This window comes from Vipera ursinii, assembly GCF_947247035.1.
Source record: "Vipera ursinii genome assembly, chromosome: 1".
In the NCBI taxonomy this organism is placed as follows: domain Eukaryota; kingdom Metazoa; phylum Chordata; class Lepidosauria; order Squamata; family Viperidae; genus Vipera; species Vipera ursinii.
The window spans coordinates 103706062-103778150 of record NC_139512.1 but is presented as its reverse complement, the minus strand read 5'-3'; the positions used below and the strand labels follow the sequence as shown (position 1 = coordinate 103778150).

The window sequence follows — 72089 nt, the reverse complement described above, 5'->3', positions numbered from 1 at the left end:
CTCTCTCCCTCTCCCTCCCTCTCTCCCTCCCTCTCCCTCTCTCTCTCTCTCTCCCCCCTCTCCCTCTCTCCCTCTCTCTCTCCCCCTCTCCCTCTCTCTCTCTCCCTCTCCCTCCCTCTCTCTCCCTCTCTCCCCCCCCCTCTCTCTCTCTTCCCTCCCTCCCTCTCTCTCTCTCTCTCTCTCTCTCCCCCTCTCCCTCTCTCTCTCCCTCTCTCTCTCTCCCTCTCCCTCCCTCCCTCTCTCTCCCTCCCTCCCTCTCTCTCCCTCCCTCCCTCTCTCTCTCCCCCACCTCTCTCTCTCTTCCCTCCCTCCCTCCCTCCGTCTCTCTCTCTCTCTCTCTCTCTCTCTCTCTCTCTCTCTCTCTCTCCGTGTCTTTTCCCCCCCACTTTCAGGGAGTAGCGCCGAGGCCGGCACTTGAGAAGGTCCCACGACCGGCTGCCGGCCAAGGGGGCGGAGGCGGCGAAGAAATTTTAAGAACGGGGGCGGGCTGAAGCCAAAACGCCTGTCTTCTCCCTCCGCGCGTCCTGGAAGGCGGGCGAGCGGGGGGGGGGAGGGTCGCCGCCGCCGCGCGGACGGGGGTGGGTAGGTGGGAACGGCATGCACGCACGCGCGTCTGCCTGCCCGGCTCGAGCTGGAGGCAGCGGAGAGGTTAAATGGAAATCAAGAAGAGGCCGCCGGGAGCCATCCCTCCGGAGCCGGGGCCCCCGTTTGTCTTCCCCTCTACCTGCTCTGGCAGCGCCCGCAGAGGAAAACTCGTGGATTCTGTTTAGGGTCCCGCCCTTTTTTCTCCCCCTTCTTTTTTTCTTTTGCCTTCCTGAGGACCGGGAGGCGCGGTACCCGATGTGACTCTTCGGCGAAGGGTTGAAAACCCGTTGCCCCGCGTGCCTTTTTGGAGTAGAAAACTCAGGGAGAGGCGTTAAATAGGGCGAAAGCTGCCGTGGTCGTGCTTATTTGAGTGGGGAAGAGCAGAGGGATTTCGGAAAGGCCGAGGTTGGGGCGTCAGGGCGCTGCCTCTGCATTGAGTAAGCGAACTTGGTCTCGCCGTAGAATATTAACCGTGGCCAGCAGCGAGTTTTTTTTTTTTTTTAATTTCACGGTGCTCTTCTGGGATAACGCGGAGTAAATCCGAGTTGAGGATGAATGAGGCAGTCACAAGTGGCCGCAGCAGCCCATCACAAATATAAATGGCTGTGCTGAGTGCCCTATGATCCTTGTTCTAAAAGAACTTGTTTTCCACCAGCCAGCAGGATTGACTGTAGCAACGTGAGGCCAAACTCCCTTTTCCTTGCTTGCATTTTACCCTGATTTATCCACAAGGACATTCCCTGTCTTTCCCCTCCCTCCCTCCCTCCCTCCCCCCCTCTCTCTCTCCCCCTCTCTCTCTTTCCCTCTCTCTCTCTCTCCATATAATTTTATGTCTAATAAAATGTCCTGTGTTTCATTTGGGAAAGAATAGCATCACGTATTTGCTTCCTTTTTTAATCCACGAATAATATTTTTTTAATTAAAATATTTCACGTTTGGCAAAGTGAGAAGATTTTAAGCTTATCTGGCTTTTAGAGTTAGCTGTAGCTGTCAAAAGACCTGTGTTTCCCCCCTCCCCTCCTAAAACATTTATTTTTGCCATCGTTTATGGATTTTATCAGGCTTTTATTGGATGAGTAAATCTTGATACAGAGCTCCTCTTGATCTCTTGCTAGATGCATAATGAACTTCAGAAGAATTTTACCTTGTTACTAAACATAAGCATTTTGGAATATAGAAGTGCTTGTTTTACAGTTCTTATCATAGGAGGCAGATTAGGATTTAAAATAGTATAACTCAAATGGATGCAGTCACCAGTAGTTGGGCTTGATTTGAGGGCGATCTGTTTCTTGAGAGACAAGAAAAACCCTTTTATATAGTTTTTATAGAAAGTGTTTTTAAGTGCTGTTTTCCAGAAGACAGCATTTATTCTGAAAAATGAAGGTATTTAAAACTGGGACTAAGTCAGAGATTTAATACTGAATTTGCAGATAGAAATATCATTTTAAGTCCTTGTTCCAATTCTTTGTATTGCACAATCTTACAAATAGTATGTTCCAGCACCTTACATGTATCGACTGTACATGGGCATAGATAGGCATCTCATTGAATAGTGCCTTCTATCTGTAACATTTTGGATCTATCACAGACCAGTTGGGGGGGAAAAATCTAATTTTGGTGAATAATGCCTTAGATTTTACTGAGACTTTATTGATTTGACTTCACTGAATGTACCCCTGTACTCCAGACATTCTTTAATTTTGAAGAACACAATCCAAACGGGTGGAAGGAAAGGGCATAGCTGACTAAATTAGACTTACTGCTGATTACTGATGTTAAAAATAAATGTGGAATTGTTTCTGGTAATTAAGATGTTTAAACCCCATTCATTATGTTTTTCCAATAAGAACTGCAATCTGGACATAGTACTTGATGGAGCATGAAAGTCTGGTAGCCTTTTGTTTTGTACAGAAACCACATATGTTCTTGTGATAGACTAAAATTAGGTCATTCTTTTTAAATCCAATTTAAACAACAATTTCCTTGGCTGTGTTATGGTAACACAGCTACATTCATCCATTAATGTTTTTCAGAGCTGCATAGATTTTTGGGAGACAGAAGTCCTTTCTTATAAACAGATCTTTTAAAAACTAATTTTAGAGAAATTACTTCTTTGCAATATTCCTTTATATTTATTCTGTTTATCACAATTATATCCTGCCGCAATCAAATCAAACTCGGGCACAACACAATTTACTTCTTGGTTTTCAAGGTAAGTCTAAGCATTATTATCCAGTGGAAGTTGTTGGAAACATCCTATATTTTATAACATTCTTGGCTTTATCATAGTAATAATAATCTCACCAGATGTAGAGTTGATCTCTGGCAGTGTGATTGTTTTTGTAGTGCTTGGGAAATCAAGCAGACTCTTCGTAACTCTATAAGGGATAGACTTTTGGTATATGAAGATCTATAATGTTTATTGTTGGCACTGGCTTACACACCAAAATCTTTTTGGCTTTGCTGTCTAAAATATGTTTGGAGATAATATGTTGCCTCATATGTCTCATATGAGAGTCAGTTTCATGCAGTGGAAAAACGTATTTTGACATAAAGTACAAAAAAATTGATTTGTATTCTAATCACTAGCCCTTTGTGGGTACTTTCAATAATTACGTATGTATGTATGTATAATGTGAACACTAGGCAAGATTTTTGTATGTTGCGGGTATGATTTCAAGGGTTTTGAAAGATACGTTATATGTGTCTAAATTGGAAGATGCCTTAAGTGGATTTTTAACTTAAAAGATTAACTACAGATATTAAAACAAAATCTCATATGATAGTGATTGGATTAAATTGGATTGAATTGGAATCTTGAATTGGAATCTTCATTTAAACGAAGAATTCTATGACTACTTCCAGTATTATAGCAACTTTTCAGTGCTGTTGCTGAACATTTGAGGCGTAGTACTAAATTAAGGAGACTTTCTTCCTTCAAGATCAGCAGGCAAAGAAGATTTCATACATAACCAGAATGGAACAGCTTCTTTTTTTTTATTTAAAAAGTTTTACAATACATTTTGACTTTAATCCCCCCCTCCCCCACCCCTATCCAACCCTCCCTATCCCTCTCCCCCATTCCCTCCTCCCCCCCCCACTTCCCAGAACTAAATACAGGGTATAAAATCGAAAAACAAACATAAACACCCCTATGTTATCAACAATAAACTATAAATTCTATCTCTCTCTAGCTCATATAAAATGAATACAAACAATATTAATATTACAAATAAAGTAAAAAAGAAAAAGAGGAAAACAGAAAAAGAGCTTTACTCAAAATAAATTTTCTTAATCCCATTCCTTATTCATATTAATTTCAAAAAAAAAAACTTTCGCCTGCTATTTGCATTCTCCCACCTTTCTCTAATTTCCAAACAAATTCTCAGTTACGCGCCAAAAGCGCCTATCTCTGTTAATCTTAATAATCTCCAACCAAACTAAGCTATGATCAAAAATAGTTCTTGCATGTATCACGCCAAATGTCTCGCAGTTCTAAATCATCCTTGAGTTCAAATAAAAAGAGTACGGTATATAAAAAAAAGATTTAGGCAATCTCTAAGACAACTTGTTGTTAATTAGGAGCTTACATACCCATTCTTAGTTCAACACATACTTTAAGTCCATAACCCTAATAACATCAATCTTAAATTGTGTAAAATATTAAAAAAAAACTTTCTTTCTCCTCTATAATAATTTTACTCCATTGACATTCTAATCTAAAAATTTAATCAGCAATCTTAACGCCCCAAAACTTTTGGAGCACCTCTGTCATGACCCCCAAAACTTCTTTAGACCGCTCTCCTCCCACATCTTCACTGCAAGCACACTTTGAAGATTCCATAACTTTCTGCTGGTCTTGCTCTTGCAGAATGGAACAGCTTCTTGGGAGACCCCATTAGGATGTTTAGAAATACGGTAGAAACCTTGCTTTATCAAAGACATTCTTGGATGTTTGGGATTGTGGAATTGTCCTTTGTTGGAGAATGTGTAACAAAAGGCTGGGAGGAGGAAAGGGTATATGATAATAACTCAATGTTAAAAACAACAATAGCAAGATTCACATGCAGAAAAACTTGGGATCTAAGTCTAGACTCTAGGTACAACTGGACAATATGAAACCCTGAATAGCTGTTATGAAGGTGTATGTTATGTAATAGAGATAGTCCTTGACTTACAACCATTTATTTAATGACTGTTCAAAGTTAAAGCAGCAATGAAAAACTGGTCCTCGCACTTAACAACCATTGTCACATCCCCATGGTCACACGATCAAAATGTGGGCACTTGGCAACTGACATCAACTTTAACAGTTGCAGCATCCAGGGGTCATTTTAACCATTTGCAGCCTTCCCAGGGAGCCTTTGACAAGCATCATTGATGGCGGATTCACAAAAAAGCTCATAAAATCTGGTAGTCTCAATTATGTTCCTAAATCAAGGACTGCCTGTATTGGACCAGACAACCAATAAGGCAGTTTCCTGCGATTCTTACTTTACTGCTGATATTGCATGAATCATTGCAAATGTCCATCATGAAGTTTTGGGATAATTTTTGGGTAAAGATTATGGCAGCACTTGGATAACTCAGTGTAAAAGCTTACACTTTCGGTACGGCTACTGCAGAATTAAGACAGTAGTTAGAATGGATCCTTCTTTATGTGAGATCAAAAATTACATCATATATACCATAAAGATTTGGAATTGCCATTATAAAGTGATCCAAGCTTCTTTTCTCACAATCAGGATTCAAGCATAATTAAATAAAGCTATTGATTTAATTTTATTTTAATTTTTGTATTGTATTGTTTTAATTTTGCCCTATAAACCACCCTGAGTCCTTCGGGAAAAGGGCGGTATATAAATTGAATTAAATAAATAAATAAATAATGTGATAACATTTTCCCCCCACTTTGCTTTATTTATTTTCTCCCATTTTGGTCCATTGCCATTTTTTTCCTCTGTTCATTTGTGTCCAGTTCTCGGAGACCGCCTGGACAAGTCCCTGCAGTTTTGTTGGCAGTGTTTTTCAGAAGTGGTTTGCCATTGCCTCCTTCCTAGAGCTGAGGGAAAAAATGATTAGCCCAAGGTCGCCCAGTTGACCTCATGCCTATGGCTGAACTAGAACTCATGGTCTCATGGTTTCTAGCCTAATACGTCAACCACTACACCAAACTGGCTTTCCATTGAAATTAACCCATGGATAGCTGTGTTGACTAAGACATGATTTGATGAATTTTTAGATAGCATTACCCATAAAGTATCACTTTACGGCAGCTAGATTCAGACAAGAAGATAAAGCCAAGTGAACCATATAGCTTTATGCTATCTCTGAATATAGTGATACATTGGTTGTGTTTGGATGAAATAATTACCAGTTTTTCTTCTCTCCTGTTTAATACTGTAGGCTGCTGTTCATTAAGTCCTGATGATCCACTTGGGGAGGGGACAGTTGTTTTCTCTGTCTAACCAACTGTTGCAAAGGATGGTTTGGATGTTACCACTTCTAGTGCCCTCCTCCCAGTTTTTTTTAATGGTTTATTGCACAGTCAACCAGATATTCAGACTGCATTTGGCATTTTTATCCACCTATCAATTCCTTCAGAAGAGCCTGGGATAGGCAGATGTTAATGTTTGATGGTGTTAGCTGTATCATCACAGGATGTAAGCTGTTTTGAGTAAAGCAGTTGACTGACAATGAATTTGTCAATGCTGATGATCTTCAAGAAGTGCTCCAGTTGTTCAAGGCGCTTATTACAATTGGTATTACCTTTGCTTTCTTTTGCCAGAGTCATTCTATTTCTACTTACAGGTCTTTGTACTTTGTTATCTTTTTCTTCTGTTCTGCTGTTTCCAGGTACTGCCATGCCCACCATCCAGACTTCTTTGTCTGTTGTTAAATTTACTATTGTAGTGGCCTGGAGTTTATACCACTTGAAATAACGTGAGGCCCAATATGCCTCCCAATTCTTTCTGCTCCTTTTCTACTCATTTTATTTTAGCCTTATTTTAGCACTCTTATTTTAGCATTGCTTTCTGGGAAAGGGATAGTTCCATCCCAATAGTGGATTGATTTCTCTCCAAACAGCTCTGGTGTGGTTTTAGGTCAAACTAACCCGCTCTGAGTTAGGTTTCTGGGTCACCCTATCATGATATGATGGCTTTACTCATGACCCAGTAAAGCATGTTATATTAAATAACCTTCCTTTGCTTTTCTAGTTCACTTAGCAAAATGAATCAGGCCTTTATTATCTTGATTGAGTGCTCTTGAGTCCTCTGGATTGTATCTTGCCTCGCTACTTCCATTTACCCGGATTTAGTTTTGAAATGATACTTAACTTGAATATCCAAATGCTATTCCACACATCAGTAGATCCAAATTTACCCTTTTTAAAAAAAGTGAAATCAATTCCAGGTCTCGGGTGAAATTATCTAGAGGATAGATACATTCATCACATTCACTTTTCAGATATGTGAATTAAACATTCATAGGTGTGCTTCTGAAATATGCAGTGGCATAGGGATATTTTATTTATTTTATAGTGTTTTCCACATGGAACTTGCAGCCTTCTAGTTTTTTTAAAAAAAAATCCTAGCATTTTCTGATGGGCTCCAACCTAAACACTGTAGTGTTGGTTCTGATTTACTTTCTAGAGATTAGCTAGTGAGGTGCTGCCACCTGCTGTGATAGTACTGATAATATGTTGTATGACATTTAGTAATGGTAAATTCATAATTTGGGAGTTGTAAACCCTACAACGATGCTTAGAGAATTCCCACAGAGGATCAATCAACCCTACAAAGGTGCTTATCTAAGGTGCTTAGAAAAGTTGAATTTTTTTCATCCTGCTACATTAGTATTTTAATAAGCAAGAATAAAGTTAAACAGGCATCCCTTAGCAAAAGTTCATGAAAATGACCTTAACATAAGAATGAATATTGCACAGGTTATGTTTCAAATGATTGGTGGGGCACTTACCAGATATTGACAAAAGGAAGCATCATAAACAGTTTCATGTATTCCCAAAGTACTGGTGAAGCTTGACTTGGATGTTCAGCATTGGAAGTTATAAATATTTTCCAAACTTGAATCACAGGTTACTAATTCAATGAGAGAATTTCACTTTTTGCATGCTGATTCTTTGGTAGCCATAAATAGAGTACATTTGTCATGTCTTCTAGTAAATATGTTCACAATGTCACTCAGGAAAAGTTGGGATTCTATTAGATGTTGGCAGCCTAGAACATTTGCACACTGATACTTTAGCACTAATCTGTAGGAAGAAGAAAAGCAGGACCAAGGGAGGAAAGTTGATGAAAGATGAATTGATACCAATATAACACAGTAAACATCTGCATTTGTGTGACAGTAGAATCAGAATTCTGCTTGATAGACTTGAAGCCGAATTGTTAAAATCATATACTTACTTACTTAGCCTTTTAGAATTCCAGTTGACTTGTAACCTTTACAGATTTTGCATAAATGGTGCAAGCATGAGCAATCATTCTTCTTAACACAAGGGAGATCCTAGGCAATAGGAAATCTTGATTCATAGATGTAAATACCTGTACTTTATATTCCCTGGGGTTCTAAACTGTGGAGAACATGCCTGAATTAGTAAGACTGATTCTTTTTTTAAAAAAAATAAGTGCTTATATTATATTTACGTAAGCTCAGAAAGCTTACCATATTTTCAAATACATTTGTTACCTTGTTCAGCTCTAGCCTCCAAATGATATATGATATGGTACTTGTTATAAACTACCCCCCTTTTTAAAAGTCAGTGGTAGAGAGGCTATAGATCTTTTGTTTATTTTCATGGGAACCATAAATAGCACTGAGTGGCCAAACAGAATATAGTTGGGGAGGAGGAGTATATTCTTAGAATTCAGTGACTGAATTACTGTACTGCATTGATTAAGTCAATTATTTTTTATACAGCCTGGTCTTGAATCAAGCCAGTAACAGCCTGGTGTTGTTAGGTGTATATTCCTCAGATATTAAGCAGCTAATATTTCAGATTGGGCATGTAGACTCTATTGTTTCTTTATATTTATTGGACATTAGCCAGATTTAATATCTCTAAAATGTATCCTGGAGAAATGTTGATGGCAGAGAAAGTACCTCAAATTGCTTTGAGTCCCAATCTTATGTTTATGTGACATTATTTTCTATATAGTCTTAGCTACCTGAACTGAGCTAATGATGAACTTATTTTATTAACTGTTTCATCATTATCTAATTAATCATTAGGCCCTTTCTCTGTTCATTGATTCATCTCCCTGTCCATGAATTCTCTTCCAAGTATTTTTTTTTCTTTTGCAACTCTGTAATATTTTTGAAACCAATTTAATTAATTTAGGGATTACCAGACTTGGGTGAAAAAATTGGAAAACCACTAGATGGCAGCAATTTTTCTGAAAGGCTGAGCGCCAAAGAATTGAAGCCTTTGAACTATGGTACTGGAGAAGACTCCTGCGAGTCCCTTGGACTGCAAGGCGATCAAACCGGACAGTCCTAGAGGAGATCAACCCTGACTTTTCTTTAGAAGGCCAGATCCTAAAGCTGAAACTCAAATACTTTGGCCACCTTATGAGAAGGAAGGACTCACTGGAGAAGAGCCTAATGCTGGGAAAGATTGAGGGCAATAGAAGAACGGGACGACAAAGAATGAGGTGGCTGGATGGAGTCACTGAAGCAGTAGGCGTGAGCCTAAATGGACTCCAGAAGATGGTAGAGGACAGGAAGGCCTGGAGGAACGTTGTCCATGGGGTCGCGATGGGTCAGACACGACTTCGCAACTAACAACAACAACAACAGTCACCCTGATTTTCACAACCCTATTCTAATAATCCTAAATTTAATTAATTCTAATAGACGTGAAAAAGACCAGTAAGTTAATATATTAAGGAGAGTTAGCATTTGGAATTGGAAGTTGTCATTACTTAAAAAATGCCTCTTTCAGTTGTATCTTCAGCTTATCTGCTGAATTTGACACCAGTGTTTTCCTTTTGACAAGGATTAGTATATTAGAAAATATTTTATTCACACACTACCAATTTTTCAGATATCTTTAAAATATTTTTTTAAAAATGAATTGTTACAATAAGAACAGTTTGACAGTGTAACTAATTAACCAGAGGGTTGGGTTCCCTTTCCTTGGGTAAGTTCAGAAAAGAGACTTAATGATCATATTTGAAGATACATTAATTGGGGTTCCCACACTAAGCAATGCATTGAACTAGAACTTAAATAGCCTCTAACAGTTTTGATTCTGTGGGTATGTGATAATAAACTGGATAAGGGCAAACAAAAGAATTCGGAGTTAGACAAGTCAGAGGCATGTTATTTCTCAGTCTGCACAAAGGGGATTCAGGCTAGACTGGTTGTTCAGAGGTACTCCATGATTCATCACTTACTGAAGTTACTCTTGTTAACACCAACCCTTTCTGAAAATGATGATTGATGGTGGTTATCCAATGTGGCAAGAATGGTTTCAACTTCTCCAAATTACAGTTAACATTTACAGACACAACAGGCAAAAACTAATTTATTCGTAGAAATTCTAGATGCTCCCTACTAGACAAACCGAAATGTCTAGTTGATATGTAAAATGTTATATGATTTATCGTCTGAAAAACATCAAGATTTCTCTCTAGGAAATCAGAATTATCTGAATCTACTCAACAGATGTCTAAGAAGTTCAGAATTACTGGCTGTATGGCAGTTTGCATCCAGGAATATATAATGGCTTGCCTGACTGGCAAAAATTCAACAGGTTGAGATTTTTCTTTTTCACTTCATCTCTATAAAGGGAAAAAGTAGCTTATGTTGAGTTTGTAATTGCCATTCATCTTTTGAAAACAGACTATATCAGACAAATAACAGAGGATTTTTCCTGATCTTATGAACTTACTGAACATGAAACGTGAAACACAAACCTGCCACTATTTACCACATCTTGCTCATTATAAATTCCTTAAGCAGAGTCCAAGAATGTACAGGTAGTCCTCAACTTGCAACAGTTTATTTAATGACCTATCGATGTTGCAATAGCACTGAAAACAGTTATGATTGCTTTTCACACCTACGACCATTGCAGCGTCCCCAAGGTCACATGATCAAAATTCAAAAGCTTAGCAACTGACTCATATTTATGACGGTTGCAGTGTCCCGGGGTCATGTGATCACATTTTGTAACCTGACAAGCAAAGTCAATGGAGAAGCCAGATTTCACTTAACAAACATGTTACTAACTTTACAACAGCAGTGATTCACTTAACATCTGTGGCAAAAAAAGTTGTAAAATGGGGCAAAACTCTTGCTTAGCAATAGAAATTGTGGGCTCAATTGTGGCAATAAGATGAGGAAAACCTATATCCTGTGGTCTCTTGTTCAAACGGCTTATGCTGCTTATGTAAGCAAATGTAACTGCTGTCAGGTATGATCAATCCAGTGGTGTCCCAGTCTGTCTAAGATTTGAAAATGTGAATTCTTCTTTCCTGTAATGTAGCATGAGAACACAAATGGTTTATTTGCTGATTTACAGTTGAATAGTATGGCATTTATAGGCAAACAACCAAATAATTAGATGAGCAGATTTAAAAATAAGGTAATCCTCATTCACTGACTGTCTCATTTAGCAATTTTTTATAGTTACAAGGATGTTGAAAAAGTAACTCTGCAAACAATCCATGCATTGGTGACTTTTGCAGATCAGTAAAAGCAAAGGAAAAAAAGATTGTAAGATCTTGCGACTTCACTCAGTGACTGCTTTGCTTATCAGCCAAGTTACACTCCAATTTGTGGTCATCAGGGTTATCTGTAAAAGCAGTGTAAGGGTTTTCAAGCTACGTATTATCTTCCACATAAGGAGAGAAACAAGAACAAAAGTGAACAGTCTGGAATCAAATTGCAAAAGATTTGCTCACAAGTCAAAGGGAGACACAGCAGCATAGTCAATAAATTAATTCAGAAGTCAAAAGCAAGAAAACAGTTGGAACCAGGCAATAAAGAGCTGGTATACGATAGTAAGGAGGCCTGTAGGACACTATGGCCCATATATTTCTTTCCAGCCATTAATTGCTCCCGGAGAACATTATACTAAAGCTGTAGCTCTTATCTATTATTCTCTAGTCTAATGTAACTTGTCCTCTTTAAGCCTAATGTGACTGCAAACCTTCTGAGTGCATCGAGCTATTCTCAGGTGCAACACCTTTTATTCACGAGGTGCTCTTCCATATTCTGTATTTCCCCACCTTTTGATACTCCATTTGACTTCACTACTGTTGTGGCAGACTGGGTAGTTGTACTATTGTGTTTCAGAGACCAGTGAGGACTCATTGTAGCTCAGGGGTAGGCAACCTTGGCTCTTTTATGACTCATGGACTTCAACTCCCACAATTCCTGAGCCAGCACAGCTGGCCAAAGTTGCCTACCCCTGTTCTAGCCCAAGCTAACAGAGAGGACTTGATGAGATATCTATCTTCCTTCTTTTAGAAGCTCCCTCAGTTGTGGTTGTACAGTATTGTGTTCTTTTTTTAAAAAAAAACCAAAACGTAACATCTGAGCAGAATCTGCCTTTCTGAAACTGAAATCTATTGATCCATCCCCTACACCAGGGATCTTTAAACTTGGCCCTTTTATAACTTATGGACTTCAACTCCCAGAATTCCTCAGCCAGCGTGCCTGGATGAGGAATTCTGGGAGTTGAAGTCCACAAGTCATAAAAGGGCCAAGTTTGAAGACCCCTGCCCTACACTTTGGAATGAGAGAGAATAGGTATATGGCAATTTACTACCATTTCCCTTTTGGTCTTCTAATGCCCAGGTATTCTCTTTCTTCCTTTCTTTATCTCTCCATAGTTTTTTTCCTGATACTCTTTGTACAGTTTCATACTACCTTTATGTACTCTTCCTGGTAGCCTCTCCCTCTTTCTAACTCCTATAAGGGTTCTTTTTTTGTTTTTTGTTTGCTTTCAGAGCTTCTCTAAGCCTTTTTTTCCCACTGTAATCACATTAGCTTTTGATGCTCTCTATTTTTCCTCATTGGAATTATTTGTAATCTGACTAACTTTTCATTATACGTTCTCTTGCCACAAAATTTTACTTCTCGCTACTTTCAGCTTATTAATGTCCAGTCTAAAAAATAAATCTAATGTGTTCTACCATTTTCAGCTTTATTTTCTACTAAAATCAAGAAGTTCAGTATTACATATCCATTTTACATTTTCAAATCTTCCAATATTCTCATTTTTAGAAATTTATTCTGAAATCAAGTGTAATCATGTTGGAAATTTTGAACACATCCTTACATGTATGTTGAAGGTTATTACCAGGGCTTTTTTTCTCATAGAACGCTCAGAACGGAGTTCCGGCACCTTTTTTGGATGGAACCTTGTAGGGTAAGCAAGGCGGGTTGTATGACGTCTGTGAGTTCTGGCACCTTTTTGTTTTACAAAAAAAGCACTGGTTATTACATTTTAATCAGTGTTCTTAACTAGTGTAGTTAGTTTTAGATTTTGGGCAAGATTCTAGGTGCTACTAAAAATTTAAATCTAGTATGGTGTCTCTGCTTGATGCTTTGGCAGGCTGTTCCAGGCAGAATATTTCATTTGTTCTGTGGATTTCTAATGCTTGCTGTGTCTAACAAGAAGCATTCTAACTCTTTCATTTGGCCTGGAAGCTTCTAATATTTTGATATATATAGTCTCCTTGGATTTCCTGGGAAATGTATCTCTCCTTGTGGCTTTCTCAATGCTCAGTTCCTAGAATTATGTATTTTTCTTTGAACAGTTACAAAAAAAGTATCCTTCTTCTCGATGCATTCTGTCATCTTTCTCCCCCAAATCAATTTAAAATCTGCTCTGCCACTCTTCAGTGCCGGTAGTTTGGTACACCCTGTTTCAGCCACTACCCATTCTTTTGTAAAGACCTGGCTTATCCCAGAAGCTATCCAATGCCTCGTGAATCTAAACCTTTCCTCCTGGCTTCATTATGTCAACCATGCACTGAGACTACTCAGCCTTGCTTGTCTAATTGGCCCTCTGTGTGGAACAGTCACGACTTATGTGGTAAAAACATTCCTATTAAATAGCAAACCATTTTGAGGTATGAATCATATCTTTTGAATTAAGTCTGTTTTCTTGGTGGTTGAAGTCATACAGGTTGATTAGAACTCAGTTAAATATATTACCTAGTCTACTTCAAATAGTTTTCCCCACCTCCTGCATGAACATATGTATTTCAGTGGTTTGTTTAACCACAAAGTTCCCCATTTATAAGGTTAACACAAAGCATCCATCTTCACAAATTGATAATCAGAGTCATGCTAAGTAGGGACCAAAGGAAATGTGAATTAATCTATCATATTATCCTTAGCCATGATAATTTATATTGATGAGAAAAGGTGGCTTCATGGAAACAAGATTTTTTATTTATTTATTTATTGCAAAACGAGAGATTTAATTTTGGTCAGGATGAGAGGAAATTTTCCTATGATGATTCCAATCTTATTTAGGTAAAACAATCTGTAGTGGGCTCCCTTTGTAGGAAACAATATTAAGATCAAAGATCCACCAAGTTCTCATCACAAAGCTTCTTTTAAGCCAAGCTCAGCTCCTGGCGACTTCACGGATATAAGTTTTCTTGGCAACAACATAACACTGACTACTTTGGAAATGTAAGAAAGATATTTGAAGGTATGATGTAAAATGATGTAGTATTTGACTATAATTTCAGGTCAGTGTGTAAACTGATACTTGCAATTGAGTCAACTTCAGTTAAAATTTCAGTTCAGATGATTTCTCTGAAAACAATAAAGTTGGTTGGATGTGATATCAATATTATTTTACTCTGATAAATCAGTTGTTTAAAAATGATATTGTTATTTATATTAAAAGCAGGGTAACTGGGAGGACATAGTAAAGTAAACATCTTCCTGTTTTCATTTGATTCTTACATACTGTATCTTAACTCTTATTTAATTATTATAGATCTTTATAAATGGATTTGGCACACTCTGCCTCCTTAATTCTTCCATCCCATCCCAATTGTTGCTATATTGATGAAGAATTATGAAGAAAAGCATACTAGTAGATTTACTGCAAAACGGTTTTTCTATAAAATGCTAAATGTAGTATTAACAAAATCCTATAATGCAAAATCCGTCATAGTTGATCACTTCAAGGAAGTATATTCTATTAATTGTATGACTCATGTTTTTAAAAAATCTAATTTTGTGACTTCTTGTCACAGGTATGCCTTGGAAATGCTAGCTCTTTATAGAATTAAAGACTGTGTTTTTTTTAAAATGATACTTATCTGTAACTGCATGAAAAACAGGGAACCGCATTAAGATGTTGCTTAAATAGGGATGTTGGTTCAGCAAAGGAAATCACTTGTGAAAGAGAGAGGCAAGTGCACACTGGTTTTCAGGTTGCGGCTACTGCATCAGGACAAGGAAAGGCCAGTCTAATTTAATATTGCCTTTGCCCTACCTTCAGAAACTTGTACAGTACATAGAGCGCAGTCAGTAGTTTCTGTCTGAGTGTGCATCAGCAACAGGCTATGTTGGGAAAAGGGGACCAACTAGTGCTAGAGAGAAAATCAGTGGCTGAGTTTTGACTTTTCTTCCCCACAATTTGCTTTAATTCTCTTCATTCACCCTTAATACATGCCGCTCTGCAGATTCTTCTCAAGGAAATTCAGCTTTCAGCTAGAAAATATTGCCAACCTCTGCTATCCATTGAGATCAGTTTTCAAGAAGCTTAGCTTTGTAATCAAAGTACATTAGAGCTTCATGATGGAAACATTGGTTCAAATATACCTGATTACTTACTTACTTACTTACATACATACATACATACATGTTTTAAATGTTTGTTAAGCATTCAGAATACACTTGCTTAGTCCCAGACACGGGACAAATCTTATTTCCTGTTTCAGCCTAGCCCAAGGCCATCTACAGGCAGTAGCCACAGCAGTGGCAGCTCCTATTTGTGTAAATTTTTTGGCTTGCTAACAAAGAATAAAGGGAGACTGATATGATCATTTCAAACTTATTTGTTCTCATCAGTCAGCCAGCCATACCCTTCTGAGATTCGAACCTGGGCCGACTGCGTCTTAAGCAGTTGTTTTAACTCCTAGGTTAAAGATTTGTCCTGTGTCCGGGACTAAGCAAGTGTATTCTGGATGCTTAACAAACATTTAACACACATCTTCCTTGCTTCTCAGCTAACAGAGAGAGAGAGAGAGCCTGTGGCCTATATATATATTGCTATCAATTAGGAGATTGCTGGGTTGCAGTCTTCTGATTCTTCTAGAAATGATCTCCCAATTTTGCACATGCTCTGTTCTTTTGCTTTAGTTCCTTTTGTTGTTTTCACATTCTTCCCTCATTATTGCACAGAAGCATTAATATAGTGAAGTATAAGGCTGTGTTTAATTTTGTAATATATTTCTCATTCATATCCAATGAAAAATACTTTCTCTCCCCCCCCCTTTTTTTTCTTTCTTTCATGCTTTAGGTTTAGGAGAAGTTGATAATTACTGATTCAGCTCTGGAAGTCCTAGAACTGTGGTTCTTAGAATGGCATGGAATTACTGACTGCTAAGTAAGTTGATAGTATTTGCTATATGTTTGTGTAAAAGAAGCAAATTATTTAAATATATGCAATAGAAGGCTGATCTGATGTAACATGGAACCAAGTCAAAGATACTTACTTTGGTTTTATTGTTAATTGTTGTGTCAAATAATCCTCTCCAACATTTTCAAATAATTATTGCAAACATATTTTTAATAATAGAATATTCTTGCTTGCTATGTTGTAGAGGCAATCAGTCACTTGTGCTAAATAGATAAATAGATGTTCAAAAATCTTTGCACGTTGGATTGCATTATTTAAAGACTGTGGAAATCTGAAATTGAATGGTTGAGTTTCCCACACAGGCAAAAACCAAGGTGCCAAGGTGTTGGACTAATGACTCAGGTGCTTTTATTGCCCATTACTGTAACAGAATTAGATACATTTCTCAATATTAACTCTATTTTAGAACATGAAATTCTAGCCTTCATTCTCCGTAAATGTCTAAAAACAAACATTTTCCTAAATCAGATATTACAGTGTTAAGTATTTGCCTTTTAGGTTATATATTGAAATAATTGAAATCTGGTATAGCAAGGCATACGATAACATTCTGTAACTTTTTTAAAAAGGAAAGAATTATTATATTTGGAAGGTCGCTGCTGGAAATGGAACTTATAGATTTATTCCCTGTAGGTCATATGATACGAATTCCAGCAATTTTTCAATAGATCTTGTTTATCCACAGGGTTGGCACATAAATAAATATAGAAAGTTGCTCTAATCATTAGCTATTGTAGCTCAGTGTTATCAGAACTGATCAGTGGCTTTTCAGGAATTTAGGGTAGCATTTATGCAACAATTCAGCTTTTCAAAGAATGTGTTCAAACACTTGTATTTTGATAGAGCTTAGAGAAATTTGAATAAGCGGTAACCATATGTAATTTAAGTTCTTGTGTGGTTAGAAGTGGCCAGCTGCACTGTGTGGAAAATGTTGGTTAAGCCTAGAAGATCAGGCTCCTAACTTCTGAAATTATATATACGTATCACTTCAATGGATAAACAAAAAAGTTGTTTTGTCTCAGGATGTCTGTGAGACTTTTGCTTTCAGAGAGGAGAAAAAAAACAAAAAGCTAGATAATAACGTTTGAACAAGGAACCAAGATGCTTTTTTCATATGTTATGAAAATCTAGCATATATGTTAGGCTGACATTAACTGTTTTATTTAAAATCCTAGGTTCATAACTGCTACCTTCCTTATTCTTTTTTATTTTCCCTTTCCCAAGTAAATTGCGTTTTTTTTGTAACTGGATACTTGGCTGTATTGTTTTAAGAGAATTTCTCACTATAGTTGAGGGCTTCCACAAGAAGGGACAAAACTCTCCTTCTCCTGTTGTTTTGACTATTATTAAGCAAATAACTATTTCTATTAAATAAGTGTTGCAATGAATAATAAATAAATCTCTTCATTTTTTTTCTTTGCAAAGATGTGTTTTTAAAAAGAAATACACCATTTTAAAATACAAGGTATTGTTTTAGAAAATACCATTTCTATCAGGAGAAGATCGAAGGAAATACTGGGAGAATTAATCATGTGACTGAAAATTTGAGCTGCTTGTCAGATGGTGAGTATGTTGTCACTGTTCTGAAAAATAACACAATTTCTGTTTTACTTAAAAGAAAGACCCTGCACAACTCATAAATATCCTTAATGTAATAGGAATGGATATTTCAGAAGACTCATTTTTTGTCAACCTTTTATGAGTACTTACTCATGTCAATCTACAGCTAGAAACTTCAACTAAATTTAAAGCTCCTATGCACTATTGAGGTTTTGAAAGATAACTTACTTAGAAGGATCTAACTAAACAACATGTTTAGAAGAAACTAAAAACATTTATGTTCTCTCTGCTTTAATGTTCTGACAAGACATTTATTAAAAGTGGACCCAAAATATGCCAGCATATATAGAACTTATATAGCTCATGAACTTGTGAGTTCTTTATCCTTTTCCACACCTTTGAGCTTGATCTAGTGCAGGGGTAGGCAACCTTGGTTCTTTTATGACTCGTGGACTTCAACTCCCAGAATTCCTGAGCCAGCTCAGGAATTCTGGGAGTTGAAGTCCATGAGTCAAAAAAGAGCCACGGTTGCCTACCCCTGATCTAGTGAAATAAAATATCAGTACCACGGACAGCAACTTATCAGTATTAAAGGCTTTATCTCTTTAACTTATACAAGCACACATGCACATGCGTGCACACACCTACATCCTCATGAAAGGAGAAAGGTTTAAAACAATTCTAAAGAATTAGGATTATTTGTACATTTTGAGAACCATATATAGCTAAGTAAGGACCCTAGTTGTGTTATTGCAGCATTGATTAATTGATCTACTCGAAGATCTTAAATAAGGGGTTGTCTTTGTTATTTATTTTGATCCAGACTGTATCAGGCTTGCTAATAACAGATGGAAATCATTCTTATTTTCTGTGTTTTTTCACTAAGGTATTGTACATACAACCACAGAATATTCTTAGTTTAGCATGAGGGTTAGTCATATTCAACTTTTGTAAAGTAATCACATTAGTGGAAATTGTGAAAGACTACTATTTGTCCTCAGATTACAATGGCAATTATGATAGGATTCTTGGTCACTAAGCAGTGAAGTTGTAAAGTGCAACATCACATGACCACCCTTAATGATGGCAATCCTGGTAGTCCTAATTGCCATTATTAAGTGGGACGAAGACCTGTAGCCTAGCCAGCAGTCTGATAAGAGGCAGCTCAGTTTGCAGGTGGGGGTGAGGGAAGCATGGGAAGCATTTCAGAAGAGACCCTCCCTCCTTTTCCAGAAGCTAAATAGAGAGGAGGGGAAAATGCTTTCTGTCTTCCAAGATTCTGTTTATATAACCGTACAGTAAAGAAGGATTAGTTCTTCCAGATGTGTTTCTTGCCTGGACTTCCTTGAAAGGCTGACAGTCACAATTTGTTCACCTCTATTCAGACCCTCATTGCCTCTGTACACTGGGTAAACAACTAAAGCAGGGGTGTCAAACTCAATTTCATTGAGGGCCACATCAGCATGGCGGTTGCCCTCAGGGGGCCGGGTGGGTATGGCCAGGGTGGGCGTGGCCTACTGGGTGGGCGTGGCTAGAGTGCGTATGGCCTACTGGGTGGGCGTGACCAGCTCTACATCGTTCTCATCAAGGGTGCCTATGGGGGCCTGGGCAGGAGTGGGACAGATCTGAGGGTCTCTGGCAGAAGGAGGGTCTCTGGGCCGGGACCAAGGCAGTGGGGGCCATTCCCTCACTGTTTCCAGGATGGCTTCGCGGGCCGCATGAAACCACTTTGCAGGCCGGATCCGACCCCTGGGCCTTGTGTTTGACATGTCTGAACTAAAGGAACACTTGCACAGCCCAGGGCAGAGATTCGTAACATAGCATGTTGAGAATTCAGTTCACCCCATGCCAACCGAAGGCTTCACCTGGTTGTTTCATGTAGATGTTAAATAGCAGTGGGGGGGGAAGTTTTCTGAGTCATCCCACATTCTCAATTAGTGTCTAGGATTATCTCTCCTTCCACAATGCAAATTAGAACTGTCCTACTTGGAGGAAGGACTAGCACTGCAAAACTGGGCCTCTCAACCTCCTGAGCTGGACTAGAAGCTGCTGAGAAATCCAGGTAAGCTCGGATGGATGTACCACCCTCCAGAACTCATCCACAAATGCAACTAATGCTATTTTGGTACTGATTGGAAAGAGTCCAGATAAGAACAAGCAGACACTACTTTCTTTGTTAAACTATTTTTGTATAGTGTCTGAACAAGGAAGATACGGTTTAAGTATTGCCCTGGAAATCAGCATCAAAACAACCTTTGCAAGAGCTGCCTGAAACTATTTTGCTTGTGCAAATATTATGGGAAACAGTGGTTTAAGAATGTGAAAGAAATGAAATATTCAAGCTTGTTGTTTATTGTTATTCCAGTGAGCAAGACCTAGGAAAGGGGTTTGGAATCAAGAACACTATGTGTGAATTAAACTTATATGTCTTATGGATGCTCATTAAAGCAACTGTGGTAGAAAATGAAATTGATGTGGCCCTGATGGGCCTTGTACTAATTTAAGTTATTTACCGTATTCTTGTGTGGGTGGCCTAGACTTACATGCACATAAGAACTTACTAGAATATTTATCAATTTCACAAGGAATAGTTTTGTAAGTTAAATAGTTCTCCAGGGTCAAAGAACTGCAGAAAACTATACCATTCAGAATTCTTCTTTCTGGTAAATGGAGCTCTGAAATTTGTGACTCACAAACTATAAAATAAATATATTTTCTTTCACTCATTCTTTCAATATTTGTAGTCCTCCAGTCAGACTCAAAATAGGAATCGTTGTGATTTAAAAAAAAAACAGTGCTTGCTCTCAGGCTTGTAGTCCAAAATGGCATACCACAGAATGAAGGGGAAAGGAAAACGTGGTAAGTTCATGCATCCATTCTGAATATTGTATCCTGATGATAATAGATTGTATAGATGTGTAAATCATTCCGTGCAGAAAATATATACAGGTATAGGGGTTTCTGGTGCCTGAACTGAAACATACACGTTTTCGATAGTTTGGTCTATGCACAGAATGAAATGCTATTCTCTAGTTATGTGCATGGATTTTATTGGGGATAGGGAGGGTGACGGGGTAAGAGCCAAATGCATCTGTGTTTGCAAATGAATGGAGGCAGGAGAAGAAGGGACAATGCTGGGACAATTTGGAAAAGGTGGCCCGGTGAGATATATACTGTATTGCAATGTTTCTCAACCTTGGCCACTTTAAGAGAGGTGGACTTCAACTTCCAGAATTCCTCAGCCAGCCACCACTCTTAAAGTGGTTGAGAAACACTGCTCTGGTGGTACCACAGTAGGAACAGCTAAGGAGAGAGAAGGAAGGAAAAACACTGATAAGATTGAAACTGGACGTGCTGGGGGATATGCCATGCTGAAAACTGGTGGGTGGAAGCTAGAAGAGAGAAGGCAATGTATATCACCCTTGCTGTACTCGCCTTGTATGGATTTATTTCATCTGGAACCTGGAACAATCAAACCATAACTGACCTGAAATAGCTTAGTAGAACTTCTGGAATACGAGTGTTTGTTGTGGATTTGAAACAAAGCCTATTTTCTATTTCATTCACACCACGAAAGGGAAGTCCAGATAACAATTTCACCTTCAGAAAAGACAGTGCCCCAGCTCCAGTTGTCATAGTAACAGCAAGTGAAGGTGACAGTTCTTCATTGTGCTTCTGTTTCACAGGGCAGCTGGTCATTTTAAAATCCTGCATATGTCCCCTATAGAGCCATGTCCAGAATTTTAATACTGTAGAAGAGAAGTATAACCATTGATTTCTGCATGGAAAAAATCTAGGCCTTGACACCTTTGGTTTTATCATGAGTTGCATTTGGGCATTTAAGTAAATATAACGCTTCTAACAGTGATGAACGTTCTTCTTCATGCTACAACTTCTATACTTTTTGAAATCATAGAATAAGGATTCAGTTTTCCAAACATCCTCCCTCTGATTACTTTTAATATGGGGAAATGAAGGTTTTAGCATCCAGTTTTGGCTTTGAATGCATTTGTTCTTAAGGGTTGGCCTTCTGCAGCTAGAATTAGCTCCCCTTTCTTCAACTTTCTTGCTATTAGCCATTGGCAGGTCTTGTTGTTATCTGCTTTGCCAGCTAATTTTTTATGTACAGGCCATGGAATACTTTGGCATGTCTGTTTCCTATTCTTCATTGAACTTTTCTTGTAGGCCAGCTTGGTCTCTTCAGTACTCAAAAAGCCTACATGGTGTACTAGTTTCAGGGCATCTTTTTCTCTTCAGATATTCTTCCAATGCCCTTTTTTCTTCTTCAGCTGCCTGGTGTACTTGCAACATTCAACACCCAGCTATTTTTCTTGGTAAGTGGAGTCTGTCGACATCCTTGAGTGGATGAAGGGCCTGATTCATTGCCATTATTTTTCTATCCATGGCTTTTAGTTCTGCTTGAGTCCAGTCCACTATTCCAGCTGTGTATCTAATGTCTTGAATTGCCCAGGTGTTAATTGTCTTGGTAGTGTTTCTTCCACTAAGTTTGGACTTTAATATTTTCACTCTCATGATGTATTCATTTCTAACCTTCTTCTTGACTCAAATATGTGTAATGTTGTCAGCTGAACAAGGCCTAGGTATTTGTAGCCATTGACTTCATCCAGACTCTTGATGTTTTTTCCATGGGGCATTTTGATTCCTTCAGTTTTCCCTATTTTTCCCCTGTTGATAATGAGGGTGACACATTTGTCCAGTCCAAATTCCATTTGCAATATCTTGGCTGTATATATGGACAGTGTTGAGTAGCAATTCTATTTCAGAAGGTGTTTTTCCATATAGCATCAGATTGTCCGTGTAAAGAAGGTGTGATACTGTCAGTTGTTTTTGAAGTTTGATAGTCATGGCTTGACTTGTTCAGTATTGTTGACAGAGGACTCAGTGCAATGACAAATGTTAGTGCTGAGTGTGAAAGATTCTTGAAAGATACTTTAAAGATTCCTCTCTTTCAAGGAATATTAACTTCTCTCAGTTTATCACAGTTGACAAGCAACTGTGTCTTGAATTCTGCCATTGATCTTTGCGCAAAGCTTCTGATGTTTCTACTGAGTCCTATCCTTATTCAATCATGTGGCAGGGAGTGCCTTTTTGTAATCAGTCCAAACTATGTTCAAGTTAGTCTTCCTTCTCTTGAAGTTTTGCAAAATCATCTTGTTTATTAAGAGCTGGTCTTTGTTCCTATGTTATCTGGGCTGTTTCCTTTCTGTTCAGGTGGAAAGAGTTTGCTTTGAAGTAGATGCTGTTGGACTGCTTCAGCTACCACGTCAGTTAACAGTGGTTGGTAAGCAGATAATTGGCTTTGCCTGGTTTTTTTTTAATGTACCAGCCATGTAAAGGTTTGCCTTGCTTTGTAAGTTTTGCCAGAGGTTAATCAATCATCAATCTTCAATTTCACCACCCTACAATATGTTGTTAAACAGCTTGTCAGCGAGTAGGTATACACCAATCAGATGTTTCAGCCAAAAACCATGCAGTTAATCTTCACCTGGTGCTGATTAATTCATCTTTGCCCTTTTCTCCATCATTGCTGCTGTTATTACAAGTTCTTTTATTTTACCCTTTTCTTTATTCTTACTCACCTCCTTTATCCAAGCTGCAGTTCTATTATATTTCTTTGTGTTGCCCTGAACTGCACTGTTTCTTCTTTTTCAGGTGTTGACTAGTTCAGTGCAGTTTCTCCACTGATGGATTGTAAAAATGTTTCTGATTTGACTGAAATTGGAGATTCTGCCTATAGTGTGGAGTTCGAGTGTCATATCTGATCTTCTTGGTATAACTGAAATTTATTGTTTTGTTATTTCCAATGCTTCCTTAATCTTACTTGTTTGTAGGTGATAATTCTTGATCAGGTATTCTTTGATCTTCTTGCTCTTCAGTTTCTTTTCTTTCATCTGTTCTAGCTTGCTTGCATATCATCTTAGCATGCTGGTCTTATTTTCCAGCCTGATCTTCCATTTTGGTGGTGACTGTTTATATCAGGCATCTTCAAACTTGGCCCTTTTATGACTTGTGGACTTCAACTCCCAGAATTCCTCAGCCAGCTTGCCTGGCTGAGGAATTCTGGGAGTTGAAGTCCACAAGTCATAAAAGGGCCAAGTTTGAAGACCCCTGGTTTATATTATTCTTATTTTACAAATTCAGTTCTGAACATAAGAGATGCCAGGGTACATGGAAAAAACAGTTGTTGTTCTCTGTATTAATTAACTTTCTGTGATACCATATATTGATTTGTAAAGTAATTCGATACATAGATCAAATAGAATATTTTTCTCTGTTCTAATATAGATTTAAATGTTCTTTATCATAATTTTGGTGAGTTATCTCCTTTTTCATGGATCTGTAGCTCTTGGATCTTGTGTGTCTGATGAACTGTGGTCATTTAACCTCTAGCAAGTGTTTGAACATAGAATATAGTGACTAATATGCAGCTAGACAATGTTCATGTTGAGATTAAATAAAACAAATTAGAGATGCATCTTAAGCAGCCGATTATCATCACACATACAGAAATAAAGAATAAATCAGAAACTTGTCTTCTGTAATGCTCCTTACCTATCCTTCTTTGGGATTGTATTCATTATTAATGAGGAACTCCTACACATAATCATTTGTTTGAAGAGAGAAGTATATATTCTAGTGTCACTGTTGAACAGAAGGCTGCATTGACTGATTCATTGTCCCTTGAGCTAATAGAACAAGAAATGTTCTTGAGATACAAGAACATTTGAATAACTGAATAAAACTTCTTGTCATAGACCTTTATACATGGTATGATGTAGATTGTGTATAAATAACAGGAGGACATGTGTGGAAGAAATAATGAAATAATGAAAGTGTGGGCTGTAGAAAGCAGCAATGTTTTTCTGTTTTCTCAAGTAGAAAACTTCCAAATTACCTTAGGTTAACTCAAATTACTAGCGCCATTGATTTTCTCTGCCCACTTTTCAGCTGATTGTGTGTGATCACTGAGTGAAGGTTTAGCGTTAGACTGCTCTGTGACTCTATATAGTGACTTTGCATTAGTGTAATGTATGATAAAATATTATTGCCTGAATATATATTTTGGGTTTTTTCGTATCTGATATGGGTACCTTTATTTTATTTTATTTTATTTTTTAAAAAAGCTTTTTATTAAATGATTAAGAAAAGAACCGAAAGAAAAGAAATTCAAGGTGCAAAAAAAGAAGATAAAAGAAAAAATAGAAACAAAGAATAGTTAATGAAGCAGCTCCTGATCTTTCTTGCAAGAAATAAAGGCAAATTAATTTTTCCATGCCCACTATGAAATTACATATATGGTTTACCTCTTCCCATAAATATACCCCACCTTATCCATTCACAAATCCAAAAATTGTAATCAAGTTGTAATTGTTCAAGTGTCAGCAAAAATTCCATAAAGGATGGGTACTTTTACTTTTTGATGCACATGGTGCATGGAGGGGAGAGAAATGAAATTCTAAGACGTTATATTAATATTTATGGAGTAAATAATCAAACTTTAGTTAAATGAAAGTTGGTGATGAGGTCCAGCTTTTGGGATACCAATGGGAATACTGACCCTGTGTTAGGCCTTTATTTTGGACTTCTATAAGGTCAATATTCCACCATCAAACCACAAAAAAAGAAATGGAAAAAAATATAGCTGCAGAAGAAACATTCTGTCTTTCTAGTGGCCACAGAAGGATGGACCCTGTGGCAATGTGGGAGAGGAAGGTCCTGCAGTGGCCAATTGGAACCCAGCTGGTTGCCAGTCCTCTGAAGACTATATGTCTCTTCAACATACAATGGCTACATTTTATTTCCCCATGGAAAATCATTTTCCTTCTGGTTTCAGTCTGCTTTATTTGTAGGTTGCAAATAAAATGGAGGATCCGTTGTGAGGATTGTCCTCAACAAATGGTAAGTGAGCATCTATATGACCCAGGGTTGTCATGTAGATATTAAATAGAAGTAGAGAGAGGGGGGGGGAAGGCCATGAGGGACCTCCCCAGAATAGAGACCTCTGATTTGATCTCTTTCCCCCATCAACATTGTTTGAAAACATCCTGGAGAAAGGAGGAGAACCATCATAATGCAGTAGCTCTATTCCTAATTCTCTGAGCCAGCCCTGACTGAAAGCTGCTGAGGGATTAAGGAGCACATAGGTGGATGTAGTATCCCCAATCCTGGGCTTGCCAAAGGATATCAACAAGTATAATCATTAGGGGTCCAGATAAATAGGCTTATTCTAGGTTCTTTTGGAGCTGTTTCTTAATACTGTAATGATTATATTGTTTTTATTAATTATTATGGTCCTACTATGGACGATCCAACTTTTTTGCATAAGCATATGATATATCTTTTTCATTTAGCTGCAATGAAATAATTGTGGATGGAACAGTTAATCAAGTTGTAGATTTATTAAATTGTGATATAGTTGCACCAAAAATTAATTCTCTTATATAGAATTTGTCACAAACTTCTATGCTGGAATTTAACATGGCGAATATGTGACAATTTTTAATACTCATTTTTGCCCCCCAACTATGCTTGTTTGCATTTTTTAAAAAAATCTTGATCCTGAATAAACTGCATAGATCAGGGGTCATCAAACCTGGCCCTTTTATGACTTGTGGACTTCAACTCCCAGAATTCCTCAGCCAGCATGCCTGGCTGATGAATTCTGGGAGTTGAAATCCACAAGTCATAAAAGGGCCAAGTTTGAAGACCTCTGGCATAGATAAACATATTGTATGCATCAATAGCACTAAACAGTTTGTTAAAAAACACTTGGCAAATTGAATATTTACTGATTGAAGGGGGAAATATTTGTTAAATTATTAGCCTTTCTTTCAGAAAGCTTACATAATAGTATCATACTGTGCTGAATGAAATGATGCAGCTGAAAGTGTGGGTACAGCAAGATCTTGTAGACAGCACTGAGCTCAGTTTCTGCCATTCTTTTTCTTGGAGTTGTCTTAAATACCATGATGAAACTTCACTGGAGTTTAGAAAACAACACATAGAATTCTATTTCCTAATCTGAATTTTCTTTAAATAACCCCCCCATATCCAGCCATTTAAAGCATCCTGAATACCTTGTAAACCACCCTGAGTCCTTCGGGAAAGGGCGGTATATAAATTCAATAAAATAAAATAAAAATAAATAAAATAAACTGATACTACTTCATTTGAAAACAGGATTTCATATTTTATCCTCTCTGACATAAGCAATACTGTATAAATTTACAACCCAAATCAGAGTTCTAATATATCATTGGGCTCATAGAAAAATTACATGTCCTGTTTCCTCTTTAGCTGTTTAAGAGTTCTATTTCTAAAAGGATTTTTTCCAGGCTCCCTTAAAATTGATCTATATTTGTTTTTCTTGGTCTGGGTACTCTTATCCAAACTGAAGAAACTGTTTTTGTGACTTTTAAAAAAACAAGAATAAGCAATAACAAAGTATATTTATTATCTTACATATCAGAATCATATAGGCTGGTTGCATGACTCTCTCTCCTGTTCTAATTAATTAAAATTAGCTAACTAAGTTTTAAAACCATTTGAGCTATTGCGAGAGGAATTTGGATGATCTCAAAAGGCAGAATAGCGGTGTGTTCAGTTCAAGCATCTTCTGATTTCATGGTTTTATCCAGATGTCGTAAGAGCATGTACAGTTATATACTGTCAGCATTTAAATGTGCTTTTGATATTCTCAATTGTCAGATTTTTTTTTAAATAGTCAATTAGAGAGTATGGTTGAAGATTGAAGTTGCACTAAACAAACAAACAAATAAATAAATAAAGTGTTGGCATAGCCCAGGGGTCAGCAACCTGAAACAGTGAAAGAGCTACTCGGAACCGGTTCCCTCACAAAAGGAAAAACTGGGAGCGACTGAAGAGTGGAGCCATGGCGAGATATGCACCTACCCTGCATATTTGAATTGATTGGTTGAACTTTTTTAGTCCCACTTTTTTTTTTTTCTGGACTGCACATGTCAGAGGACTGGGAGCCGCAGGAGACGCGGGTTGCAGACCTGTGGCATAGCCAGTATTAATCAATCAACAGTTAAAGGCATTAAGTATATTTTTATTGTCTTAAAATGAGGTTACTTGATTGTTTTTCCTCATTTATTAGACACCTAAGAGAATATTTTAAAAGGCTTGACTCTGAATTTCGTCAATATGGAAGAGTAAAATGATAAAGGAAACATATCCCACTATTTGGTTTAAGATTCTTAAGTTTGTTAATATGATTTTAGGAATAGGAATATTACATTAAGATCTAAATATGATTTTCAATTCTATATCAACACTTTGGAATTCACCATTGTATGAAGAACTATAGATTTATTGAATATGAGGTATAGAAAATAAACGCTTGCTCCAGGTTTTATGTTTTGATTCTCTGCTTTTGAAATGACTTTTTATAGATGTAATAGAAAAACTGATCAGTATAATTCCTTATGATCAAGATTTAATGCTGTTTTTAAAAATCTTTATTTCCTGTTTTCAGCCTATCTTGAAGGCCATCGAACAGGCTGTAGTCACACCGGACAGTTCATATAGATAGACAGTTCAAGATAGGCTGAAAACAGGAAATAAAGATTTGCCCCATGTTTGGGGCCTAGCAAGGTAATCTAAATAGTTAACATTTGACACATATCTCCCCTTGCAGAAAGCTAACAGAGCGAGAGAGATCCTTTGGCTCAAGAGGTAAATACACTGCCTAAGATGCAATCAGCCCAGGTTCGAATCTCAGAAGGGTATGGCTGACTGATGAAAACTAATGAGTTAGAAATGCATTTCAGTCTCCCTTAATTCTTTGTTAGTAATTTACACAAATATATGAACTGTTCGGTGTGACTACAGCCTGTTCAATGGCCTTCAAGATAGGCTGAAAACAGGAAATAAAGATTATATATATATATATATATATATATATATATATATATATATATATATATATATATATATATGCAGATTATGTACTTTGCAGCAGTTGCATAATGTCATAATATACCTGTTATGCCCCCTTTTCCCCATGCCAATGTACTCTACCTTGTTAGAGTAGTGAAAATTTAGGCCATGGCCTCAGTAGCTTAACCTAGCATAGCTTCACTTAATTTTAAGAGACTTCAATGCTGTAGAAATTAAAAGTAGAGTCATCTTCAGCCCATATTCAGCATCCTGAACACATTTCAAGGAAGGTGGCTAAGGAAAGTTCTGGAGAATAGAGAAGAGAAATAGAAAAGCACAAGAGAGTTTGAGTTAGAAGGTGGGTTACTACTATTCTTCTCTGAAATCAAATCATCCTCATTCTCAGAAATTATTGACTTGATTATTATGACATGCAAGTAAATACAGAATCTCCAAGTTCCGTATTAGCAAAAGTCATCCATGAGTGCCAGGATGTCAGTGGCAGTTGGTTGTTTCTAGCCAAAAGAATATAATAACCCTTTTCACACATGATAAAAATCTAGATAGTTTGTTTTTGTATTAGTATAATGTAAAACTCAACTCATTATGGTTTACATGAATCATCTACCCAGTAATTCTTAATGTAGAATTAATATGCAACAGATGTTTTTAAAGAAAACAGAATAGGAATGGTTGTTGGCTAAGGTCACAGAAAAACTTTGGAAATGTCAGGCACAAAAGATTAAGTCCACACGTGGAGGTGTAATAAAGCTGACTTATTGCTACTCATGCCTTTGCACAGGAATCTTCTCAACTAATGGTTAGCAACTGCTAGGAGTTAAGGGTCAATGGAATTCAAGCGAAGTTGGACTTCCTCTGCTTGTGGCTATGTAGGGATGCTACGGCTGGCTGATCCCTCTTAACTTTGCTTCCAGATTCTGCCATTCCTTCCTTTACAGGAACCAGCAGAATGAGCTTGAAGAGTATAATAAATATATCTAAAGGGGAAATATGGTATTAGAAAACCTAATTTATAAGCTGTTATGAGTTTGTTGGTTTCAATTGACATAAATTATCGCATTCTATGTCACTGCATTTATTGTATTTGAGAAGTGTTCGACTGCAGCTACTATTTTCCTAGTTAATAACTTACCCAACTGTTGAGAATATGATGTTGCGCTCCCTTACAGCTGAATAGCACCACACAGGGAAGTGTTGTCTAATGTGCAGAATGTTTTGAAGACACCAGTATGATTTCATGAGAAAACTAAGCCCTGCAGTGCTACCATTGCTAACCATTCAGTACTCAAGGAAGTGGGGCATACTTAATTTGGCATGTGATACAAAGTGCCAAAACACTCACAAATCTATAGTTATAAAGGTTACAAAATTGCTTGATGTGGGTCTACCTTTTTTCTAAAGAAGTTGGTTACATTTTCAATTCTGCAAATTATTTCACAACTTCAGTTATAATTTGCGCTGTTCTAATTTGCAAATACAATTAAGCATGTGCAATTCAAGTGTGTGATTTATTTTGCTCAGGCAATGGAAGGGGGTTTTTTTGTTAAATTCTTACTATTAAATTCTTATTATTACAGTTTAACCCCAATTTATTTTCTTCTATTTGAATTCTTACTAAGGAGTCCTCCAGTGAGATTTCAAAAGAAAAATAAATGTAACATTCTAATAATACATATATACTGCATGCAGAGGAATGCAGTATATAATAAAATTGCTAATATGTATGAAAGCAGCCTTTTAAATGTTTGCTATACTTAACATACTTTTTTTTCAAAGATCAGAATCGTTTTCATTTTAAAATAGAATCCCCCCACCCATTTTTCTTTTTAAAGGAAAAGAAATATTCCTGTGCTATAGAAAGGTGAAGCAAGTAAAATACATGATTCCCATGTTCTCCTCTTTTACACACTGTTGTTTTTACAGCAAATATACACAATGTGACCTTCACGTTTTGGCTTACCATTGTTCTTGAAGACTTTATTAAAAAGTATTGTGTTCCTGACAATGCTAAGAGCCCTTGCTTGCCTGTAGTAGAAACCTTGTAAGGAGAGCAATCAGAGGTTTGAAAACTCGTGACTAGGTGCTCTGCCAAATGGTACATCACCTTCTTGCTTTTAAGCCATGAGCTGCATTCCTCGTTACATTCAGCGTGCAAACCACTGTTGCAGCGAACTCACAACAACTTATCAGAGCAATGTAAGATTTAAGCATATCATCGCAAAGAGCATGCTTTCATATTCATTTGATGCTAATTGCGATTGTCTTTGGCAATGTGCCATTCTGAAAGAGAGAGTTAACACAACTAAGCACAGCCTAGTCCATTTATTAGAAAAGCGTAGGTGTGCATTGTTGACAGCAATTATTTTTTCAACTTCTGCCTCTGTCAGGGTGTGGGTGATGGCTTCATTAAAAAGCAAATTCCTGAATTGAGATATGGGACGAAGAGATATTTTGTCATATTTCAGAGAGAGTGATAAATTGCTGAAATTATTTGTGCTTGTTGTGATGAAGGGGTTTCTATTTTTTTCTTTTTGATATTATTTTATCTGTATTTTCTATTTTTCATTATATTTTCTGTAGTTTTTATCTTCTCATTTAAATTTTTTATATCTGTTTAGTTTGCATTAGTTTTTTATCTTTTTAATTGCAATCTTTAATAAAATAATTATTTTTAGCAAATTCCTCTAGAGCAGGGGTGTCAAAACTGCTGGACTGGGCTGGTTGCATAATGCGGAGGCCGTGCCCACCCAGCTCCAGCAATGGGGAAAAAATGACACGTCACGTGACACAGCAAGTTTGACACCCATGCTGTAGAGACAATAAGGCAGGGTAAGTAGAGACTGGATTGCAGGATCCTTTAAACTATGCAACCCGTCTTTCAATTTCTTTCATATTCCTGGGACATGAAAAACTAGTGTTCTGTTGTGAGGATGGTACTATATCATGATAACTTGCCTCCCAGTCTGTTCTAGCAGCAGCTTTGTTGTGGCTGGATACCAAATAGTGGCTGGACAAAATTAAACTTTGCATATTAGAGATATATAATGACTTTGGTGTCTACACACTCATTGTCCTAAGAGCCATCCCTTCTACTAACAGGGAGGGTTATGTTGACATCAATATTTGAATCAGACAGTTTGTAATATCAGTTCTAAGACTCTACTTTCTATCTCTAATAAAACAATTTTATATTGTATACCTGTTTCACTCACCCCATGGACATGTTGATTGGGTTCACACATTGCAGAAGGCCGCAATTTACTTCACAGTGGTTTTGCGGGTAAGGTATAGTTGGCTAGATCCACTTAACATGATGCATCGTAAGTTGGAATGGGCAGTCTACCTGGCTATGAACTTCGCTGAGAAAATAGACTCTTTTTTTTTAAAGGAAGATATTTTTGTTCTTAGAACAATGAAATACAAAGGAAAACACAGTCTACACTGGATAATAACACAAAGGGAACAATTACTAAGCATACATAAGATATTTATAAAAATATTACGAAAAACTTTCCAGAAGTACATTTGCCCTTTCCCTTCTGTTTATGCTGAACACAAACTAAATATATTTTCCATTAAAAATGAAAGATTATTGCTAGAATCTACTTGTCCTATTAGTTTTGACTGATCTTACCTTGTTTTCCTTCAAAATCATATTCCAAGTGCCTAAATTTGCCCTGCTATATAATGTGTAATATATACAGGAGCCATTTTTAATTAAATTGGTTGAGCTTCTATTATGAATATATACTATTCTATTATGAATATATACTATATACTAATGTAGTTTTGTCATTGCTGCATATTCTCCAATATTATTGTCCCAATCTGATATAATCAACAAAGTTCCTTTATTTCCCCATTGTTGTACCAGATTAGCTTTTCTAACTGTCAGCATTTATCTTAGTAAATTGTGATATTTCACCTAACAAGAATCTTTGTATTTTTAGTTAAAATATTTTTAGGATTTTCTGAATATGTTGATGTCTTTTCCCCCAGTACTTTTGAATTCTTTTACACAATTACCACATAGGATAAAAAGTTCATTCTCTTATGGCATTTCTAATATTTGTTTTTCTATGATTTATCTAACTTGATGATTATTGATGGATTTATATACTGTATCATCTGTAAACATTTTTACCAATTTTCCCTTAAATTATAACTTGGGATAAATTTTATTAATTTTTTTCATGGTCCTTATTATTGCAACTGCATTACCATTAACCTCATTGTCATATTTTTATTTGTTCCATCTTTATGTCATATTTCAATAACCATTCATTTATTTTTCCTAATAGGTGATCTTAGTTTTGTATGAGTTACAAATTCTATGATTTTTTTCAAAATACCTCCTTCATTTTTGAGATCACTTTTTAGTCTTCCAGCAATTTGTAAATACATCAAGCAAATTCCTACCTTCCTTGAATAGTTCCTGCTATGTTTCCTGAATCTTGATATTGGCCTGTATGATTAAATCTTTCTTACAATAGTTATTCTTAAAGTCAATGATATTTGATGATGAAGATAATGGAGAACTTGCTGGACTTCTTTTTGATTTTAAAATATTCCATATATTTTTTAATCAAACTTCCTTTCAAATTGTTTTCTTCTTTTGTTCCCTTTCAGCATAAAGACCGATGAAGTCCATTGGCTAAGCTGGCTTCTTCTATAATCGAAGTTCTGTTTTGGATTTTATCCAATTTGTTAGTTCATTTTTACTGTTGCAATAAATCCCACCCAAGAAAGTTTTAAGTTTTTCCAAGGTTCTTTTAAAATTTATTTTCATAATTTATTATAATTGTTCTGAAATACTATATGACTTTTATTAGTTCCTGTCAAACAGAGACCCAAATATTGTTTTTCTTATCCCATATCCAGGTTCTTTTTCATAAAGTCATCTTCTTCTGGGATTAAATATCTCGTTATTAACTTCATTTTCTCTTTACTGCTTTTATAATCTGGAGAATTCACCAAAGTCTATATTTATTTTCATGAACTTTCTTATAATTCTCTGTAATTGAATAATGGCACATTAGTACTACATCATCTGCGTAGCATTTCAACTTTTATTCTTCTCCTTGCACTTTAATCCTAAGTATTTGTGTCGCTAAAACGTCTAAAGCAATTTCAAATAATAAGAGAGAAAGTGGTCAACTTTGCCTGGTGTCTTTGCTTATTGGAAAAGTTATATAGAGAGGTTTTTTTTGTTTGGTATAAGTTTTTTTTGCTGTTGATATATGAATTACACTCAAATTTTAAATTTTTCTCCTGGATCGTGTTTAAAATGAAGACAAGTGAGATTTTTTGTTCAGTAATCATAGACGTGTACAATGCCAAAAGATATTCCTCTGATTGGGGTCATACTACTTTTAAGTCATTATAATTGATACTTCACTGTATTTTTCATTTAGTCTACTCTACTTTACTGAACTGTTGTGAACAATTTAAAAAAAAACTGGTCTGTAAGCTAAATTGAGAGCACTACTTAAGTTGTATGCTTTTATTTTGGCTCTGTCTGAAGATTCAACCTCAGATGTTCACAGCTGTTTCTTTTACATGCTGTTTACTATTAATAAAGGCACGGTTAGGAAACATTTTAAGTACAAAATGCTCCATTCTATGACAACATGTCACTTGAAGTCTCCAGATTAATTACATCCCAGATTCCTTTGTAAAATTGAAGCTACATGTTTTCTTGCATATTTAACTATACAAGTATGGTTTAAATGTCCTTCAGAGTGAAACGCTCTACTGCAGGTAGACCTCAACTTACAACAGTTCGTTTAGTGACCGTTTGAAGTCACAAGGGCCCTGAAAAAAGTGACTTGTTACCATTTTTCACACAACCTTTTCAGCATGCCCCATGGTCATGTGATTTATATTCAGATGCAAGACATCTGACTCACATGTACGACTATTCCAGTGCCCTGGGGTCATGTGATCACCTTTTACAACCGTCTGACAAAGTAAACGGGGAAGCCCGATTCACTTAACCATGTTACTAATTTAGCAACTGCCACAATTTAACAAATGTGGCAAGAAAAGTCATAAAATGGGGCAAAACTTAACAAATTTCTCATTTAGCAGCATACGTTTTGGGCTCAGTGGTGGTCATAGGCGAAGGACTACCTGTACTTGTATTTCTCCGTGCCAATCTGCTGGGAAGAAGACATCTTGACAGCAAGCTTCTTTCTAAAATATTGTATTATTTGTAGAGGAAAGCTCTTGTTTTTTTCATTTATCTTAACTGGGAATATGATCACATGATCTTTTATAGAAGAAATTCTTTCCCTTATGATTCCATAGAAGGCAATCAGAAGAAAGTTTTTTTCCCCCTTTCATCTTCTTTACAGGACAACGTGAATTAAGAAAGTGGTAGGAAAATGTGGGAGTTGATAGCATATTCTGTACATTCATAGTTTGCTAAGCTAGAATGCCGCAAGGCTGTCGGAGTTGGTAATGCTTCATCTTATGTCCTTAGTCACTGCTTGGAAAAGTCTACCTATGTGTGCAAAGGAGCCTACCTCAGCCAGATGCATGTGCAGCCCCCAGAATTGGTCATTTGGATGGATAATTACACATCTGTACTTTTGATGTGTCTGGAGGTCGGGAAAGACTAGCATAATACGTAACCAGGCACGAAAGCTATAGTCACTCCTCTTCTGCCTATCCTCTTGGCTAAGATGTCGCTGTGTCATAAAAGCCATCCTCTCTTAAATAATGGAAAATGTTGCTTTACTTGCCCCATCTCTTATTCCATATGAAATGACAGCTGGACTGAGTGGGCGCAATGTGGAAATTAATGTGTGGAAAGACATAGTGACTCACCGGAGACTGTTTAAAATCAAGCCTTCTCCTCCAGTGTTTTAGCACATGGCTTCTCTTCAGTTTGCTCAGACAGGGCAAGGGGCCATCTGTGGGAGGGAATGGGTAGGAGAAGAGGGCTGAGAACTCAGGCAGAAGGTTCAGCATATTAAAATGAAAATGGATTCAGCTGAGAAGAGGAAATCTTTATTTGTATTTCTAGCCAATATTAATTTCAGGTTGATAATTTCTAACAAGCAGATTCCCTTTGTGGTAGTCACAATCCATTTTTGTGTGTAACCCACACATATTTTAATAATGGATTTTGGAGGGGGGGGAAAGTATACCAATGCCATTGTGAATTATGTATCTTTGATCTTTAGGTAGAAACTAACTGTTATTCTTTATTGTGAAATAAATGTGTGGCTTGAGAGCGATGTTCTTGGATTTGTTGGTGCATTTATAGAAGAAGTAGTGGTTGGGTTTCATTCCAAGACTTACAGTTGAACCTTTTGTGAGCTAGCTCAGAAATGAATCTGGTGGGGTATAAAATCTTACCAAGCTTCATTTCACTGCAAGATCACAGTCTTAGGCACACAGAGTTGTGGCCGAATCCCAAATTGAAATTCAAATTAAACATACATATTTTCTTGAATTTATAGCTTGGATTTGCCTGAAAACAGTTCTACCACATAGCTGAGACAGCAGTGAGGAGACATGGTTTGTCCTGAAGACTCACGTCATTCTTCCTCATTGCCAAGTCTTCTTCCAGCAGTTCAAAATAGCCAAAGAAGGCATGTTCTGAAATAAATGAAAGTGAAGCAGTGTAGCTGCTTTGCTCTTAGAAATTGGCATTAGTGTTGGGGAATATTATTAGGTTATGGCTCAGAAATGCTTCATTTTCACAATGGTGTCAAAGCTCCATATATGTGTGGTATGTTCAGTTTCCCAGTAGGCATTAGTTCGATGAGGCTATATAAAAACCATAACTGCTTTGAAGTGAATACTGTGGAGCCCATGAAATACTTTAAGATAACTTTCTTCATGAGCATCTTGAAATGATGTCCTTGAATAATCTTTGTAAAAAAAGGTTTAAGGAATTAAAACCAATTCCTTAATTTGTTAAATAATGAATGCTTTCATCTTTTGCAGTGTATCAAATCAGAAAAAAAAATCAAAGACTGAATGCATAGGTTTTAAATCAGTCCAAGTGATTAAGGGAAGCAAGGGAAAACCCCAGTTTTGTTGCTCTAGGAAAAAAATAAAGTGCAGCACTGTTTCCAGTCTCCTTTTTTCTAAGAAAGGTAGCCAGGCCTTCCATGGCATCCTACTAGTACATTTAAGAATTGTGATTACTAGTTTAGGTAAAGGTAAAGGTAAAGGTTCCCCCGCACATGCATGCTAGTCGTTTCTGACTCTAGGGGCCGGTGCTCATCTCCGTTTCAAAGCCGAAGAGCCAGCGCTTGTCCGAGGATGTCTCCGTGGTCATGTGGCCGGCATGACTAGACGCCAAAGGCGCACGGAATGCTGTTACCTTCTCACCGCAGTGGTCCCTATTTTTCTACTTGCATTTTTACGTGCTTTCGAACTGCTATGTTGGCAGAAGCTGGGACGAGTAACAGGCGCTCACTCTGCTACACGGCACTCGGGATTCGACCCGCCAAACTGCCGACCTTCCGATCGACAAGCTAGTTTACTAGTTTGGCATGTAGTAATTTTACCTTCAGAATTGATTGTGCATTCTGTGTTGCTTCTGTGGGAACATGGGAGACACATAGGTACTTATTTCCTGATTGTATCATTTTTATTTCTGAAGGTATTTCCAAGCCAGCAGAAATGGAACCACTGAATGGAACAGATGGCCAGCCCGAAGGACAAAGCAAGACAGAGCCACCTCTGAAAAGGGTTGAAGTGTCTCCATACCATCGCTGGGTGACCTGGTGGAATGGGATGGCAACAGGCGGAAATCTGTATCTCTTTATCCTCTCACTGTTCTTGGTAAGGGTTCCATCTTAATTGGGATGGACATTGCTTTCGGACAAAAGAGAAGGAAAACATTGCTTTTGTTTTTTTTAGATTCATACATTTTAGGGGCAGATTTCCCACGTCATAAATGCTGATATAGCTGAAATTAAATCAAAAGATGTGCCGTGTTACATCAGGTAACTCAAGTCTTTTTATTCAAGTTAATTTTGCAGCTGCAAAAAGCCTCTGTGCTTTAAAAATAGTCATGGTTATAAATAAAAGATTATTAATTGAAGTCTTGGATTTGCTATTTAGCATTTAAAAAGTGCAGTAACCTCACTATTCATTATCTGCTTAAACCACAGGTTTTCTTCTTTATGTTTTGGTGTGGTGGATGTGAGACCATCCCAGCTGTTCATGATATTTTGGCTGTCTTGCCCAACTTATTTCTTCCATCACAACAGTTGGATTCAAATTCTAACCAGGTATGTTTGGTGATTTCAGTATATTTCAATGTGGGGTATCAATGATCTACTTGGTAGTGCTAATATCTTCTTGGATAAAATATTAAAATGGATGTAATACAAAAAGTAGTGTTTGTTATACATTATGAATAGCTTCCCTAGCTAAATGATGAATAAAGGAGCAGTTCTGAACTTGACATTAGCAGTGTACAGACCTCATTGAACAAATGGAAATTGCATAATATTTCCTGCTAAGTGCACCACAATGTTTATAAAAGACAGGAAAGAATATTTGATTTGAGTGAACATTTGTCATTTATTCCCCTTTTCTCAAAATGTTTGGAATCAGAAGCTCTTAAGCTACATTCAACATCACATGACTGAATTTCTATTTGCAAATAGTACTTCCCTTTTGTTTCTGCCCCACCTTCCTCACTGTATCCTGTGTGCTTTCCAGATCCATTTCAAAATATCCTTCTGCGCAGATCTGGGTCTGTTAAGGGGGTACCAGAGTGAAAGAAAAATTTCATCAGTCATGACTGAATATAACTTATTATAATTTCCTGAACTTCTTAAAAAACCCAATGCACATCCTGATTTCATAGATCAGTATATAAGATAAATGCAATAGTTTTACTCCTTGTATAAAAAATGTTTTACTCCTTCTGCTTTATTCATACCTGAGTTATGTCAGTTCAGGAAAACTATCTGGACACTGTATCACAACGATAATATAAAGTATAATCGGATTGCATTTTCTATGATGTGTTGTAAAGATTTAATAGATTGGAGTGCTCTGAGCTATTGCTAGATCCTTATTAAGCTGAGTCCCTTTTCTTTATTCATTGCTCTTGGCTATGACTCATTTCTTCTCTTTTATTGGCCTTATGCCACCATACAGATTGGCAGTCCTATCGTAATCACTTCCTTTCTCCAAACTCTAATTGTACATCTTTTGCCACTATAGTTGCAGGACTCATTTTCTTTGTAGACAGCAATGTGTTACAAAAAGAACATTAGCAATAGACTTAGAACAGAATAACAGAGTTGGAAGGGACCTTGGAAGTCTTACAGTCCAACCCTCTGCTCAAGCAGGAAACCCTCTACCATTTCAAACAAGTAATTGTCTAATTTCTTCTTAAAAACCTCCAATGTTGGAGCACCCACAACTTCTGGAGGCAAGTCGTTCTACTGTTTAATTTTTCTAACTGCCAGGAAATTTCTCCTTCATTCTAGGTTGATTCTCTCTTTGATTAGTTTCCATCCATTACTTCTCATTGTGCCTTTAGGACCTAAACTGGAGCAATTACGATTTATCTTTTACCCTCTTCTCCCTAGAAGTATGGAGCTTTAGCTGCTAACAGGAATGTAAATAGAGCTCTCTGGTCCCTTGAGACGAATCTTTCAGGCAGGGGTCACGTAGATAGGGTGAATGAGAGAGTCAGGTGCTAAGCCTCCTCCTGTGCCAAATGATGGATGGATGAGAGAAGAATAAGAGGAGAGACGTGCAGATTTTTGTTTCCTGATGCTGCTGTTGCTCCTATTGCAGCAGTAGGACCAAACCATACAGAAGATTTACAAGACAGTGGCCAGGAATGAGAACTGGAGAAGCTGCCAAAACTTCTTAGAGCTTTGGCCCTACCACATGGTCTAGTTCATAGGTCTGCAACCCGCGGCTCTGGAGCCGCATGCGGCTCTTTCAGCCGTCTCCTGCGGCTCCCAGTCCTCTGCCATGTGCAGTCCAAAAAAAAAAAAAAAAGTGGGATTAAAAAAGTTCAACCAATCAATTCAAATATGTACGGTAGGTGCATATCTCGCCTTGGCTCCACTCTTCTGTCAAACCCTGTTCTGCACATGTGCGCATGTACGCGCATGTGCACACATTTTTTGCGGCTCCCAGTTTATCCTTTTGTGAGGGAACTGGTTCCGAGTGGCTCTTTCACTGTTTCAGGTTCCTCACCCCTGGTCTAGTTCTTCTTTACTGCTCTATTTCTGGCTAATCTTAGGAGTAGCAATAATGATGGAAGTGATTCTGTAGAGAATAAAGAGGATGGTCTTGGTAAGAGAGGAAAATCAATGATCAAGGCAACAAGTAAATTTTCTTACTATAGCCCATCTAAATAAAAATAATTTTAAGCCTATGTGGCATCTGTTTCTTGGTCTGGTTTACCTTTTCAAGAATAGAACTCAAGAACGTGAGACAAATTCTTCACTCAACAGAAGTCTATTCTCAAGTTGCTTTCAGAAGTCAAGGAGGAATGGTAACAAAGACAAATGACTTGTGCTGAACAGAGATGCTCTCTTGGGAATGGACTAATGTCAAAAATTAATTCACAGGAGTGATCAATGCTGTCTTTGCCCTATGCCAAAGTTTGGGTCTGGATTCCAAGGAATTTAGATCATCTTTTTCCAGCATACTCCAGAATTGTCCATTGACCAAAAGTAGGTTATAGCTTGGGCAATAATTATGAAGGGTGTCTGGGTTTGAAGAAGACCTCCAAGGAGTGGCAAACTACAGGCCCTTTTAAAGTTGCAAATTGTACCTTCTTCAGAAGTTAAGCCTTAGCCATTGTCTCATCTCAGGACCTTTTCTCTCTAGAGTGAACCTTTCATTATCTATTTCAGAAGTCAAGAAAAGCATGCTTAATTACCACACCTGTGAAAGTAGCAAGTTTTTGACATTTATCCTTTCCTTGATTTCTTCTCATTTTTTGATCATATTTCAGAAACTCATAATTTCACTTTTTCAATAACATTGTTTTTTCTGAATCAGTTCATAACATCATAAATGACTTAAGTAGCCCCTAATTACCCAGGAGAGCACGTGCTGTAGTTTGATGAACTGCCAAAAAGTTTTTATTTTAATGAGTGAGAAAAATCAGTTATTTTCAAGTTTGAATTGTTAAATGTTGGGTCAAAAAAAATTAAACGATTTACATAATTTCAGAGCCACCTTCAGAACAATTTCCTGCATTTTCTTGTATGCCTCTCTGGGTCTTTCACTACCCTAAAATAACTATAGGCTTATATTCTTCCTTAGAATCTGATCAGGGATGAAGGCATCACAGTGTCTCACCTTCTGCTGTCTCTGTTCTTCCTTGGCTTGCTACTCGTAGCAACATTGGTAAGCTGACATCTCGGAAGCATTTAATTTCAGTTGAAGAGTTTGCTGAGTAAATGAATAATTTCTGAGTTTCCTTGGACTGTTCTACTGGTACATATGGTGAAAAATAAGCTTAAATAAGCCCTAGAAATATATGTGTACTTTCCCATAAACATTATACTCTGGTAGATTCTGGGAATTAGACAATTGTAGGGTGCCCTCTGTTACTTTTGCAAAAAGAAGTGTTTTTTTTAAAAAATAATTTACTAAAGAGGGTAATTAGTTATCCCAATAAGAGGTCTGATGTGGGTAGTAAGATTAGCTTTGCTGTACAGTTAATTTGCTCTTTGCAAAGCTCTTATTCACCAGATTTATTGTTTGATCAAATAATAAGCTACTACTGTAGAGCAGATAATCGTGCATATTAAAATGCAAAGGATGAGCTTCTAAATTGACAGTGAACTGTAAAAGGTTCAAACCACTTCTAAAATGAGATACTCCCTATTGCAGCGCAAACACAGAATAAGAACAGTGGGATTAGTCCAACTGAATTTTCTATAGAGTTCCACACTTTTTTCCCTATTTAATTTTTAATTAAGAACATCAGTAAGTAATAAAAAAGTACAGGGAAAGGTTCTTACAGTGTACACCAATATTAGCAAAATATTTGAAGTCTTTACATTCAATAGTTCATACAATCAGCCAAGTTATGAAAATACTAGACTGTGTAAAGTTATTAAGTGTTAAGTAGAAACCGGAACCAGCCTAATTTATACAATTAAAATGTTCCTTAGTCGTCCTACTTGATAGAGAAGAACCTAGATTTGTCGTATCTTGAATATTTAGAATATATCTTTTATAGTTTAAAATTCCCCCATACACTACTATTTCATATTTTCAGTATTCAGTATTTGTGAAGCTCCCTTATATTTCAAGTAACAAAACTTCCATTATTCTGATTTTCTTGAGAGTTCCACAATATGCAAGGCAGTGTGTTTTCTTAAATTGGCCAGATTGTATTGCAACTTAATCACATCTGCTATGGAAGCCAGTGTTTCAGAAATGGCTATACAGTTCCTAGGCTGATCCTTCCTTTCTTACAGTCTCCTCTTTCCGTGCTCCACCCTACCAGGTTCACCATGACTAATTACATAAAATGAATTTAAGGAAGCTTCTGATTGAAACTAGACAAAATATGTTTCATCAAGTGCAAGGGGATTTTTGCTTAAATACGTATGACCAAAAATTACAACCTCAGTTTCAGGAATGCTAAATGTTAAGTTTCAGGAATGCTAAATGTTAAGCCAACTACAGATTTATTCTGATTTATTTGTTAAAATCATTTGCTGCTCATAAATAAATAAAATAAATCTCGCCGTGGGGCTACTTGGGCGGCTTAAAACAGCAAAATGGGAAAAAATAATACACGGAAACATAAGAGTAGCAAAGCAATGAAACAATAAAAATAAACTAGGAAAGTACAATAATATGAATTAAAATATAGGAGAAAGAGGAGCAGGAAGCACAGGGGGAGATGGGGTCAGCTGATTAGTCTAATTAGCCTAGGTTATTTTATATTGCTGTCTAAAGCTTATTTATGTACAAGTAGCCCTTGACTTACAGCCACAATTGAGCCTTTCTGTTGCTACCAGGATAGTTGTTAGGTGCATTTTGCTCCATTTTGCTGTAAAATGGGGCAAAAAGCATTGGTGGAGCCTTGGTGGAGCCTTGGTGGAGCAGTGGGCTAATGCCTCCTTAAGTAACACCAGCTGCCTGCAATTAGTGCAGGTTCGAGTCCCACCAGGCTCAAGGTTGACTCAGCCTTCCATCCTTCCGAGGTAGGTAAAATGAGGACCCAGATTGTTGGGGGCAATTAAGCTGACTTTGTAATAATGCCGCTTGGGGTGTGTGTGTGAAAGCCCTAATAAGCAGGCATATACATAGAATGAAGGCTATTGCTAAGCACATTGATTTGTGCTTTAAATTGTAAGCCGCCCTGAGTCTTTGGAGAAGGGCGGGATATAAATGGGATTAAAAAAAATTGCAGTTGTTAAGTTGCTAAGTTAGTAATACAGTTGTTAAGTGAATCTGGCTTCTCCATTGACTTTGCTTGTCAACAGATCACAAAAAGTGATCACATGACCCCGGGACACTACAGCCCTCATAAATATGAGTGAGTTGTCAAGCATCCAAATTTTGATCCCGTGACCGTGGGGATGCTGCAATGGTCATAAGTATGAAAAATGGTCATAAGTCACTTTTTTCAGTACTGTTATAACTTCGAACGGTCACTAAAAGAATGGTTCTAAATTGAGGACTATCTGTATTACTCTTAATTTGAGATAGAGGAAGAGGAAAGAAGGCTTCCTTATTAAAAAAAACAAACAAACCATCCACCCATGTCAGATTATGTTCTGAAAATATTCACATTTGAATAAACAATGGTAAACATCACAAGAGTTAATATGGAGTTAAGAATGTTTTATCTGTTAAAAACAGTAAAAACTATATCAGAGAAATAATTTCCCTTTGAGTAATATTGTTTCCTACAAAAAATATTCATGTAGGTAAACTTTATTTAGGAAAAGCAATTAAAAAATCAGGACTACTGATATATTTTAACCTAAATGATGGCAGGACAGTAAATAGAATGCTCTGCATTTTTCTACAAGGCATTTAAAATTAGGCCATTTTTGTAGTAACTACAGGTGTTTTGTTGTTAGTTGCGAAGTCGTGTCCGACCCATCACGACCACATGGACAATGTTCCTCCAGGCCTTCCTGTCCTCTACCATCTTCTGGAGTCCATTTAGGCTCACACCTACTGCTTCAGTGACTCCATCCAGCCAACTCATTCTCTGTCGTCCCCTTCTTCTATTGCCCTCAATCTTTCCCAGCATTAGGCTCTTCTCCAGTGAGTCCTTCTTTCTCATTAGGTATTGGACGCCTTCCGACCTGAGGGGCTCATCTTCCAGCATCATATCTTTTTGCCTTTTGGTACTGTCCATGGGGTTTTCATGGCAAAGATACTGGAGTGGGTTGCCATTTCCTTCTCCAGTGGATCACGTTTTGTCAGAACTCTCTGCTATGACCTGTCCGTCTTGGGTGGCCCTACACGGCATAGCTCATAGCTTCACTGAATTACGCAAGCCCCTTCACCACGACAAGGCAGTAATCCATGAAGGGGACTACAGGTGTAGTACAATATAATTCTTCATTGATTTCAGTGGTCCAGTTACTGTAGAGACCAATTTTTATAAGGTATAAAAGGGAGAAGTTGTGCGAATGACTGCTGATTTCTTATTACTCTAGCATGTGTCCACTCTATATCCAGAGTCAGTATAAGAAATAGAATATGTGCTAAGTCACTGTATGATTTGTGGACTTCAACTCCCAGAATTCCTCAGCCACAAGTCATAAAGTGGCCAAGGTTAGGGACCTCTGTGCTAAGTGAAATAAGATCTTTGTTTACAACAAATCTGAGTGTTAATTTGGTCATGTAATTGCTTTCTTGAGTTGAGTGTTCAATGTGATTATGAGCATATAAACAAAACATCCCTATTCTGTGTTTGCTAAAAGAAGTTTCAGGGGTAAGGTTAAAAAAAACTGCACACAATAGCACACACTTCATTTAGCATCAAATCGGAAAGGACTGCAAGATTTAGGAAGTATTTATAGTAGAACCTTAAAGCCTTTTAAATGGCAATGCATTCTTCCAAATACACATTAGAGGGAGAAATTGTTCACCAAATCTTCAACTCCTCCACAGTGACCATTATCCAGTTTTGGTGGAGGGGAAACCGCTAAATTAAACCAGGTATACATTTATCATACAGGTCGTCTTCAGTGTGTATCCAGGGTACAATTATTTTGCCGTTCATTTCTCTTTACTTTTAGATGGAGTTGAGGGTTAAACGTGATTATGAGAGCATATAAACAAAACATCCCCAATCTGTATTTGCTAAAAAAAGTTCCGGGGTAAGGTTAAAAAAACTGCACACAAACAGATGCCTAAAAAGAAGGAAAAAAACTTGATAATGAAATCAGAAACAAATCAATGGCCGGGAAATAAAGAGCTGATTCCCCCCACCCCTTAACCTAAGGGTACAGTAGTATGTACCTTTCTAATGCAGTGATTTTATATAAATAACAAAAGAGAAGTAGAACGTGGAACATACTTTCCTCTACCCAGCCGGCAGCTGAACTATGGGGAAAAGTCAGCAGGGAACCATGGATTCACTGAAAAAGAAGTCAAGAGGATTCATGCACACTTCTAAAATAGGGCAGTTCCCCCCCCCCCCCCCGCTCAAAGTCTGCCTATCCTTATCCCTTTTCCTGATTAAACTCAGCCTTGTTCCTAATGTCAGGTTTTGGGTGGAAACAGAATAATTATTGATGGAATTGGAAGTTATTTGAATGCTGCATTTCTTGCAAAGATGCTTACACACATATTTCTTTACCCCTCTGTTCCTTTTTGGTTCTACTGGTTTTTGCAGATTTTTGAAATAATGTAAAAATCATCTCATCAGAGATTTTAAAAATTGGATTAAGTCATAAGGAAGCGCTATTTCAAGAAGCCTTCATCCCTGTCAATGGAGAAAAAGTTGTTTTCAGAATCCAAGAACGGTTCCTGGTAATGACCTAGTTCATTTGTGGTGGTGGTTGTGCATCTTATGACAGTGGATCCCTGTGTAAAATACATGTAAGCATTTTCCAGGGTTTCCACTGTATTCAGTGGTAATTCTACTGAGGAAACTACTAGGCATAAAGCTTTCCACCTTGAGTGCAAAACTACAGTATAATGGACCTTTCTCTTGTGACATACAGAGGCGCTGCATAGCATTTCCCTGTTCTCTTCAGCAGAACCCGTAGGCTTTCTCTCTAGAGAGCATTAAATGCAGTCTAGTTTATTTTCCCATAGGTTTGGCGTCTTGTGACGGCTCCTCCAGAATCCCCATTTCCCCTCCAAGAGGACAGGCGACAGTCTGTAAGCCGTCAACCATCGTTCACTTACTCTGAATGGACGGAAGACAAAAACGATGATGACTTCCTTGATTTAGATCCTGTACCAGAGTCACCTGTTTTTGACTGTGTGATGGATATAAAAGCAGAAACAGATCCAGCAACTCTTACAGTTAAATCTGTAGGGCTGCAGGAAAGGTAAGGTAGCACGTGAAGAAATGCAGTCAGCTGATCACAGGCACAGGAAGCTTAGCCATTATGAACAATCAACTTAATTTGGACCAAATAAACTTAATTTTCTTTAAAAAAAATAAGCAGCTTCCCCCTCAGCTCAATCATTAATTAATTCCCAATAAATATTTATCAATATACTCTATGAAGCTGTTATGGATTTCTCAAACTGTATTAACCTTGTTAAAGTGTTGAATGTTCTGGCTATTGAACAAAAGTAAATCTACTTTTACTTACTGGAAGAAAACGATCCATTTGTTATTCATAGAGTTCGTTTGCCACTGGTGCTTTTCCCACAGTTTTTGATTTGTTTTGATAATCATTGGCAGTAAAAGATTGCTTTGGAAGCAAGAATATGTCATTTGAGAGGGTTATTTAACCCTATCCTCATGTCAGCTTTCTCAGCTATTATAGTCATTCCTCTACTAGTCTAAATCTCACCATTATCTCCATGGGAATGCCATGCATGGGAAAAAACCAGTGCATGTTGCAGTCATGCCTCTTTTCTTTTGCTGGGATGGATGATCTGAGAAAAACCTTAGACAGGGAGGTTATCATCTTCTAGGTCTCTGTAGCGCTGGTCTTCAAGGCAAATCAAAAAATAATCTTAGAAAAGGAAGAAAAGGTAATTCTATTTGTGGATCTAAAGCCCTTGACGATATTTTGAAATAAGGGATGTAAATTATTATATTGTCTGTTATTCTTCTAATAAATAAATAGGTTTTTCCCTGACCTGTGTTCCAGGAGTGTGAATCTCCATTCCAATATTTTCTAGCCAACGTAGTGTTAGGCTAACCCTTCTTTATTAAATTGAATTATTTGTTTTAGCTGGAATGTTTTTCTCTCTTAAGTAGCATCAAATTTCAATATTCTAAACTCAGAAGGATAATATAATAACAGGTAGTCCTTGCATAGTGATCACTTAACTCAATGACTGTTCAAAGTTATAACAGCACTGAACAAGGAAACATATATCACCAGTTCTTGAAGTTGCAGTCATCGCAGTGTCCCCACAGTCATATAATCAAAATTTGGGTATTTGGTAACGAGTGCACAATTTTGACTCAAAGTCACATGATCCCCATTTTCTAGCTTCACTGCTACCTTCCAACAAGCAAAATCAGAGAGGAAACTGTCAGAAAGTCACAAGTCACAGTTACGACTTGTGCTTAACAACTGCATGTGAATCACTTAACAACTGCAACGCGAACTGGTGGTTGTAAGCCAGTGGGGTCATGTGATTTCTCACTTTACGACCGTGTCTCTCCATGATGGAATTGCCGTTCCCAATGAGGACTACCGAATTAATTTTTGGTGATTGCTAGATATATTTGATTACAGGTCCCAGCTAACCTGGTCATAGTTTATTGACTGGATGTACCGTATGTGAAAGGAAATGTAATACAATAGATCCAGAAGAATGAAAAAGATTGTGAAGATACATCTTGAATTTTTCATGTTATCTGGATCTCGGGGTGAACACCATACAAATAAGGGAAGTGAGTGATTCATGTTGATTTGTTTCATAGTCATTAACGGTTACCTCTGTATGTCCAGGCGAGGTTCAAATGTTTCGCTCACGTTGGACATGTGTACTCCTGGCTGTACTGAACAAGGGTTTGGCTATATCATGTCTCCCAGGGAACAGTCAGCTCAAGAATACCTCCAGAAAGCATCAAACATTCTCTCAGAAGAGGAACTGCACGAGAAAGCTTTAGATTCTTTTGTTCTCCAGGCAGAATTTTTTGTAAGTATTTTGGTGCCCCCGTTTCAGAAATAAGTGTTTCTATTAGCACTGCCCCATACTGGAGCATGTCAGTGCTCATAGTGATCTGAAGAAAAATATAATATTCAGTGAAATCGACTGCATTAATTTAAAACAAAAGCATTTTTTTTAAAAAAACAAACAAATTCATTAATCTCTGGAGAAAATCTAGTTAGAAGAAAGGAAAAGATGTTTTTGGTGCCCTGAATCTAGATTTGGAAATATTTCAAGGATAGCTCGACACTTCCCCACCCCCTCATTTCATCCATGGATTTCTGGAAACAACCTTCCTTTTAGGACAGCATTCAGCATGTACTTTTAACTTGCTGTTTGAATCAATGTCTGCATTTTGAAAGTTTTAAAATATATCCCAGCTATGGATGAATAGGGAGGAAATATGAACAGTTTTAGGAGACAAGATCTTGGCCCGGCCGAACAGCTTTGAAAGGAAGCAAAAGCAAACATTCATTCTATATTTCATAAATATACAACAAAAAAGAAACCCATATAGTACATTAGCATGCAGCACTTGCATCTATCAGAATCAGATTTTTGTTCATTTATTGGAGAGTTGGGGCATATACCAGTAGTAAGTTCTGAAAGAATGGAAAGGTGATTTGAAGTCTAGGAAAAAATGGCTGAATGAGGGGAACATATCTTGGTAATGTAATTTCCTATGCTTACTCTCACTATATTGACTAACTTAACTTAGATATTATCCATTGCACACTCAAAAAAACCCTACAAGTTCTTGCACCTGTTTTTATGAAATGTTGCAGGTTTCTTCCTGGTAGGCATTGCTGCAACAGAGCGTTCCAGCCTTATTTGTACAGTATTATCACCAGATGGGACTTCTGCATCATCAAAACACACACAGTCCTTTATAAATACCATACAGTAATTAAAATTAAATTAATTAGATTTACTATTATTTGTACAGTGGTGCTTTTAATGACTTGCATTCCCCCTTGGTCTTATCTTGAGTAATGAAGTGCATAAAATTAACATAGATTTATTTGATAAGCCAGAAGCATAAGGATTTTTTTTTACTGTTTAGCAGAGGAGTAACTATATAGTTTGAGCTCCTATAAGGTTATCCAGTGATCAACTAAGTTATTAAAAAGTTCCAGTAGAACAAAATATTAGTACATCGAATGTTAGATTCAGGTTCATAAAAAAGATAACCCATAGAAATTCACTCTGTCTCAGTGCAGTGTGCTGCATATTTTAATAAAGAAAAGGGAGAGCCCCAATATAAACTGCCTTTTCTTCCTAGAGAAAATATAGAATATAAATCTAAAAATAAGAAAAAACACAATGTTGTACTTTAATTCCATTCATATTAAACTAAAATAAAAGGGCTTTAAATATATCTCACAGGCCCATCACATTTCCTTTAGTACTCAAATTCTCCAATTCACTGGGTTTGAATCTGGATTGAATGAGTTTCCACAATTACAATATTCTTTTTTTAAAAAAAAATCCACTTTCACTTTTTAAGTGAAAAGCTATTAGGATTGTAATATGTCTTGAAGTAAATTTCTTGCTGCCAATAATTCTTGTTGAAAATTTAATGATAATAATAAATTGTTAATTTTTATGATGTATCTTTTAACAGGAAATCCCAATGAACTTTATTGATCCAAAGGAATATGACATTCCAGGTTTAGTCCGAAAGAATCGCTACAAAACAATTCTCCCAAGTAAGTACATAGAAATCCATTTTTAGTACTGAAGCATTTTGAACTATGTGTTAATTTATATGTTTGTGAACTTACAAACAGTTTTAAACTTGATGGGATTTGCCGTGGTGGTGACTTGATAGCTATTTGTAAATGTCAGGAAAGATCACTGAGTTGCAGAAGCATTTTGGAGTTGTTTTAACCAAACTCCCACAAAGAATGCGGATTAAGATCAACAGCGCAATACAAGTAGTCCTCAACTTACAACAAGTGAGCCCAAAATTTCTGTTGCTAAGTGAGACAGATGTTAAGTGAATTTTGCCCCATTTTACAACCTTTTCTTGCCACAGTTGTTAAATGAATCACTGCAGTTGTTAATTTAGTAACACGGTGATTAAGTACATCTGGCTTCCTCATTGACTTTGCTCATCAGAATGTCGCAAAAGGTGATCACATGACCCCGGGACACTGCAACCGTCATAAATACATGCCAGTTGCGGAGCATCTGAATTTTGATCACGTGACCACAGGGATGCTACCATGGTTGTAAATGTGAAAACAGTCATAAGTCACTTTTTTCAGTGCCGTTGTAACTTTGAACGGTCACAAAATGAACTGTTGTAAGTCAAGGACTACCTGTACGTACATTCCCAGGCAGTAAGTATGAATCTCCCAATTTGAACGTTGTGTGATTACAGTACCTCTCAGAGCTTGAGAGATAAATCAGTCAAAATCATCTGAGATTTTATTATTTCCTACAATTTTTAGAATTTCTGTTTTGGAGGGGTCCAAGGTTATAGTGTTAGACTGCATTATATTTCCTGATATGGAAAATGTTATGTTGGATGTTGGTATTTACTATTTATCTGGTCTCAATCATTGTTCTGATTGTTTTAACAAAATGGACTAAAAAATTATATCAACTGTTTAAAATGCTTCCTGAAATGTGTTTTTCTTCTGTTTGAAATACATCCGTGCACTGAAACATTTGATCTGCATTAACACTTTACAATTGTAATTTCATTCTTTAAAAAAGCTTTAAAACAGTTTTCAATTAGAAAAGTTGCCCACAAAACAGAATACGTTGTTCTGAAAATAAAAGAAAATATTTAAAGTTTTCAAAAATAGATGTTCATTCCAGCTAGAACTGAAAGATAAATAGGCACTTAACTTAATGATCAGTTAGTTTCTTGCAACGCTATAGTTAATTGCAGTTAGCGAGAAAAATGATAATAGTCTTTAATTCAGCTAATGTATACTGCATTTCTTTTGCAGATTTACAGATTTGTTGTGGGTAATTTCTTTTAAGCCTTTTGTCTCAAAAATTCCATCCTAACCATATGAAAATGGTTTATTTCAGAAAGCTCATAAAAAAACGTTACTGCTCAAAAGCAGCACAACATTAAATCCTATAGAATTATAGCAGATCTCTGCACTGGTATTTAGATCAGGCTACATGCAACGTTAATAATGATTAGTTCTGCAATAAGAAAGAATACTGAATTGTAAAAGGTGTATTGCAGCACCCTGCTTCTTCAGCATTGCTGTGTTCTGTTCATTGCTACAAAATGTGGTAAAAGTATTGACTAATATGGATTCCAAGGGGAATTAGAAAGGGATGTTAAGCCTCTTAATGGGTACTAGTAATAGCATCTAAATACAGCCTAGGGTTGTATCCCACTGAATGTTAGCTGTAGATGAGCAAAAGCAATGAATACTTTCTACAGGACATCTGTATTGTAACTGTGGGAAGCAGAATTCTGAATTAGGTAGACCTTTAGCTAAAACCATCAGGGTTCTCTTGTGTTTCTTCAAATCAAACATTTGGCCTGTTCCTACAATTGCAAATTAAGGGTCTGTTGTGTAATATTTTTGTACAATTCATGCTGGAAGAGAGAAAACCTTTTTTTTCCATTCCAGTTTATAACTCAGCATTGTTGCTTTCCATTTTCCAGATCCTCACAGCAGAGTGTGCCTTACCTCAGATGATCAAGACGATCCCCTTAGCTCTTACATTAATGCTAATTACATCAGGGTAAGACTGGCAGTTCCATAGAATTTTTCTGTAGAAGTGGTTTTGTTGGGTCTCAGTTATTTTTCACTAGTTTCAGAATTCCACAGTTATTACAGTCCTTCCAACATGCTGACAGAGACATAGATTCAAATCTCAAAAGTTGTAAAATATACATGCGGTGATTTAAAGTGTGACTTGCTAGCAATCTCTGATAGTGAATTACAGTCATCTTTACCATCATATTCTTTACAATCCAACCAGGCCCCAAAATGGGGTGCCAGATAAAGCTCAAATGAATTCTCACTGTTAGATTTGTATAAATCAAAATTATGTCACTTGTGCTTATTTGTTTCACTGCATGTGAAGAGGGAGTGAGCATATTTCTTTCTAATTTACCAAAGAGCTTCTGAGGGAAAACTGAAGGACTGAGGTATACGTACATTTCAGCACTCATGATTCTTGTCTTTGTTTTGTTTTTTTGCTAGGGCTATAGAGGAGAAGAAAAAGTGTACATTGCTACTCAGGGACCCATAGTTAATACTGTCAGTGATTTCTGGAGAATGGTATGGCAAGAGCATTCTCCAATCATTGTCATGATTACCAATATAGAAGAGATGAATGAGGTAATGCTGAATCTCTCTTTTCTATTTTTTTAATCCTGTTTTGTGCCTTCAGTGTGTTCCTGAATGAAATATGATTCCATTCATAAAACTAGTCTGCTTTGTAACATCAGTAATCAAGGAAAAGATGGAATATAGTATAAAGGTTTGATGAATAAAAACTTTTAACATATACTTGAGCGTCCCAAAGGTGCTTTTTCAAAAGGCAACTGGACTTTCTTTGTTTTTGCTTGAAGACATTTTTGCTTCTCACCCAAGAACAAGCAAAAAACGAAGTCCAGTTGCCTTTTGAAAAAGCTCCTTTGGGACAGCCATGAGCTGGATCACTGAGATTCTCCATAGATGTATATTTGAGCCATTCCCGAAGTACATTTCCTATTTTTTCTTTTTGAGATTAAAATCTTCTTTTTTGAAATGTTCCTGTTGCACATGGATATTTAATTTTGTTATTAAAGTAAATGTGATTCTTGTCCTGTTATTGCTTCAGCTGCAAGGATGAATACTGATCAGAATGTGGTTGATTGCAGTAGAGCTGTGTCAGAAGCTAGTTTTTCTAGAAAGAAACTTTGATAAGTAAATAGCAGTGATGGCCTAATTTATTTTATTTTTTTTAATTTTAATTCCATTTATATCCCGCCCTTCTCTGAAGACTCAGGGCGGCTTACAAGCTTAGCAGTATGACTTGTGGACTTCAACTCCCAGAATTCCATAGCCAGGCCTGCTGGCTGAGGAATTCTGGGAGTTGAAGTCCACAAGTCATAAAAGAGCCAAGTTTGAAGACCCCTGGCCTAATGCTATGTTAAGGCTCTACTAATAGAGTACGCGGCCAGCAAATTTTGTGGCCCTTGATTCCACCTGTTGAACACTTGTTTAGTTCTTCATTAGTAGCTTCACATGTACTTTGGCTTCTCTCCTTGCTGCCCTTTTCAACTGAGCCATAGGAATCATGAGCATCTGACTCAGCTTAAAAAAACCCTAAAGTCTGGCAAAATATTTGACCAATTATCTAGAAAAGTAGCATAAATCAGCTTTTACCAATCTAGAAAGCTTTTGGTCGACTGCCATGTTTTCATTCTATTCATCGCAATTTATAGCTGCAACGTTATAGCGTTATTACAAAAGAAATGGAAATCTTACACGTCTGGAGCTCTCTGTACATACTTGTGCTTTATCAGAGAGATATGCCTTAATGAAGTCATTCATTGTTCAAAACTCTGGGACGCTTCACAATTTTTCCATTTAAAAAGATGTGATTGAATTGTGTTGTGACTCAAATATAAATATAGACTACAAGAAGAATCTTTGTGTCCACGCTATATACATTAATTCTAAGAATACAAAGATTAAGGCTCCAGTACTGTAGCGCTGTTATAAAATGTAATGTGAACTGACAGACAGCCCACGGAAATGCGTGGGTGTTCTTCATTTCAGCTGTTCCAAGACTGAGCTATAGATAGCTACTAGCACTTCTGATTATGGTGTGTGTGTGCCCCCCCCCATGGAATGGTGGAAGAAACATTTAGGATACTGCCTGTTCCTCACCAGGATAGCTCTTCAGCATAGAAGAGAATGAGACATACTTCGGTATGGAAGGAAAAGCAAAGGAAACATAGATTGTGGTTAAAATGAGCCAGACTTACCTGGGGGCTGTGCAGGAAAAAAATATCCCTTAATTCACTCCTATGGGGGATGCAATTGAGAAGTGTTTTGGATGATTTATGAATATTGCAATCTAAGCCCACTTCCTCCTGGTAACAGGGCACAGGGCATCCAAATGCAGCCCATCCTGTGCATCTCAGTTCACACATACAAACACAGATGCAATATGAGGAAACAACAGAAAACACACACACACACACACACACACACACACAGCGAGAGAGAGAGAGAGAGAGAGAGAGAGAGAGAGAGAGAGAGAGAGAGAGAGAGAGAGAGCGCACAAATGTTCCTGATTTGACCTCACAGATACACTTGTACACATACACATCTAACACTCTCTGATTAGCCCGTAGAACAGAAAGTGCACATCACACATATACTAAGAGATGAAAATGTTTCTTCATTACAAAGAACACAGATACCCCCTATAGCTACTGTTAGTTAAGGGGGTAGAAAAAAATCTGGATGCTTTCCCTACTTTGGTAAAAAAAAATGCTTTTTTGACAGTGGACAAATGTGATTGTAGAATGGGTAGACTCCAGCAGATGGGGAGACAAAACTGAACATTGAGCAGAAGAAATAGTTGGCATTATAGGACAACAGCATTTCTCATCTATCTGTCACATTCCACACCAGCTGCAGTTTTCAAGTCATCTTCAAAGCCAACCCATGTAGGGAACATTATAGTTCTCAAGGTGAGTGGTAATGAGGGCATTACTTACTGATAGTCCTGGACTTACAACCATTCAAAGTTAAAGCACCACTGAAAAAGTGACTTATGACCATTTTTCACACTTACAACCATTGCAGCATCTCCCCTCCATTCTCCTCACACATTTTAATTCTCTATTTTCTACTTTCTTCTCTGCTCCTTGTTTGTCTGAGTCTTCTATTGTGGGAAGTATACTTTACTTGCTTGGGGAGAATTCTGAACTGTCTATAAACTTATGTCTTATACCCTTGTATTATGCATATGAGAGTGATAATATAAATTTGTTCCAATTTTTTTAAAAAACAAATTCCTGTAAATGTTCTATCCTTTCTATCTGCATCTCGTTCTTCCAAAAATTAAATGGCTCCAGGCATGATGGTGATTTTCTATTATAGCCTCAAATGGGTCTAAATTTAATTTTGTTGTTTTTGAACCCTGAATCTTACATTTGAATTTAATCTTGTCATCATCAAAGTTAAAATCTGAATTGAAACTTGGCTGCTTTGCAAATCCCTACTGGTTTCTTTTGTCGCTGTAATAATGACATGACAAAAAAAATGTGATAGGATTTTCTCATTTCTACAGTTCTTAAACCAAGGAAAATATTGAAAAATATATGTTTTAATGGGGAGCCAGGGGGAGAGAGCCAAACATTCTGACTCAGGTAAAATACCACTTTACATCAGTTAATACTTTTACTTAGAGCACAACTGATTTCTGAAAACATTCTGCAATAATTCAAATGTATACAAGTAGTTCTCAACTTACAACGTTCATTTAGTGACCATTCAAAGTTACAGTGGCACTGACAAAAGTGCCTTATGACCATTTTTCACACGACTGTGGCACCAGCCCCATGGTCATGTGATCAAAATTCATATACTTGGCAACTGTCTCATATTTATGACGGTTGCAGTGTCCTAGGGTCATGTGATCCCCTTTTGGGACCTTCTGACAAGCAAAGTCACCAGGGAAGCCTGATTCACTTAACAACTATGCTACTAACTTAACAACAGCTGGGATTCACATAACAACTGTGGTAAGAAAGGTCTTAAAGTGCGGCAAAATTCACTTAACATAACTTTTGGGGTCAGTTGTGGTCATAAGTCGAGGACCACCTTTTCGCAAGCTTAATAGACCACATTTACTTTTTTGCAGACTTCTGCCTTTATATGTGTGATTTAATTTTTGCCTAGAAATGTACAGAATACTGGCCAGAAGAGCAAATTACCTATGAAGGAATTGAAATTACAGTTAACACAGTCATACAAGCAGATGATTACCGGTTAAGGCTTATTACCCTAAAGGTAAGATATAAAGTAAGGGGTTACTCATAGACAATTCAATAAAAAAAATTAGAAATATTCTTTTCACGACCCTGTTGATGATGTTGTTTCTAAATTCCATTCAGATAAGCAGCACATTGTGTACCTCGGGATCCAAAAGTTACAGCCTTTGCGGAGCTCCAGACTGAAGGCGGCTTCAGTAATGTTGATAGGCCTCTTAGAAAGAATACGTGTAATACGAAGGCCATCAAGCTCTTTGTAGAGCAATTCGAATGATGAGTCATTCCACTCAGCCGCCTACTAGCAATTTACTACCACACGCTTTCTCAATAGGCATTTATGATCTGCTTTTGTTACATTCAGTTTTCCTAAATGTACTGGCTTTACAATAGCCTTAGTATTTGTACCATATCTTTATTTTTAACCAGATTTCTACATTTGAGCAGGTTAGATATTAAAAATTAGCTCTATAGGATCTTTGGTGTGACTGGTATTAGTACTGTTGAACCTGTGTGGGGACCACAGCATGGAAGTACCTGCACTCTGCAGCGACCTTCCCAATTGCCAGAAAACCCTCCATGGACAATTTTATTTTCTGCAGATACACTCATAAAATTTTCAGTGCTGGTTCTCTTAGACAGCAACATTTCTTTCATCCTCAAGATCAATCCTTCCAAAGAGAAAAACAAATATTTATAATTCATGCCTTACTTTAAAACTGTTTCTGTAAAGTGAGTTGAGCACAGAAACAACAACAACAAAAAAACATGTTACAAAATCATCTACTATTTTAGCAGCTTTTTTTGCCTGGAGACGTGAATATTTCAATACTTACCTATTCTAAAAACTTAATGTAATCTACCAGCTAAATGTATATCTCTAATCAAAGCCTCCCCGCCCCCCGCCGCCAAAAAAAACCCCTGGAATATAATCCTTTTAAGATAGAGGTAAACTCTCTATAATAGCAATGACTAGTGGAGTAAAATGTGCAAGGATTCTTATTATTTTTTTAACCTTTTTTAATATAGTAGTGCAACCTGAATTAACGGACAAAGCAACATCGCAATGTAAATTATCCTCACTTGCTAGTTGCATGATGTTACGTGAGCCAGTTTAATAAAAAAAAAATTGCATCAGTGTTCTATTGCTGCTTCAGCTGCTGTTGCTCTTGATTTATTCTAGTTGTCAGTATGTTAATAAAAAAGTCAAAGTAGCCCCCATTTAAAGGGATTGCTAACATGCTAAATAATGATAATACGTTTTGGGGATGGAGACTGTCGAAGAATACACAAGAGGCATAGAACATAGAATAAAGGGTTGGAAGGAACCTTGAAGGCCTTCTAGTCCAGGGGTGTCAAACTCAATTTCATTGAGGGCCGCATCAGCATTGCGGTTGCCCTCAGGGGGCCGGGTGGGTATGGCCTGGGTGGGCGTGGCCTACTGGGTGGGCGTGGCTAGAGTGTGTATGACCTACTGGGTGGGTGGGTGCAGCTCTACATCGTTCGCATCAAGGGTGCCTATGGGGGCCTGGGCAGGAGTGGGACAGATCTGAGGGTCTCTGGCAGAAGGAGGGTCTCTGGGCCAGGGCCAAGGCAGTGGGGGCCGTTCCCTCACTGTTTCCAGGATGGCTTCACGGGCCACATGAAACCACTTCGTGGGCCGGATCCAGCCCCCGGGCCTTGTGTTTGACATGTCTGTTCTAGTCCAACCCTGTGCTTAAGAGGAGACGCTATACCATTCCAGACAAATGGCTGCCCAATCATCTTCTTAAAAAAGCTCCAGTGACACAACTTCTGGAGGCAAGCAGTTCCACTGATTGATTGTCCTCAGCATCAGGAAATTGATTGGTTCTTTCTTTAATGACAACCAGTAGGATTTCCTTATGTAGCTAGGCATCTCTCCTGGTTTGTTTCCCTGCAGAATTCCCTTCCTGTGCAGAATTTTCAGTATTCGAAAAATCCTCAACCAAATACCCTAAAGGTATAGAGTCATTCAGCTAATTTTTATCTAAAATTTGGAATGCAAATCAAGGAATTATATGGTGCCATATTTTCAGGAGCCTTTGAACAAATGCCAGTTGATTGCATATTTCGAGGAAAAGTCTGAGCCATTAGAAATTCTTACCTTTGGAAATTCTGGGCTTTTTGAGGTTTCTCTAATGGGAGATTGTTTCCATATCTGAAAACAAATTCATGTGGTTGCCTCTAATTCTCTTGCTCCCGATTTTCTTCCTCACTGTCTTATAGAATGGTGAAGAAACAAGAAAACTGAAGCACTACTGGTATACATCTTGGCCAGACCAGAAGACCCCTGGTCACGCACCACCCCTGCTCCAACTGGTTCAAGAAGTAGAAGAAGCCATGCATTGTTCCAAAGAAAAGAATGCCCCAATCATTGTTCATTGCAGGTAGATCATTAAACAATGTTAGAAAGAAATGAGAGGGGAAAAAATGATACTTAGGTAATTTTCCTATGCCCCTGCCATTCATTTGAAACATCCTTTGCTTTTAATGTTTTGTTTTGTTTTGTTTTATTTATTTATTTATTTATTTATTTATTTATTTATTTATTTAATCCCATTTATATCCTGCCTTTCTCCAAAGACTCAGGGCGGCTTACAATCTAAGCACAAATCAATGTGCTTAGCAGTAGCCTTCATTCTATGTATATGCCTGCTTATTAGGGCTTTCAGGGGGGGGGGGCAAGCGGCATTATTACAAAGTCAGCTTAATTGCCCCCAACAATCTGGGTCCTCATTTTACCTACCTCGGAAGGATGGAAGGCTGAGTCAACCTTGAGCCTGGTGGGATGCGAACCTGCACTAATTGCAGGCAGCTGGTGTTACTTGTGGAGGCGTTAGCCCACTGCTCTACCAAGGCTCAATATACAATATACAATACTGAGCTTTGCTTTCACTTTATCTTTGACATTTTGGACACATCTTTTCTATGTGTCCACTCTTAATATTATAGCAAGGAAATATCCCCTACATCTAAGTTTGTTGAGCCCAGAGAAACCAAAATTACCACATTAGGTTTCACTGTAAACTAGGGCACGGTCTGACTCTCTTGGGTGCCTGTTACGCAGTGCAGATGAAATGTGAACCGTGCAGCCATTTCATTTGTCTGAAACAGTCTGGGGCCCTGCTTGAGCAGGGGGTTGGACTAGAAGACCTCCAAGGTCCCTTCCAGCTCTGCTGTTCTGTTATCTGTTGTCGTGTTTTAATAATGGGCTTATTGTGTATTTTTATTGACCAGTCCTGGATCTGGTTCACAATGTGTGGTCATTCCCCATCATTCTTCTCTTTTCCCCTTATTGTCCAATATAAAGTGCTGCAAATACTACAGAGATCAGTTTAAAAATATGTATCAGTCATCAGTTATAAGTGCAAATCAAACATTAAAGCATCCCACATAAAGAGCCCTGTCATATCACAAGTGCTTGGGGTGGCTAGCCATCCCCAATTAAAAAGCAAGTCTTTCCTTTGAGACAGTGTCACCCAGGAGTAATTAATTTTCAGAATTTCCGGAAAGACAGCCATCAGTCAGTCTAGCTATCTCTCTCTTGTCAGCAAGTGAAGGTCAAGAACAACACACCTAAAGAGGTGTTGCTTTCTGGAAGACCTGTCTATGATTTTCCACACCATATTGCAACTACTGAGTATACAAGGGAAGCCCCTGATTATAGAGGCAATAAGCAGATTTCATAGAAATCTTTACAGGACTCGTGACTACTTACTGATTAACTCCACCCTTAGGAAAGTATTGAACAGAGCTATATAATTTGAGGCATAATCATTGCAGATATGTTTCTGAAAGGAGCATTTACGTTTTGAAGCTAAATTCATTTTTAGTAAGATTACAAAATGAAATCTTGTATAATGAATATTCATGTTGTTATGCAAGATTGCTGTAAGTGCCCCTTGTACAAGGAGATTATGGATGATGGGAGAAAGGTATAATGAGTCTCTAGCATTTTTCATAAACCATGTGAGAACATAATGGGCTATCATAATCTAAAGTAATAAAGTACCATTTTTTTCTGAATATTCTAAAAGTATATTTTTTTCTGTTAAAATGCAGTCAGATAGCTGTAATATTGTGCTCTCTAAATTCAGCATTTCTCTTTTAACAGTTTGTGTTGCTTTAAATTTACATTAACATAATTCTTTACAATCTGTGTAAAGGCATATTATTTGCAACTTGCTTCCAGTGCTTATGTATTCCTTTTCATCACTTTTTTTTCTTGGAGATTACATTTATAGCATTCATTTCCATTCTTCTATATGTTTGCATATATTATAGCATTCCCATACAAATCACTAACAACATCACCTAGCATTTCCTTGTTTTAATTTCTTCCCAAATTATTTCATGAGGTCTAATTTTAATTCCATTTCCTGCTTGTCTCTCTTTGTTTAGCGTTCTTCACTCACTTCTAAAACAATTTTTAATGTCTTATCAAAATGTTCTGCCTCTTTTAATCTTAATCCTTCCTTGTTCTCTTCATATGCATTCCTCACAATTATCTTTCCTTTCTGTACACATTATGTAGCATATTTCTCTCATGCTCAGTTTGTGCAGCATTTACCTACAGCCTCTTCATCATTCCACCAAACATCAATTTTCATACTTAGCATTCATGCAATCCTATATATGTCTTGGCACTTTGTAATATAATTCTCACTGTGTTCCAGTCAAATTCCACAATCTTTCCTTATGCCCACTTTCCACAATGAGGGCTCCTTGGTGCTCTCTGAGCTTGCTTGTTTTCTTGCAGACATTTCATTACGTAAACTAGGTAACATCATCAGTACTAATGGACTGATGGACCAATACTGATGATGTTACCTAGTTTAGTTAATGAAATGTCTGCAAAAGTACAAGCAAGCTCAAAGAACACCAAGCACCCCTCCTTTCAATCTTGATTTACAAATGTTCTCCTTTATTGGAGAACAATACTTTCCACGGTGTTGGAACAGTGTTGACTCCTGACGGCTGCCTAGACCTAGGACCTACGATTCTCTTGGCAAGGTTTTTCAGAAATGGATTGCCCTTGTCTTCTTCCCAAGGCTGGGAGAGTATCAGGCCCAAGGTCACTCAGCTGACTTAATGCCTAAGATGGGACTATGGTAGAACTCTCAGTTGGTGCCTTAACCATTGCACCAACTGGGCTCTCTGTGAATAGAATTAGGGTCAGACTACATATTTAAGACAAATATACTTTTGCTTTCTAAACAGGTACTCATAAAACAGTCACTCATATATTCTTGAGGTTTTGAAATGTCATTCGCTTTTTCTGCTCGCTCTCTCTTCTTCTTTACACTCACCTGTTCATGCCAACTAAGGGAATATTTATTTCACCTGATCTGCACTTATTTATTATATTGCGCAATTTTTCTCAAATCTCATCTTTAGTTCTTCAGGTATCAACATTCATTGGAGTGTTAAATACAACTATCACCAATGGATGAGTTTCTACGTTTATATGCATCCACAATAGCCTAAACAATGTACTAAATCACTTGTTCTTACACATTTTAGCTGTTTCATTCATATTTAAACCTACACCTTCACCTCCCTGCATAATCTGTACTCCATAAGATCAGATCACCTTAACTCAAATCTATTAATTTCTTCACCTTTCTCTTAGTTTCATGAATACTAAGTCATTCTTTCTTTACTCTATTTCATTTGTGCATTTATGCTTTTATGCTATTTCAGTAATAATTTGTTTTACCATTTGCTCTCCTACACCTCTCCCAGAGTTTTCTGTAAAGTCACAATCATTATCAAATGGTCAGTCAAGGCTTTCACATAAGACTTTTTAATAATATTGAAAAATATAGTTTACATTACTTTCACTTCATTGATACCTTGAATTGCTCCACTGGGAGCCAGTGTGGCTTGCAAAGCAGTGATGTTATATAGACAAACCATGATTTGCTCCAAATCGCATGCACTTCTACATTCTGGACTAATAGCAGCTTTTGAAAGCTGCTCATGAGCATTCTATGGAGAACAAATTACAGTAATCTTACTGAGAGCTGCATAAGGTGTGAATAAAGCAGAGCCTCCTTGTTCAGGAATGGGTGCACACAATGAATACGGGGGTCCTCTTGGCCATAGCTGCCACCTGTTCTTTGACCATCAGCCCAAAAAGACCTCTACCCCAGATTGTGTATCATCTGTGTCTAGGAGAATGCTACCCATCCAAATCAAAAATAGAAAGCCTAAAACCCACAGCTGCTTGATCTTTTCTAGAATTGAATCAAAGCCTGTTCTTCCTCATCCAGATCCTTAATTGCCTCCAGGCCCTGGGAAAGAATCTGAACAGCATCATTTGGGCCACTTAGGGCAAAGATGTACAGCTGAGTATCATCAACGTACTGATGGTATTTAACTCCATGTTGATGAATGTCCTCACCAGACCTTACATAGGAGTGGGGAAAGAGTCACGCTCTCAGAATGTAAGAGTTCAGGGCTGGATCTCCCCCCCCCCCTCCCTAACCCTGACTGAAACCAGTCCTGAAGATGGAAAAGAACTACTGCAAAAACTTGCTTCCTGTTCTCAACCCCCCTCCCCAATCAGCCCCAAAGAATATTAAAATCTAGGTGGAACCTTAATTGAAATACAGTAGATGAAATATGAATGAGATTATTAATAGGAGTATTAATGTGAAATTGTTAAGTATTAATGTGAAATTAAGGGATGCGGTGGCTCAGTGGGTTAGGACGCTGAGCTTGTCGATCAGAAGGTTGGCAGTTTGGCGGGTCGAATCCTGAGTGCCGTGTAACAGACTGAGCACCTGTTACTCGTCCCAGCTTCTGCCAACCTAGTAGTTCGAAAGCACGTAAAAATGCAAGTAGAAAAATAGGGACCACTACGGTGGGAAGGTAACAGCATTCCGTGCACCTTTGGCGTCTAGTTATGCCGGCCACATGACCACAGAGACATTCTCGGACAAGCGCTGGCTCTTTGGCTTTGAAATGGAGATGAGCACCGGCCCCTAGAGTCAGAAACGACTAGCACGCATGTGCGGGGGAACCTTTACCTCTATCTAATGTGAAATTAAATGCAACACAAAATCTTTTAAGGAAGCAATACATATACCTTAGGGAACACCTGCTACCGGCATCGACTTCCCTCCGCCCTGTGCGTTCCCACAGAGAGGGCCTCCTCAGGGTGCCACCGGTCAAAGAATGCCGACTGGTGGCCCCCAGGGGGAGATCCTTCTCTGTGGGCGCCCCGGAGCTATGGAATCAGCTACCGGTTGAGCTCCGGACGGCGCCCGACCTTCGTTCCTTTTGCCGCAAGCTAAAAACATACTTTTTTGAACAAGCTGGCCTGGCCTGATGAGGGGATTGGGGGGGGGGGTTGTATTGTTTTTATTGGGTTTTTAAGATGTATTTTAATATGGGCATTTATTTAATCTTGTTTTAACTTTTGTAATTTTGTATTTTTATTCTTGCCCTGTTCACCGCCCTGAGTCCTTCGGGAGAAGGGTGGTATAGAAATATTATTAAAATAATAAAATAAAATAAAATATACGAACCGTGACCAGGGGAGCTTTAGCCCAGGTTCGCCTGGTCCGCCAGTTGCGACCCTACCTGGACCAAGATGCCCTAGCACAGTCACTCATGCGCTCGTGACCTCCCGTTTAGACTATTGCAATGCTCTCTACATGGGGCTGCCCTTGAGGACCATTCGGAGACTACAACTGGTGCAGAATGCGGCTGCGCGAGTTGTGATGGGGGTTTCCCGATATTTCCATGTAACACCTCTACTCCGTGAGCTGCATTGGCTTCCGGTTGCCCTCCGGGTGAGATTCAAAGTGCTGGTGATGACCTATAAAGCCCTAAATGGCTTGGGTCCGGGATATTTGAGGGAACACCTGCTGCCAGCATCAAGTTCCCTTCGTCCAGTGTGCTCACAGAGGGAAGGTCTTCTCAGGGTGCCGCTGGTAAAAGATTGCTGGCGGATAACACCCAGGGAGAGGGCCTTTTCTGTGGGTGTGCCTACCCTCTGGAACCAGCTGCCCGTGGAGCTCAGGACTGCCCCTGACCTACGCTCATTCCGCCGGGACCTGAAGACTTGGCTCTTTGAGCTCTCTGACCCAGGCTGAGAATTTTAACTGGGGTTTTATTTTCAGGGATAATTTAATCTTTTAATTCTCTTTTAACTTTGTATTTTATATTGATGTGATTTTAAAATGCCCTGTAAACCGCCCTGAGTCCTTCGGGAAAGGGCGGTATATAAATCTAATAAAATCTAAAATCTAAATTTCTGAAGTAATTTCCAATAAAGAATAGTATGATGGGTATGCATATACATATTACCACGGGGGGGGGGACCAATGAAATCTAACATTTGTAGATCTGGGTGGAATGACTATATAAGTTGCATTTCCTCCTCCTGGGGGGTCTAGCTGATGGCCCAAATAATTTAAGTGACAGTGATAGAAAGTCATCTAAGAAGCTTTCAGCAGAGCCAAAGACTTGCGGGAAACCGAGAGGCTGTTGGACCATGAAGTAATTGTTACTTGCTCTTTGTCTTATTTAAAATGACATATTGACATATAAAAGCTGACAGAAACCAGATGCCTCACACAACATCTCTCTGGCTTTCTACCCTGTAACATTTTGTCCAATAAAACTACTAACCTTCTTCTGAAATAATACAGGGCCCAAGGTAAAAGATATTCTGCTGGGGTTTTTATATTGCATAAGTTAGAGCCAGATAAGAAAACAAGCTCATTAAAGTGTCTTTTCATATGCCCAATCCATATTCAGTCTGTGGGTTGAGTAGCACTTCTATCCAGCTTCCGGCATATTCTAGAATAACAGCCCCCCCCCCCACCACACACCTACCTTACTTAGTAGTTAGGGTCAGAGGATATAATATGTGAGAAGCCAGAAGACCGCCAGATTTGTACACGTGGACGAAAAATCACTTTGGGAAGCAAAGAGCTTCAGTCTAGTAAAGATTTCTGTTCGTATACTCAACCAACATTATCTGAAATAAAATAATAATTTCCTAAAATTTGAGAATACTTGGTAGAGCTAAACAGTTACGTTCAGTACCAATAAAGGAGAATATTTGTAGCACAGGGTTGAAATGAGGAGTCCCTGGTTTCACACGATGAAAACTCTTTAATTTCACAGCATATGGACAGACTTAACCATAGTTTCAGTTGGGAAAATGTGACCGTCTAGAGGCCTGGCACTCTGACAAATTAGCCATCAATAGACACATAGACATCAATAGTGCTATGCAGAGGAAACACTCAAGAAGCCAAAAAGGGAACAAAAAGACCAAAACACCTCCCCACCAGCAATTAGCACCCAGATGAGTACAAATTAACTCCAAGATTAACATCAGACCAACAATCAAGTAAACAATACCCAATCAAGGGACTGCCAAACACGCCAACAGTGAACAGCCCAACCAAAGAACAAGTTAAGACCAGCCCAACCAAAGAACCTCTAGGACCATACTTACAGGGCAAGCCACTAGAATATCAACTGAGAGCAAACCCCCCTCCATACTACCTGGTTTCAGTAATGAAACGTTTGCAAGAAAACAGCCAAGCTCAGAGAGCACCAAGGAGGACTCCTCAGTTATGTTCAGTTTTCTGCTCTGACTCTTGACTTCTGAACGCTGCTACAACATCCCCCTGGCCTTGTTTAAGAAGCTCGTGAATTTGGTCCCAGATGGAAAAGATGTGAAGAAGATGTTCTAAACAATGTTCTATTTTTTTGGCAGATCTTTTTCTTCACTTTTTATTTCTTTTTCTGGTCAGTGCAGGGATTGGGAGAACAGGTTGTTTTATTGCTACCAGCATTTGCTGCAAACAGTGGAAAAATGAGGGTGTGGTTGACATACTGAGAACAACATGCCAACTACGTTTAGACAGGTAAGATAATTTCTCTGCTAAAATCAAATCTAATGTAGCTTTCCCTTAAATGGTGGCTCTTAAATGTCTTCATCACTTGAATTATTCTTTATTTTATTTATTTATTAACTTAATATGCCACCCATCTCACTATCAAGCGACTCTGGGCCATTTCCAATCATAAAAAGAAAGGTACAGAACGTTAAATATTAATAATTGGTCAGGAATAATGGAAATTATAATCCATCGTATTTTGTAGGCATCAGATTTTGGAAGGTTGCATTTTTAATCCAGCACTCAATAACATTTACTTCTTTGTAATATGTAAACAAGTATTTGCTTCAGAATCAAATTGTGAATGTACAAATCATTTGCGTGGAAAAGTTAGTGATTTTATTTGAAAAAAGATTATAATTTGAAAAAAGTATTAAAATTCTTGAATTTTGATTGCCCCCCGTGTATAGCACTTGTTTTATTCCACTTAATTTTATTCACTTTATTTCTGTTTTGATTGTTTAAGAACACAGTGGATTAAAATGTACTTTTAATTAACGTTAGAATGAATTGTTGAGTTTTCTTTCTTTTTTTCAGTTGTGAGTTCAGTGAAATCAACCACATTTCCAAAACAATTACTTGCCAAATTAAAACTTAATCTTCTGTGTGAGTTAATTCACTGGTATTTTCTGCAAACTAAACCTGGCTTGTGTTAGATAGGTAGAAAATCCTGTGTTTAAATACTTGTTCAGAATAGACTTTAGCTGGACTATACTTCTCCTTAGTAGATCGGTTTAAGCATGGAGTTGAAAACAAAAGTCCCACCCTCCCAGATCTTTGCAGATTGAAATGATTATCACGGTTATTCAGAATAAAATCCTAAAATTGTAACTGTAGTTCAGTATTACTTGCGTCCATTCTTTTTTTGCTGATAACTGTTTTCAAGGATGGCACTAAACTTGCATTTTCCGAAGAGTTCCATAACCCAACAGCCTATTTCTACTGTTAAAATTCATTAGCCAACTGACTAAACCAGGGGTAGGCAACCTCGGCTCTTTGATGACTCGTGGACTTCAACTCCCAGAATTCCTGAGTCAGCTATGCTGACTCAGGAATTCTGGGAGTTGAAGTCCACGAGTCATCAAAGAGCCGAGGTTGCCTACCCCTGGACTAAACCAAACAAATGCTCTGACATCAGTTTCCTTTCTGAATATTTATTTATTTTATTTATACCCTTTTCTGACCAGCCATCAGAGCTAGCAATAACGATGCCTGCTCCCTAAGTCGGTCCTAAATGTGACCTTTTATATATGGTCTTATTACTACTAGTTTTGTACAGGTAGTTCTCGACTTATAACTGTTCTTTTAGTGGTTGTTCAAAGTTACAACAGCACTGGAAACAAAGTGACTTACGATTGTTTTTCACACTGCAATGTGATCATTGCAGCAGATGGCCACGCGATCAAAATGCAAACTCTGGGCAGCTGACTCGCATTTGTGAACCTTGCAGCATCCTGGGGGTCATGCGATCACCTTTTGCGACCTTCTGACAAGCCAAGTGAATGGGGTAGCCATTAAGTTAGTTGTTACTAACTTAACAACAGCAGTGATTCACTTAACAACTGTGGCAAGAAAAGTCGTAAAATGGGGCAAAAGTCATTTAACAAATGCCTCACTTAGCAACCTAAATTTTGGGCTCACTTGTTGTTGTAAGTCGAGGATCACCTGCACTGTATATCTTTTCTAGAAGTAAAACCGGTAAAACCAGTTTTCACGTCTTTTTAAAATTCTTCCTTGCTTCTCTTTCCAGGGGAGGAATGATCCAGACTTGTGAACAATATCAGTTTGTCCATCATGTCATGAGCTTGTATGAAAAGCAGTTCAGTAGAGCAGCAGCAGAAGAATGAAGATTCAGAATCATTTATTATGATAAAAGATCAAGGGAACTCTGATCAGAATCACATGTAGGACAGAGCTGAGGAGATTTCAGAATTTTCAGAGCAGAAGATATTTATTTATACGTATAAATATATATAGATATATATAGTTTTTCTTTCATATTGCTTTATTTTGCATTCAAGAATTAAGATACTGCTTTTCTTCAACATGTGACAAGGTGTTATCTTCACTTTAAAAATATAAAAGGCCTGTTTATACTGTAAATAAAATCAATAGCTTCATTTGTTCCAAAAATTTTTAAAACATCATGGTCATTTTTGGTACTTAAAAAAACAAAAAAACAACAAACCACCTTGCTACTAGATCCAAATACAATGTGAATCTCTTTGATAGATGTTTTGCTGAAGTCTGCAATGTATGTTTACTAAGCTTGAAAACTAACTTTTCTGCCTTTTTTCTGAATGATTGTTTTTACATTTTAAACTACCGGATACTGTGTATATCATAAAATCTTCTGGCCCCCTGCATTAAAGAATTCAAGTGAATTCATACTAAAAAGAACATGTTTTGTGCCTTGTGTATTTACTTGTTGAAAACACTCAGTCCTACAAAGCATAGTGACTGTAGTGTCGTTGTAAAACAAAAACATAAAATGAAGATAGCCATCTTGGCTATAAACAAAATATCCATAGAAGGTCAATTTTTTTCCTTAGGTTAACAGAAAAGCAGAAAATAAAGTGCAAGTATTTGAAAAGCAAGTTAAAACTCATGTACTTAAAACTTTAAAATGACATATAGTATCAATTAGGTGCTATGAGTGTTGCTGTTGGAATAAAATGACCAAACAATTACTCAAAAATATAGAATCTATTTGTAATTTTTCCTTTTGGTATAACTTTGATTTTTAAAAGGGGAAATTATTTGGGCTTTTCTATTTCAGAGACTTAATGGATAAAATTTACGGTTCCTGGATCAGTTTCAAGAATAAAATAAACAATTACAGGGAGTGCAGAATTATTAGGCAAATGAGTATTTTGACCACATCATCCTCTTTATGCATGTTATCTTACTCCAAGCTGTATAGGCTCGAAAGCCTACTACCAATTAAGCATATTAGGTGATGTGCATCTCTGTAATGAGAAGGGGTGTGGTCTAATGACATCAACACCCTGTATCAGGTGTGCATAATTATTAGGCAACTTCCTTTCCTTTGGCAAAATGGGTCAAAAGAAGGACTTGACAGGCTCAGAAAAGTCAAAAATAGTGAGATATCTTGCAGAGGGATGCAGCACTCTTAAAATTGCAAAGCTTCTGAAGCGTGATCATCGAACAATCAAGCGTTTCATTCAAAATAGTCAACAGGGTCGCAAGAAGCGTGTGGAGAAACCAAGGAGCAAAATAACTGCCCATGAACTGAGAAAAGTCAAGCGTGCAGCTGCCAAGATGCCACTTGCCACCAGTTTGGCCATATTTCAGAGCTGCAACATCACTGGAGTGCCCAAAAGCACAAGGTGTGCAATACTCAGAGACATGGCCAAGGTAAGAAAGGCTGAAAGACGACCACCACTGAACAAGACACACAAGCTGAAACGTCAAGACTGGGCCAAGAAATATCTCAAGACTGATTTTTCTAAGGTTTTATGGACTGATGAAATGAGAGTGAGTCTTGATGGGCCAGATGGATGGGCCCGTGGCTGGATTGGAAAAGGGCAGAGAGCTCCAGTCCGACTCAGACGCCAGCAAGGTGGAGGTGGAGTACTGGTTTGGGCTGGTATCATCAAAGATGAGCTTGTGGGGCCTTTTCGGGTTGAGGATGGAGTCAAGCTCAACTCCCAGTCCTACTGCCAGTTTCTGGAAGACACCTTCTTCAAGCAGTGGTATAGGAAGAAGTCTGCATCCTTCAAGAAAAACATGATTTTCATGCAGGACAATGCTCCATCACACGCGTCCAAGTACTCCACAGCGTGGCTGGCAAGAAAGGGTATAAAAGAAGGAAATCTAATGACATGGCCTCCTTGTTCACCTGATCTGAACCCCATTGAGAACCTGTGGTCCATCATCAAATGTGAGATTTACAAGGAGGGAAAACAGTACACCTCTCTGAACAGTGTCTGGGAGGCTGTGGTTGCTGCTGCACGCAATGTTGATGGTGAACAGATCAAAACACTGACAGAATCCATGGATGGCAGGCTTTTGAGTGTCCTTGCAAAGAAAGGTGGCTATATTGGTCACTGATTTGTTTTTGTTATGTTTTTGAATGTCAGAAATGTATATTTGTGAATGTTGAGATGTTATATTGGTTTCACTGGTAAAAATAAATAATTGAAATGGGTATATATTTGTTTTTTGTTAAGTTGCCTAATAATTATGCACAGTAATAGTCACCTGCACACACAGATATCCCCCTAAAATAGCTATAACTAAAAACAAACTAAAAGCTACTTCCAAAAATATTCAGCTTTGATATTAATGAGTTTTTTGGGTTCATTGAGAACATGGTTGTTGTTCAATAATAAAATTAATCCTCAAAAATACAACTTGCCTAATAATTCTGCACTCCCTGTATAGTTGTAGTATTGTCAGTCTGGAGGAGTTTGTTATGTAGTGATCTGTTAATGCTGCTTCATATTCCTAACTCACAGTTTAAATCTTACTTTATCAGTTCATGATTCAATTAGAAGCAAGGATTTAGAGTTCCTCTTTGAGGCAATACAAAATTAGAATAAAGTAATTGAGAAAGTGCTAGTCTTGCAAGTAAATAAAATTGTAAAAGAGAGCAACAAGCTCTCACATGTAATATTTCCAGCTGAATCCATGCAATAAATATTCCTGAAGTTAGCTGGACCATTTCCTCATCAACAAAATCCTTTCATTAAAGGCTCCTGAGAAAACTTGGAAGTCATCAGAGAAGAGAATGTGTTTGTGCATGTCTGAATGCAAATCCCATCTATGAACCTGAAGAAGAAGCAATTCCAGTCAGAACATAGGTTTAAAGGTTTCCCCTGTCCAGTTGTGACTGTCACAAGAGGGCAGTGCTCATCTGATCCTCAGCCAAGGGAGCCTGTGTTGTCAGACAGACGTTTCCGTCATCATGTGGCCAGCATGAAAGTACAGAATGCAGTAACAACCTCACCAAAGTGTTACCTGTTTATCTACTCGCATTTATATTCTTTTGAACTGCCAGGTTGGCAGGAGCTGGGACAAGTAAAGAGAGCTCGCCTCGTTGCATGAAACCCAGGTCTTTGGCTGCAGATGATAACCACAACATCTTTAACTGCTGAGCCATCGCGCTGCCCAGTCACAGCATATGACTAAATCCTAAAAAAAGATTTATTTGATGAGGAACCATGCTTGTCTGAGGCAAGCTTTTATTCTTGTCCCTGACTGAATTCCACTGAATCTCTTATCAGTTAAAAAATAGGGAGCAGGAAGCTGAAGAAATGTCACTTCTTGCAATGGAGGGATGTGATACAAAATACTTGGTGTAAAAATAAAAGATTCAAAGTAAAAAAGTATAAGGATCTCCTTCACTCGTAATGGCAAATAAAGAGCTGAATATTGAAGCAAGCAACTAATTTCATATATTAATATCTACAAGTAGTTCTCGACTTGCGACCACAGTTGAGCTCAAAATTTCTATTGCTAAGTGATAAGGTAAGTTTTGCCCCATTTTATGATCTATCCTGCCAGAATTGTTAAGTGAATCGCTGCAGTTATTAAGTTAGTAACATGGTTAAGTGAATCTGACTTTGGAATTGACTGCTTGTCAGAAGATTGTGAAAGGTGATCACATGACACTGCAACCGTCATAAATAGGAGTCAGTTGACAAGCGTCTGAATTTTGCTCATGTGACCATGAGGATGCTGCAGTGGTCATATAAGTGAAAAACGGTCATAAGTCACTTTTTTCAATGCCATTGTAACTTCAAATGACCACTAAACTAATGGTTGTAAGCTGAGGACTATGTCTATATTAACATAGCATGTGTACCTATTCTATCTGACTCTACTGTAGTCTAATCTAGTCTATATGGAGTTTCAGCTGAAAGTGCCTGGCCAACAAAGAGATCTTTGGATCATCCAACTTCATCCATCATCCCAATGTGAATAGGAGAAATTATATATTGAAGATCCTCATGGAAGCAGAATAACAGAATAAAAGAAGAGTTGAAAGGGACTTAGGAGATCTAGTCCAACCCCTTGCTAAGGTAGGACACCCTACACTGTTTTGGACAAATGGCTCTGTCCAATCACTTCTTTAAAATCTCCAGTGATGGAAAACTCACAATGTCTTCTG

At 37.7% G+C, this 72089-nt stretch overlaps 1 protein-coding gene across 1 annotated transcript; it reads left to right on the top strand.

Moving 5' to 3' along the window:
• Nucleotides 1–37378: 37378 nt before the first annotated feature.
• Nucleotides 37379–68274, top strand: PTPN5 (protein tyrosine phosphatase non-receptor type 5; the record flags this gene model as incomplete). Its single annotated transcript, XM_083371617.1, has 12 exons — nt 37379–37540; nt 37873–37992; nt 41012–41095; nt 45995–46233; nt 47824–48013; nt 49650–49734; nt 51669–51748; nt 52213–52350; nt 55915–56025; nt 58251–58411; nt 65807–65920; nt 67704–68274. 12 exons carry the CDS (start codon nt 37379–37381, stop codon nt 67798–67800), a joined length of 1581 nt encoding a protein of 526 aa, XP_083227743.1. The 3' UTR covers nt 67801–68274.
• Nucleotides 68275–72089: the final 3815 nt, after the last annotated feature.